The sequence below is a fragment of the Vicia villosa genome, unplaced genomic scaffold (assembly GCF_029867415.1).
Source record: "Vicia villosa cultivar HV-30 ecotype Madison, WI unplaced genomic scaffold, Vvil1.0 ctg.001178F_1_1, whole genome shotgun sequence".
Classification (NCBI taxonomy): Eukaryota; Viridiplantae; Streptophyta; class Magnoliopsida; order Fabales; family Fabaceae; genus Vicia; species Vicia villosa.
The window spans coordinates 1-72,089 of NW_026705519.1; the positions used below are offsets into that span (position 1 = coordinate 1).

Consider the following 72,089-nt stretch of genomic DNA (forward strand, 5'->3'; position numbering starts at 1 on the left):
GATTGTTTCTGATTATGCAGAACTATGAAATTTGTTGTGGTTCAAGACCGTCTCCAACGATTGGCGATTAAAAGGAGAATGAAGCAAAGATCGAAGATGTTGCGGATGAGGTTGAAGATGAAGAAAGAACGCATTACCAAGTTGTGCACTGAGTGGGCTTTGCATGTGATGGATGGTGTTGCATGCGCCTGGCAAAGGGGAAGTAAGATTCAGAACATAGCAGGGGTGTGGCAGGATGAGATGCTTGGAATCAGGTGGTCGGGAAAGCATCAGGAATTGAGGGCTGGTTTGAGGTTCGCTGTACTTGAAGACGTCGAATTTTTAACTGATGTTCTGGGAAGTGTTGGACTGGGAGATAAACCCCAGAATGATAGAAATATCCAATTCAGTGTATATTGGGAAGTTTGTCTTTGAAAATGAAAGGTATAAGAATCTTATTATACGATTTTTCGAAAAGGCATGATATTAGGTTATATTGCTTCAATTAAAATTTAAGCATTAAGTCTGTGTATGTTGTTTGAATGACAGAGAATGGATGATATGGACAGAGTTGGTGGAGAAGCTGAAAAGAATGGTTAGTAATATCTTTTACATGTTAAATTATTTGTTGATGTCATTGTATGTTTCTGGAAGTTAACAGAAAAATTATCATTCTGTTGTATTGCAGGTTTAAAGAAGATGTATTGTTGGGGTATTGATGGCTATGGTGAATGAAGAAGTGCAAAGTTTTGGAAGAACAGTAGATTGTTTTGAATGATGTTGTTGGGGTTTTTTTTTTTTTCTATTTCAGTTGTATGTGGATTAATGTTATGTTTAAGACTTTTTGTGTTTGTTATTCATCAATTCTCTTTGGATTGAAACAGCTAATGTTATCCTGGCTACTTTATAATTGCAATATAATACTTATATGCTCTGCAACAATGTGTGAAAATCAAATGGATGAGCATGGTTTAAAATTATCCTTTATGTACTCCTGTTAGTATAATTTGGTTATGTTTAATATTTTACTTATTTTTCAACATAAACTTCAAGTTAATAGGAGAATGGGGAATATATATATATATTGAAATATGCACATAAGCATATCAATATGTGTAATAAATCTTGAAACATGAATTATAGTTCAGTTAAGTATGTATACAAAAAGATATATAAATTCCCAATGTTTTTGAAACATATTAGTAAGTGTTGAAGAATAATAATAACAATGTTTCGTATAATATTAAAATTAGTGGGATCAATAAGCAAAGTAATATTATAAACTATAAATTTCATATTATATTGTATAATTAATTTTTATTTATTAGGCGAGTGGGAAAAAACAACTTGACAACTTTTGTTAGTAAAAGATATTCTAAAGTGTAATTAATATTTTTAAAAGAATTATATATGGATTATTTATCAACTAATATTTGCATAAATTTTAAATTATGAATAATATATATGTGATAAATACACATAAGGATGTCAATATGTGTAAAAAAATATTGTAACATGAATTATAACTGAGTTAAGTATGTATAAGAAAAGATATATAAATTCCTATTGTTTTTTTAATATATCACAAAGTGTTGAAAAATAATAGTAATAGGTTGTTTAAATTTATTTCCCATAGGATTTTAAAATTAGTGGGATGAATAAGCTAAGTAATATTATAAAATATTATTTTCATGAACTATTGAGTAATTGATTTATAATAGATAGGTGAGTTGAAAAAAACATCTTGACAATAATTATATATGGAGTATTTATCAACAAATATTTACATAAATTTTTAATTATTATAACATTTGTTTGATTTATTAAATGTGATTTAAAAAAATAAATATTTGAAATAAAGAAGGATTGATAGAAACTATTTATTGTTCCTAAAAAGTGGATTTTAATTAAAACTTAGAATATAAATAAAAAATATATAATGTTTGTATTTTAAAACGCGGGAAAAATTAGAAAAGAGTAAGTAATAAAAAAAACAAAGGAAATCAAAATAAAAAAAACGTGTACTACATGGAATAGGTAAAGCTTAAAAAAAGTGTATGCATGTATGTTTGGAGTTAAGAGATAGAGATAACTTAAATGCCTTTTTTTTCGTTAGACTACAAAGTGTTGTTTCCAAATGAATTAGTAAATGCTTTGGTTACACGGTGGATCATAGGTAACAGTCATGATTGATTGAGATAGGGGTCATTTACTGAATAAGTCTAGGGAAAAGGAAAAGGAAGCGTGCAAAGTTGAGTTACAATATATTTTGGACTGTTTACATTACACAACTTCTCTCGTTCTCATTCCGGTCTTTAGGAAAAAACTGACATCACTTCTGGAGATAGCAACAGACGACGACGATGAGGCTTGGAAGAAAGCCAACGTATGGGTGGTTATCAGATGAAGAAGAAGAAGTCATCAGGTTAGATACATGAATTCCTATTTAATTTATTTGTTTTGGCATAAAGTTCATGTGCGATCTAGTTAGGTTTTAGGGTTTTTTGATTTCTGATGCATGCTAAAATAGATTTGTTTAATTAATAGAAAATGATGTGAATGGAGTTTATTGTTTAATATTTCCCAGATCAGGTCTTCGTAACATTGTGGGGGATCAACTTGTATTGAATGTTTATTTGCTTGGTTGTGTTAATCTATAAAGTATAAGTGTTTTATTCTGGGCCAATAGTGTGGTCTTATATATATTTTAAAGTTGTTAATCTTTCAAATATTCGCCGTCTATGGTATACTTGCGTTATTATTCCGTATTTGGCATTCATAATGTCCTCATACAACTATAATTGTTCTTTCAGTGAGGAGGCAGCAATGAGCGAAATTCAAAAACTCGTAGATGAGGTTGAAGATGGTTCAGTAAAACAATCATCTGTCAAGTCGGTTAGAAAGGGTAAAGCAAATTCTAAGAAATCTGTTAGATTTGCAGAAACTTGCAAGAATTACCCTGCAGTTGTTCCAAATGTCAACAATACTGTTGTTCCTATGAGTAGTGTTAAGGTTGAAGAAGATGATGTCCCCCTTGTCTCTGCGAACGATAATGTACAGACTAACAAAAAAACTGAGAAGTCCAAAACTGTTGTTGATAAAACAGTTGGGAAGAAAGCAACTGAAGTTGAGAAGAGGACTAATAGCAAAAATCTGGGAAGGACTGCCAACAAAAGAGCTGTTACAGATGGGAGTGAGAAAAGCACAATGAAACTTGCAAAGAAGGGGAAAAATCTTCAAATGTTAGGATAAGAATGTGGGGAGGAAAGCCAACATACTGCTGGGGATATTGCTATAAAGAATTCAAGAGTAAAAAAGGATAATGTCCAGGTAAGCATACTGAAAATCTACCTCATATTTTAATACTTTGCAGATCTCAAGTGTTTATTCAATGAATATTTGTGTTGTTGCAGCATTTCCCTAAGCAGATAGCAATAGACTGCTTGGCAAGTAATCAGAAGGAGGTAACTATTAGAGATTGTGATTTGATACAACAATTCAAGTGTACTGTGAAGACGGCATACCGCAACGGGGCTCCGAGTCCGTCTGAGAAATACATGACTAAAGGATGGTACGCCTATGTGAAGACCAAGGGGTTCAAGAAAGGCGACACACTGACTTGTCAGTTGGCGAAACATGGCACTTTCATTTATGTTACAATGAAGAAGAAATGATGGGGCTGTTGAAAGGTGGTGGAAGAACTTTGCTTTTTTTTTTCTGTTGTTGAAGTAGTTTCAAAGACCAAAGTCTTTGAATTTTGTGTATCTGGTGGTGACTTTTATAACTTATATGAACAATGTTTTTTGTTTCCCCTATGGGTTGGTACTTTTGCTTTAATGTTGAATGACTTTATCAAGACTACTTTCCTGGCCTGGGAATTTTTGAATGGTTATATATTTTGCAAATCTTAATGTTCTACATACTTCATGGTTGCTCCTTTACATTGGCCATCATGATTGGCTCATGTGTGCTAGAATAGTTTATTTACATGCATTATAAACATTAACTAAATATAATAGTTATAAAGTTAATATGAAATGTTTTTTTAAGAAATTTAGTTTGATAAACAATTTACCATGTTAAAACCAAATTACAGTTTATAAAGAATACATATTATACAATCAGCTTAGATATATAGCAACTTCAATTTATGTAGGCAAGCAGATTTATTAAATGTATGGAAGGAAATATAGTGTCATGTATATTAAAAGGTCTGATTTGTAACATCTAATAACTACTAAAAAAATTGCAATAATTACTTTTTTGTTGTTAAAAACTCGTTTACCAAACATGCTGGATATTTGTACATATAAAAAAATGTAGGCCCATCAGTGTTGTCTGGCCCAAAAAATAAGGGTTATCACTATCTATCTATATATAGAATATTTTGTCATAATGCATCAGAATTGAGGTCCTTATAAAATTTAATTCTGATATGGTGAAGTGGGGAGTTCCATTCGTCCCTTCTCTCCATCAAGCAGGTGAGTATACTTTGCATGCATGTTGTAATAAAATAAATGGATTCCCTTTTTTCTCGTCTCTTTGCTTAATAGCAGTGTTATTCTTTAAAATATATGTTTCAGTGATCCTGAGAGAGACAGTCTTGAATGGGCTCATAACATTAACAAAGAGTTTGAGCAAGAGCAGGAAAAGATGTTTGAAACACTCATAAAAGATGGGTTTCTTACTGAAGCTGAATGCATGGCTGATCACACCGGGGAGGTAAAGTGGAAATCTAATGTCACAGAAGCGAACATGCGAGGCCAAAATGCTCTGGTAAGTTCAAAACCCAGTAAAATCCACTGCCGTATATAGATCTATATATATCGTGGGTTAATAAGTAGAAAGTTATAATGCAGAATATTCCAATGGAAATATCAAGGACATGTTTTCGTAAAGACCAAAATGCAATAAGGATGGTAGATCTTATTGACGGAAAGGGATATCACTGTCGTATTCTTAAGGCTGGCAGGAATGAGTATGAGAAACATATTGGAGTTGGTTGGTACGAATTTGCAAAGTCAAAAACCTTCAAGTTGGAGATTTCATAGAATTCTCCATGATTCCATATTCATATCTGATGTTTGTGTTCTTGGGGAAAAAAGTAGCTGATTAGGATGTAAAGATGTTACTTGTAGCTTTAAATTTGTTGTTGATGGTACTTAGATTGTAATCACAGATGGCTCTGTAATGGATTTAAATAATGGTTATCAACGTGAATATTTTTCTTTGCTAATCTTTTAATTGATGATGATCTATAATGATTGATATTATGGCAGCTATCATTCATCGTAAGTTTTCAATCCAGTTGTACAGATGAAAATAAATTATCAGTATGCAAAGATGATATAAAATCTTCCATTCATGACAGTTAATAAGTTGTTTAAGTTATAAGCTAATTTTAGGCAACTGAGCACAAAACATATACCAATAACAACAGGTCCATAAATATTGCAAAAACTTATAGACTACACATTTTCAAACACTTCTTTGAAGACAACATTTGTTGTGGTGGTCAATGGAAGTTTCTCCTTATCATGGATCAAGATTTTAAGGCCCTTTCTGCTCTTTACTCTTGAAACTGCAACATATAACTGGCCATGGCTGAATACGCTCCTCGGCAAATATATGCTAACATGATCCAAAGACTGACCTTGAGATTTATTAATAGTCATAGCATAACAGACTGTTATAGGAAACTGTCTTCGTGTCATCCTGAATGGCCATGGCGTCTGCGTTGGAGTAATGTCCATTCGGGCAATATAAATGATACCGCCGATGTTCTTGCCTGAAATGATTTTAGCTTCGATAACATGATCAGCCAATCTTGTAACGATTAGACGTGTTCCATTGCATAAGCCTTCTGCTTGATCAATATTCCTGAGCAGCATGATTGAAGTATTTACTTTCAATCTGATCCTATGATTAGGAAGTCCCGACGTTCTCAATCCATTCAGAAACTCAGGAGTTAAAACATCAAAACATTCATTGCCATCACCATCATGCGTGTCGACTAAATCAGAGCTTAGGTATTCTTTTTCATCCCCTGAAAATGCAGTGCCTTTATATTATGATCTGTTAAAGATGGAAGTGAAAAATCGTCGGATAAATTTTCACAAAAAATTAAATATTACCTGGAAGATTGTCTAATACATAGTGATTTATTTCATCTACTGTGTCAATTGTTCCAGCCAATATTGCCCTTGACTGCAGAAAAAGCTACATTATTGAATTTAGCTTCAAAATTTGGATAAGTGTTTTCGAATATGGCTCGAAGGGGATCATCAAAATTAGATATCAAAATATCTGCTGGGATATCAATATCAGCATAGCCATCGTTAGGTTCTGCTAGTTTTCCATCTCCAACTTTTAATATCCAATTTGAAAAACCGTTCTAACTCGGATGCCGATATGGTCGTCCCAGATTGCTGAAGCCTCATGTTTTTTGTAAGTTTCAAAACCTTACAATGATCCCAAATGTATGATGAATTGATAGTTGCATGAATTATATCTGAACGGCTGCCTCTTGGAATAACCGGTAGAATCTGTCTGAAATCCCCACCAAACACAATTACCTTCCCACCAAATATTTTATCAGATGACCTGGTTCCACCCATGATATCTCTGAGTGTTTTATCCAAAGCTTCAAAACAAAATTTGTGACACATGGGAGCTTCATCCCAAATTATCAATTTTGATAGTTTTAGCATGTCACCCCTGTCACTACCCTTGTTAATGTTGCATGTCGAAGATTCAAGTGTGGGGATCGGAATTTTAAATTTAGAATGTGCCGTTCGACCACCGGGGAGCAAAAGGGATGCAATACCTGAAGAGGCAACTGTCAAGCATATTTGTCTTCTTGATCTTATGTAGGAAGCTAATGTTCTCCACATGTATGTTTTCCCTGTACCGCCGTATCCATACAAAAAGAATACCCCTCCGTTCTGGGTATCAACAGCCGTCAAGATTTGTTTGAATACATCTCTTTGTTCATCTGAAATAAAGTCAACACATATTTTAGATGCTTCATATTAGAAATATAAGTTTCTAAGTAATATGAAATTCTTCTGCCTAATTGATGTTAACTATTATTTACACCTGTGAGGTTATTATACAGCGTATTACACTGTTGAAGTTGTCCAGCAGGATCGTAGTTTCTCTCTTCGTAAATTAAATTATTTCCAAGCTCCTCAATTATGTAACCATGTGGTTTTGGCATTCCAGGAAAATCACTTAAACTCTTTCTACTGCGTTGAAGAAGTTTTTCAATTTCAATCAACGTCAGATTGAGAATTTCTTCATTTGTTAGTCGCAGACCTGTTAAATGAAAAAAATAAATAAATAGTTGGTAAATATTGGAATAGCATAGTAATATTATGTGTAATTAATTACTCTGATCATAATTGAAAATATACCTCTGTTGTTTGCAATCCTTTGCTGAGAATACAGAATTCCATCAGATAACAGATGTTGAGTTTTACTCCATACATGCTTAGGCCTATTAATGCTACTTGACAATAACATGTGAACAAAAAGTAATCTCAAATAATGTCCAGAACCCCAATGAAATGCTTCTGTTATTGCAGCTATGAATTCTCGATCATCCCCAATAAATCCCATAGCAAAACATGCATCACGGAAAGTATCGTACCTAACATTGTTTACTATCTTTATTTCATCGTAGCTTTTCGGTCCTTTGACATGTGTTAGCATCATCCTTAGATAGTACAACTCCCCAGTAGTTGGAGGAACCCAAATTAGTCTTCCAATTGTGTATCCCTTTTGTCTGGGTTTCCACTCTCTCTTTTTCTTAACGTATACAAACTTTGAAACAAAATTGCTATACGTTAGTTGGCGCGCTTCGTCGTATTTCTTGTTTGCTTCAAACCAAGAAGTAAACATCGACTCAGTAACGCTCGGTTTATCAAGGACTTTGGTAATGGGACTGACATCAGTATAAAAAACAGAATTTTGTCCCTCCCCATGAAAGTGAAGTCTTTCTACAGCTGGTTTTCTTCCATGAATGGAAAAACCATAAATTCTCCAAGCAGCTTCACTTGGAGAAACGTACCTACAGTCAATATACTGCTTTATTTCATCGACGGCTTCGTGTTGCAAAACAGATCCATCTTCATTCATGACAATTGCAGCAGTTATTCTGTCGTATCCTTTGTTGATGTATTTAAACAAATATTTGACGGATGTGCTTTGATTGCACCATTCCATATTAATATGAGCTCTGTACTTCAACAATAACTTTGAATTGTAAGGAACAACAAATCTGTTATCAATCTCAATTCCATTCTTAGAAACTGTGTGTCCGTTGTCCCTTCGTCTATAAACCGGATATCCATCTTGATCAACGATCGTATCACGTCTGAATTCTTTAGGGAAGTATTTAGAACATTTTCCTTCCTTCATACACGTAGAATTACGAAAAGCATTTCCGCAAGGTCCGTGTATCATGTGAGATTTGACCAAGTTATATAACTCTTCGTCAGTGTCTTTGTTTGGTATTTCTGCTGATATGATACGATCAATGTCAGCGGGTGTTGGATACTTGCTCGACGGATGAAGGAAAATTAATATGTGCGCATGGGGCAACCCTCTTTTTTGGAACTCAATTGTGTACATATCTACAAATATAAAATTAACATATTGGTTTATAACATGACATTAAAAATGAATAAGGAAATTAAATTAATCAAAGTTACAAATTACTTACACGCAAGAACCTTTCCCATGATACTCTTTTTAGTCAAATCGGATAGTAACGAATCAAATTTCAATTTGAAGATTCTTGTTATGAGATCCGGACGATCAGACGCTTTCAGATTTGCAGAACTTAATACGCGCTGTATTTCTGGCCAATTGGGATTACATGTGAATGTAATAAACAAATCAGGAAATCCAACATAACTACAAATTGCCATGCCATCGAAGTATAACTGATCCATAAATCTACGGCTTCCAACATACGACGAAGGTAGGACAACTCTTTTCCCTGTAGCTGCACCACGTGTATGTCCATTTGTCCTAGCATCTGCAAGATGATCATACTTCCCTACTCGTAGTTTTGACTGATTCTTTCTTAACCATCGTAGTCTCTCAGATTCCATCATTGTAAAACCATCTACCAAAAACTGCTGAAATAACCTCCTTGACCTGAGAATTGTCTGTGCCTCGTTTTTTCTTGACTGAATCCTAAAGGTGAACCACTCTCTGATTGTAAGTCTGTTTCTTTTGGTTGCATCCTCCCATGGAACATCGTCAATTTCCGATACCGTGGTCGTTGTTTCTGCATTACGAACCGTTGTAGATCCTTTATTGCGATGCCGTATGTTTGGTCTGTAACCATCTTCGCCGTAAGGGAAAAGTAAAGGATATTGAAAACCCAAATAAGAAGTGTGATATTCATCTATTCTCTGAAGTTGGCCACATTGTTTTTGCATTATAATATCCCTTTTTTCTGCAGTATCAACATCACCAACAATGAGAGCAGCAACTTCTGAAACTGTTGGTTGATTATATATTCTTCCATCATTTTGACGATCAGAAATGAGACGGAGTTTTAGATCTGCAACATTTCCTTCAGAAAGTCTATCCCTTGCCATCTTAAATGACTGAGCATGAACATTATGTTCATATAACATTGAAGACAACTTTTCAACTATATTAATATCAACTCCGTCCCTTTTTCTGCAAATCATCCAACGTATAAAGTTCAGAATGTTGAGAATTGCAACAACAAAATAATATACAGTGTTGAAACAAAGATATATAAAGTAAAAACCTGAAAATATCAAATCTATTCTGAACTTCATGTTCAGTATCGAATATATATAGTTGGGCAAAACGGGCCTTTTCACCTGGCAAAGGTAACATGCTGCCTATACGATGACATGTTTGACCTTGAATACGATAGTTAGGGGGACCTCTACCATTATTAAATCTGTTGTCCATTTTAGCACCCGGAGAAGTAAATGCGAACATCATATTGTAAAGACGAATTTGTTGTTGGAATATTTTTGATTCACTTTCGTTTTGTTCAAACAACAGGCTCTGCAATACGGGTGGAGGTTGTCTCAACAAAGGTATTTGAACCTTTCCTTCTCCACAACACATTGAGAACTTAGGATTAGCAGAATGTCGAGACTTGTTTTTCCTCTCCATATACCACATATTTGCACCACATTGCTGACACTCACATGATGGGTCACCTAAATCGTAGTATTCTCCTAAACAAAAATGTACAGTTGTCAGGTAAAATAACATAATAGATCATGATTTTTTAAAGAAAGAAACATATCAATACAATAAAATACAACCTGATCTTTGAACATCTATTTCTTCAATGTCAGTGTCAAAACCTACGTCATGCTCGTCCATTGAATAGTTAGAAACTGAACTGCAGGCTACAACAACATAGTAAAAATGAGTTCGAAAATATTATGTTATTATATATTGGTGAAATGTAAGAACATTCAATATCGGTTAATAATCCATCACAATAAAGTTACTTACCATCTGAAGAATTACCGGAACCTTCATCCCCTTCACTGTCATCTTGGAAAAGTTCGTTGGTGATGGAATCTGGATTTGGTGTATGGCTTGAAGATGCTGTCGCACCGCTCATAAACTCGTTATCAAATCTCCTTCTGAGGTTAACTCCTAAATTGTTAATGTTCTTTACAGAAACAACTCTTGGGCGTTTTTTTGCTAATGAACTTGCCAATGTATTCAATGTTGATATACTGTGAGTTTTCTGCTGTGTATTTCGATCAGTTATGGTGGAACTTGGAATATTTGGAGAAATAGAAGATAGTGGTAATCTGAAATGCGAAGATATAGTATCAGCAGGGGGTTGAGTTTGACATGCATTTTCTTTGTTCATTGACGCCAATCGCTTGGCTCTCTTAGCTCCAAGAACACGCTTTCTATGATGTCTAGCATCAAATTGCCTTTTTCTTCTGATAACATTCATGAAGTGATCATGCTCATCGCTTTGTTTCTTTTCCATGATTTTTTACTTTGAAGTTACAATCATTCTGCAAAATATGGCTGAATATGCAGGGAAGCAGGAAATATATGGACAAAGACTCCCTCCAAACTATTTGTTTATGGAGGGAAATAGCTGAATATGAAAAGTTTATGATAATTAATATTGTATGCAGTTAAAAATATTGTGACTTAATCATTAAATAAGCAAAAAATGAATGCACCAAGCAACCATAATTGCATGAAGCGTGCACAAATAAGATAAGAATGTAGTGCAAGTTACAGTTTATATGTTAGGTAGGTATGATGGTTGACATAATGCTGGTGCAGTTTTCAAGAGTCACATTAAAAAACTTGTAAAACACATTTCGTTATGTTTTATTTAAATAATGCATGCAGTATTCAAATCAAGTTGATGAATTAAAAAATTTTGCATTAGAGGAATCTGTTGAAAAAGCAATTACTGAAAATATCATTGCCAAAATTATGTTTATTGAGAAGTCAATAATGAACTTATTATGCAAGACATTACTGTAAATATCATTGCCAAAATTATGGTTTATTGAAAAAAAACTGTGCAAATCAAATCGATTCTGATATACAATTTATTATTCAAAAATTAATTTTCACTTGCAGGTAAGAAGAAATATCATGTAGGATGGTTAATTCTAACTTTTTTTCCAATTCATATGGATCGTTTGTATAATCGGACAATATATCACGCAATATTAAACACAAACAACAGTTAATATATTTAGCATTGTATAATCGGGCAATATATCATGCAATATTAAACTCAAACAACAGACAATAAACCATTGCTGCAGAGAAATTATAAGAAAACCAACATGATAATTGATATTTGATATCATATGACAAAATGATAATTGATATTTAATCCATGGATCGTAACTCGTGTATCTTGTACCAAAACATTAAAACAACAGTCAAGAAAAGATCACAAAATAACAATAATGATGGAAATTAAAATGGTTCTGGTGGAGTCTTCATGCATCAGATTCAATCTTAACTTTCTTTGCAGGCTTGGTTCCTGAGAGCTGGGTAGTACCATACGCTTGTAATTCAGAATCTACAGCATCAAGATAAACAGGACTTCCTTTGGATGGAGTATTGGTCACAATTTTATCAGGATCATTTTCTCCATATGCTGACAACGACTCCTGGAAGAAAACAAATTAACAGTAAGTATAAAGAAAATAATGTAATTAACAGGCTAAAGTTTAGTCAACATTAACATACAATGGATTCATCAACACGATCAACAACTGGGTTTTGGTTTAAAGATTTGCTATCTCCCTGCAGATCAGAGATTGAGATGAAGATTAAGATACAAATATTGATAAATAGACATATGTAGATGTTCAAAGTAAAATTTCCATACTTCATCAGTAATATAATCTTTCTCAATTTCCTTTACAAACTCTTCATCATAAGAAAGTTTCCAAACAGATGCTTGGCCAAATGTTGGCTGAACTTTAGCCCTAAACGCCATCTTTTTACCATGTAGCATGTCAAGATCATCTGGATATATCATTGGGTCGTCGTCACCTTCCTACACATTAAATTTAATGTAAGTACTTCATTCCTATACAATTATATATTAAAATAGGTAATGAATTAAAATGAACCTCAAGCATTGCTTTATAAATACTATCAGCAGACTTTCCAATAATGTCGGCACAGTCAGTGTCCCAAAACACAAAGCGAAATTTGGAATCACCATCAACTACATATATGTCAACTCGATACCTTTTTACATAAATGCATAGGAAAATACAATTAGAACACTACAAATATTGAAACATGGCAAATGAATTAATCTGATTAAAAATTGAAAAATACAACCTTGGTATGGCATGTTCTACATTCTGTCCACATGAACATTTGTATGGATTGTTCACATCAGATGCCTTTAAAGAACATTTAGTACACCCATAATAAAACCAACCGTGTTTTGAGACAAAAAATCTTTGAGTTGTTCCAACAGTAACGCATAACATGTCCTAAGATACAATAAGTTGAATATAAAAAAATGCAACACTCTAACAAAAATCATCTGTATAAAATAATATTGATCTTACTATTTGAAATTTGTCATAACCATGTACCTGTTTCACCTTGCAAAGTTCACTAAGAGAAATACACTTGGCCTTATGAACGAAACATTCGACTGGGGTGAATTGAGAGGCACCAGACCAAAGAGACATTCCCTTCGAAGACTGCGAAGGCTTTTCAGTCTGCTCATTTGACGGTAACCTGAAACATTGAACCAAAAATGAATGTAAATGATGATAAATTTTAAGGGAGCTTATTATACTTTAAGAATATAACAACTTGTGTATACTTTGATAAATACTCAGTTATCTCTGGAATGTCTTCGTTAATAAGCAACTTAGATCCACTCCATCCATTTGAGACTGAAATAGACCAAAATTAGAGTATCAAATTTATTACAGAGAGATATCACATTTGAATAATAGGAGATTATTGATACAAACCTTGTGATTCCTTTATCATTGCATGAGTTAGTATTATTACAATAGCACCACTGTTTTTTTCGTCGTGGTAGAAGTCCAAAAATTTTGTTCCGTAACTCTCCCATAATGTGCAGTTAACAATGACTCCTCTGCAGAAATAAACATAAAAATATCAATAAGATAATAATGATGGCACACAGTTGTAATATTTGAATTCAGATAATTTACTTCAAGTCTTTAAGACTCAATGAAACAAATGATTTTTTTCCAGAATTGTTGTATTGAAAATTGTTGATTTCCTGAACCACACCAATGATATCTACAAAACAGAGTGAAAGAGTAAGTTAAAATCAACTTCTGTAATAATAAACAAAATTGTAGTATGAAGAAATCAAATGACCTAATATATTTACCTTCAAGTCGGTTCATCTCACAATTTCCTCCAAGAATATCATTAAAGTCTTTGAAAAAAAATCTTTTGGGAGGAAGGTTCTGAATATCAACTTCCTTCACAGTTGTACCACCAATAAACACAAACTTCTTGTCGTGATCACAAAGCTTCCACTGAAAATCGTTTTCATAAACAGTTCCATTGTTGATTATGCAAGACATGTTTTCGCGTATTCGTGCTTTCCATTTTGGTGTGTGGTCAGAACGAATCAAAACTTGTATCCTATCACCCTGATGATGACAAACAACAACAATATCATAACTGAAAAATATAATAAGCTAATAAACGATTTGAGAGAATACGAAGCATTACCGATACGTCCATTATAACCATCTCCAGATGCTCCTTACCCTTGCTGTTGATAACACTCCAAAAATCAACAACTCGAACGGCCAATCTCCATGTTTCTTTTGAATCGTTGACATCCTTAATCGGGGAAAACTTTCGGCTCATATTCTGTTGAGAAAAGAAGTGGAAGTAACAGAAAAATATCAGTAAGGTTGAATGGAGAAAAAATAATGGAAATGGGGAAGGTGAAGAGAAACCCTACCGCTCCACTGCTGTTTGAAAAAAGGGAATAGGGAGATGGAACAGTTTACACATGCAGTGGTTTGAGTTGATACGAAAATATATAGACATAGGGAGAAATAATGAAAAGGTATGCTTTATTAAATATGTATGTTCCAATGCAATAAAATTATAGAATGCAGTGCACGTTTTTACATATTCCAATAATGAACTTTTGCATTAAATAAACTGTTGGAATGTAATCATGATTAAATGTAAAATTACGCTCAGGGGTATGCAAAACCATGTTTTATTGTTTGTCATTAGGGTAATTAAGGCAATTTGGTAGTAATTCATTTTTATATATTAAAATAGATGGTTGGTGAATCCTTGCTCCACTCCTTTTTGTGTTGACCTTTTATGGTAGAAGTTTGGAAGGAAATGGCGGTTTGGATTGGTATGAATTTGAACATTGTGCTTGATCTTAAAGAAAGTTACTGGGATTGGAGTTTCTTTTGTCACCAAGTCAAAAGAGGCAAGGTGGGAAGTGTGTGGTTGGTAATAATATGGAATATTTGGTTGTGCAGGAATGAGATTGTTTTCAAGAATTCCTCTTGGAACATGAGGGATGTGGTGTGGAGATGTAAAGAGTTCGTTTGGAGGTGGTCGTATATCGGGAAAATTATACAATCCAATTGTAACTTTTATGAGTTTAGCAAAAATCCATTATTTTACTTAAGCTAGGTTCAACATATGACGTTTTAGAAAATATATTCAAGGTGTGGCAGTTTTGAATGCGTATTGGAATAAAAAGTTAATTTTAAACAAATGCAATAAATAAAAAAAATTTAAATATCCATGTTTAAAAAAAAACAAAAAAAACCACTTTTTCAGAAAATTTACCAAAGTGTCTAGATTTGGCAGCACACCCTGGGGTATGCGCCAAACCAAATGGCTAACCTAGTATGAGATATACATTTGCGCCATTTCATATGACGCATACACTCCAGCATAACACTCTTGCGCGATTTGGTTTGGCGCATACCCCAGGGTGTACTTCCAAACCTAGACACTTTGGTAAATTTTTTGAAAAAGTGGTTTTTTTTATTTTATTTTTTTAAACATGGATATTTAAATTTTTTTTCAAGTAAATGAATTAAGGTTTTTTCAAAAATAATAAATAGTTACTTGGACATAAATAGCTGTAATTAAAAACATGATTTTTTTATACAATGTATAAAGAAATTGATATTGTAATAATTAAATAAACTAATGCATGTCCATTTAGAGTATATCACAATTAAATGTCAATATAGTAAAACATTGAGATAAAATGTATATAAATATACTTTTCTACTAATACATTTTAATTAGAATAAATTATAATTAAATACATGTACAATATTACAAAAAAATTATTCGTTGTATTAATGTAAAAGGATGATTATAGAATGCCTCCACTTATAAAGATATAAAGATATGTTTAAACTATTGTCACATCTAATATAGAATTTTTAACATAGATTATAATGGTTTTGAGACACTACAAAAAAAAAGGTCTTCTGCTACGCCCAAGAAACCGAGGCGATATGCAAAATAACCGTGGCGTAACGCTGAGGCCACGGTTTGGTCACGGAAATCCAACTGTGGAGTATACGGCCGTGGCCTAAAGTAAAGTCCACAGTTTTTTGGTATAGACCACGCCTTTTTGACAACCGTGGCTTTTTTAGGCCACGGTTTAGGTAGCTTGATTAAGGCCGCGGTTTGTATTTGCCATGACTTCAAAACTGTGGCTATATGGTAAAGCCACGGTTTCAATTTAACGTTTACGATACAGTTTTTGTTCAAGATATAGCCACGGTTTGGTTATGACCACATATTTAAAACCGTTGTTATATGTTATGCTTTCTAAACCATTTATCTTGCCACGGTTTATTTCTGTATCATTACATAAATATGTCATTATATATATATATATATATATATATATATATATATATATATATATATATATATTATTCATTCCACATAAAACAATATATACTTGGTTTGGTACGCATATCCCTTATACAATAATTGCTAATGAGAAATTTTCAACAAATCTTAAAATATGATATGGTTGGTGTTGGCTAATACTCTAAACATCTAACATTCAACCTCCGCTTCAATAATTTAGTAGGTACGTCCATGTATTTCATTTTCTTAGTCTTATATATAAAAAAACAAGGTTTCAACATTTAGGAGAAAATGTAATTACATTTGTTTAATATATCCAAATGAAACACAAATACATGTGAGCGTTACTTTGTAAATAACAGTCTTACTATCTCCTTCACAACATCCAGACTAGCTCTGATAAACTGCAATCACATGCGTGATATCAACAGCTTTCTGGCAGTACTCATAGGCAGCTGTAGAATTCCCATTTGAATCATGTTCAACTGCACGTTCAAAAGTATCCTTTCTAGCCCTGCACTTATTGCATAAAAAAAACTGGTTTCATAAGCAAAAGCGCAACAACAACCTGGATTATGAGATCATATGGTTTAAAAAACTAGATAATAAAGAACAAATTGGTCTTAATTCACACTGCGACGACCGCGATCAGTATCGTGACACCTGTACCTATAGTGGCAACAAGTACAAGAATGGCTTAACACCATAATGGCGCAACAAACTCACTCTATGCATGCAATACTCAATGTGTCTGTAATAATAACACAATTTCTAGTTAGCCCTATAAATTCAACCCAAACGTATTGAAAATAAGCATGCAACATTGATTGAACACAAAAACTGGAAAACAAATTTTGACTCACTGATTTTGTGCCAAAGATAAAATAAAAGAAAACCTCAACAAAGAACTCACTGTAGCAATTGTTGGTGGCAATTTTCTTTTTTCAATTACTCCATTCAAGTCCAAACATATACCTGCAGAGATAAAATAAAATTAACCGCATCGAAGAACAGGAACTGTTCTGTTTCCATTGCTTTCCCAACAGTCTCAAATGACAAGTTTGCTAACCAAATAAATAACTAAAACTCAAGGGGGCTAACTGAGTGTGTTGTCATGTCCTAATTGATGCAACATGTTAGTTACTTAACTTAACTACCATCATGTTCACAACACCAAGGTGATCACAAATTCTGTTAATAATTAGCACAAATCAAGAGCTAATTAAAACTTAATCAGTTGGTTGGAAAAGCTTGATAAGAGGCCAATCGAACTCAGTACTATAGAATTTATAACACTCATATACCATCCATGTGCACTAGATTCCAATGGTGAAATAAAGTATAGTTCATCAATTGCAATGTATATTTACTTAGGAAATAGAGTTAGTACCTGTGGATTATCGGTAGCCTAGAGTATCAATTTTCCATCATAGTGTCTATACTTGATGACTACCTTTTTCTAAAATTCTATTTACCTCTGCAAGCTCCAATTCATGGTAGCTGCAACAGAGCATGTGCATATAAATTATAGAACAACAAATAACTATTAAAACAATTTAACTGATAACCAAGGATAAAAAAACACGGACACCACCTGAGAGAAGTTTCCATATTCAGTATGCATAAGGGTTGTTGTGGAATAAAAGAATCCATTACTTTGTTTAAGTATTGAGGTCGGATAGAGTAGAAACGGGTGAAGTTGAAAGGTTCTGAAAATTGTGTAAGACATTTCAATGGAAATAAACCCCCACCTTAAAAATCAAAGTTGCAGCAGCCTCCATGTATCGCCTAGAAAACATCTTACTATGTTTTAGTTAGATGACAAGACCAAAATCACTTGTATTCTTTTCTTCTACTTCAACTATACATACAACACACACATAGAAACATGTTTTGAGTATAAAATATAGAAATAGTGAACAAAATTCAAATTATACGGAATTTTACGGCTAACAAATTCTAGTTATAAGATGCTCATTTAGCAATTTGGTGATGTTTACAATGACAGGTTACTTATGAAGAGTGTTTTCAAACACAATAAAAGTGGGAGACATAAAGCCACCTCGCACCAGAACAACGGTGACATAACGATCAAACTTACTACTGCAGCAAGTCTGCATATATTACTTATACAATCCAAACATAACAAAGGCACAGTCATATACATTCATTTGTGGAAAATACATTGCAGCCTCATCAAACCCTATATTCATAACCAAAAGGTAGCACCACAAGTTAAACATCAACACAATTCATAAGTCAGAACAGGATCACACAAGGCAACATTTTCACCATATACACATTAACAATCTTAAACCATACACTAAATCAAACCATACCATTCATTTCCATATGCACATCATAACCCGTTCAATATCATTCAATCCAAAACAGACTTGAATTATGCATTAATGAATTCAGAGTAATAACCTGCCAAATCGAAACGATCCAAGAAATTCAGTCCAAGACACTCAGCACATTCCAACCTCACTATGCTAAACCATGAGCCCTGCACAAATCAGCCTGCCAACAAAACCACAACTCAGCATCACATATTCAGGTACCTGCTGCATCAGTTAACCGAAATACATTCGAACCCTGCACAAGACATATCAAAAATCAGTTCAGTATTCAACATACAAGGGAAAAGAGAAAATACAATCAGAAAACAAAAACAATCTGCAGAACTTTAATATGCATCTCTAACCATCATATGCATCTCTAACCATCTGATAGCTGACAAATCCTGAGAAAAGGGTTAGCTGCAAATCAAAGAAATCATAGAATTAGAATGTCTAAAAAAGGACCATTTAAGAACTTTAATGCTAGAGTATCATTGTTGATGTACTCATCAAAGAAACCTCGGCGATTATCTCGACAGATACTATTCCAGTTTCTTCTCGAAGTTCTCTAATCGCAGCAGACTTCGGTTCTTCACCGTCTTCAATGCCACCCTGAGAAGTCCAAAAGTACAACCAACTTTAGCAAAAAATTTTAACACCATTACTAGAAAAGACTTTACAGTTTAAATAATTTGAATAGAAGTTAAGTTACTATATAGAACATAATGTGAACTCACTTGAGGCATTTGCCATGCTCCTGGAACATTCAATCTAGAAGCCACAAATATCTGGAAAAACAAAATTCAAATCATGATTCCTCTTCCTCATACAAAAATTTACAGAACATATAGAAGCTGAAGAATATGGACGCTTAATATTACCTCATCTCTAGCCTTCTCAATCTGCAATCTCGTGCGTCGCTCCAGGTAAACCCTTGAACTCTTTGACTATTCATCTTCTATGTGTTTGTGTTACCACCGTGAAGATCAAGATCTCCTATTTTCTTCCCCCATGGCCTCGTTCTCTATGTCATCACCATCTGTGTTTAATTGGATTTTTGGTTAGATCTAGGGTTTCCTTGTTGGCCCGATTATAAGAATATGAGAGAGAATCAAAGAAAACTGAGGAGATTTTCGTAGTCAGGGGAACGTAACGATTGGGTAAGAGGTTTCAATCAGAGGTTTTAACCTCCGGCCGTCGCAGTCGCCGCCATAGGGCGATTTCCGGCCACCGTGTGTTGCTGGAAAATCATTTTGAATTTTCTATTGGTCGTGAAAAGAGAGAAAGTCAGAATGAGAGGGGAGAGGAAAAATTAGGTTAAAATGAGAACTTGTATTTATATTTTTAATGTTTTTTAATTAAAAAATATTATAAAATAAATTAATTAAGAAGAGGGAAACGAAATGAAAAGAGGGAAAAATGGGCGGGACTAATTTTTTGGATTTGGATCATAGTTTTTAGTCAAAATTATAAGGCCGCTGTTTTCCTTTGTGGTTTAAAATATCCGCAGTTGTATTACCGTGGCAATTGAAGTAAAGGTCACAGTTTCATATTCCGGATCCAATATTTTATAACATAATTCTACGTTTTTAAAACCATGGCCAAATCATATATGTGGCCACAGTTTCTGAGCTGTGGAAAATTTTAGCGTGGCCGTAAGCCATATTTCTAGTAGTGAGAGTACATGATTATTACTAGGAGTAATTTTTTGCTGATTATGTTGAAGGAGAGCAGCAGATCTTCTTCAGTGATGGTTATCCATATTCTTACTTGCATCTCAGGTCTGGTCAGCTACAATTGAGAAACAAGTTTGAAATTTACTTATTTATTTACTTTTTACTTTATATTTATTGCTTTTAGGAATAGTTAGATGCACTAAACAAGCTTATAGAGGAAGATATACCTATGAAATGTTTGAGACCCAAGCAAGTATTGATTCGATCATGTCTTCTCATAGCCAAGCTTCTAGAAGAAGCGATACCTATGAAATGTTTGAGACCAAAGTATCAATTTGTTCATGTCTTTTGGTCTCATGTTGTAGTATTTATATTGTATTGGTTATTAGTTTATATTATCTAATTGAGACTTGGGTGGCACGTGATGAAGTATCCATATGTTGAAGACTCCTGGAGAGATATCAATATAAGCAGGTTTTCATTTCAGTGTTTCAAGCTGTAAGGTAAAATGTTCTACTCTGTAGTTTCCTTTCATACCTATCATATAGCTAATAAAAAGACTTATGTAATTAATTACTTAATTAATTTAAAAATTAAACATTGGTTTAAATAAGATTTTTTTTAAAACTTTTGGCCTATATATGAATATTGCTTAAATATTATTTTAATATAATATTGTAAAATACTCAACTTATTTAATTTTTTGTTTTTCTATTGGTTTTAATGAAAGAAATGTAATGCAGTTTAACAACAATATGTGAATTTTTTTTTTGGTATTGATATGTTTACACTTTAATGTAATGTAGGCTATTAATCGGTATTGATGGAATTTATTTGAAAGAATTCATAAGTTGTTTTTAATTTATTTTCATTAACTCTTCAAGATAGTTAAACTTATAGGTTAATTTTAGGAAAATGGAGGCAAAACCAGATGGTTGTGTGAGTGAACTGAAGAATAAACTGAATGAAATGCTTAAAGGAGTGGTTGTTCCAGAATTGTCTGGAATCCATGAACAATGCATATACAAAGTACCACCAAGTATTCGCGAAGCTAATCCACAAGCTTATATACCTAAAATTATTTCCATCGGTCCTTTTCACAGTACACATGGTTCAACTAGTGACAACATTTTTCACCAAATGGAACAACTCAAACTCAAATATCTCAAAGGATTTCTAAATAGAACAAATCTTTCTCTGGATGATTTAGTTTTCAAATTTCAAGAATGGGAAAATAGAATCAGAAGCTGTTATGCAGGGCTTTTTAGCTATAACAGCAATGATTTCTTAAAAATCATTATCATTGATGCATGCTTCATAATTGAACTTTTTCTTAGGAATTTTAAATACATAAATTGGAAGGAAAATGACCCTATATTACTAAAACCTTGGTTACTTTATGACATTACACGTGACTTAACACTCCTTGAAAATCAGATACCATTTTTTGTTCTTGAAGATATATACACATTAGTAAGTCTAAACCTTGAATTTCCTTCATTTCTCGCAATTACTATATGTTATTTTTGTCGATACAACCTTCAGAAAATAACTTCAGTGGTGTGTCCAGCTCCAAAACACTTCACAGATCTACTAAGAACATTTTTGCTGCCGCAGTCATCATTTCATTTTGAACCAGCAGAAATTGGAGATGAAATTGATTCTGTATACAGTGTGAGCCAATTATCAGAAGCAGGATTAGTATTTGAAGTAAGTGAAAGTAAATGCTTACTTGAATTGAATTTCGATGATAAGGGAGTGTTCAAAATGCCATGTTTTCATGTCCATGATGGAACATAGTCATACCTGAGGAATATATTAGCATTTGAAGAATGTCACATTATAGATGAGGATTCACGTTACATTTCTCAGTACGTTAGTATCTTAGATTTTCTTATTAATACAGAAAAAGATGTGAACATCTTAGTTGATAAGAAAATTATTGTGAATGGGATGGGTGATGCTAATGAAGTGGCTACAATGGTTAACCAACTTTGCAAAAATATAACAGTAACTGGTCAACCGAATTCAAAATATATGTCTGTATGTAAAAGGTTAAATGGTTTCTATGAAAACCCTCTCAATAAGTATAAAGCTATATTTGTGCATGAGTACTTCAATACACCGTGGAAAATAGCATCTACTGTAACTGCTGTGTTGCTGCTTTTGTTTACTCTTATCCAAACTGTATGTTCAGTCTGCTCCCTCTAATGGTACAGTTAATATTATGTAATATGTTCACCCGACCACTTTATTGATTTTTTTTTATGTAATGTAATGGATAATTCAAAGTTGATAATTTATTTTTGTTGGGTTTAGGTTCTTCGATGTAATATTTTTTAAATAATATTGTTTGTTTGTTTTGAGTAAACATTTTAATCAAATACTCCAATCAAATCTATGACCTTATGTGTCATAGATAGCAGCAGCATGCCACACTGATCTTTGACCTTATATGTTTTAGATAGGAGCCGCATGCATCTATAAATAATACTTCTTACTTTGAAAGACGTTGCGGCTTTTTGTTAAAACACTCTATCTTGAAAGCATCTAAGATAAAGCGAAAGTTTTTTATTTTAAATATAGAATTCAAATTCTCATTTTGTTTTTTAAGTTTTTCACACATGTTATGCAAACAACAAAATTTTATAATCAATTTTGTATTATACACATAGCATAAGGGAGTGCTAATCCAATACAAAGAACAAAGGAGAAACAAAACTCTGAAAATATTTTGTTGCAGAAATAATAAGTGTGGGACATTCTCTATTAGTTCTTCAATTTTTACCAATAATCCCCGAAAGTACCATTTCGGAAAATGGAACCTTCTAACATCTTTAAGAATAATTTCCCTGCCCAAAATCTTTGATATCAACTAGTGGGATACATGTGCATCTATACGGGTATTGGTGTGATACGCACGCTTTTGTTTTTAAAATATAATAAAAATATTAATACGAAAAACAAAATTAATTTACCAAAGTAGTCTATTTTGTATAAAAGAAAAATATATTTTAAAAATAAAAACATAATTGTTTAACAGAAATCATATATATTATAATAGTTTATCAAATATTAGATTAAAAAATATTGTATCTTAAAAATATAGTGTATATTTTAACATTCTATATATTAAACTCGTGAGTTCGCGCGGACTTTAATATAGTTATATGTGTGTTCGTACGGTACTAATGTGTTAGCCGTGCGTTCGCACGGATTTTTCCTGATTACCAATGTGTTCATACGATACTAGTGTGTTACCCGTGCGTTTGCACGTTACTAGTGTGGTATGCATGGTTTTGTTTTCAAAATATAATAAAAAGGTAAATAAGAAAAACAAAATAATTTTATCAAAGTAGTTTATTATTTTTTAAAGAAAGAAATGTTTTTAAAATAAAAACAAAATTGTTTTACCCAAATAGTTTTACATCAATAATATAAATATTTGAAGTTTTCATATATTATCTTATAGAATATTTTATCTTAAATTAAAACAGATTATAAATCAGTTTAAAAGAGATAATAATTGGGTTTTATAAAATTATCTAACCAAAATAATTTATTACTTTTAAAGAGATAATAAAAACTTATAATTATTCATCAAAAATATAATTATATCAACAATATAATTTTTCTATATATATTAATTTATCCATCAATAATATAATTATTCTTATATATTAATTTTTTTAAAATATACAAAAATAAAAGGGTTAATAGTGATTTATCCCTCTGCAATATAGGTGTGTTTGGACTATATTGCAGGGGATCAATGATTATTAACCCAAAATAAAATAACAAGTGGGTTCACACGGATTTTAGTATGATTACCCGTACATTCACATAGTACTGATGTGTTACCCGTACATTTGCATAAGAATATTCATCAACATAAGAATAACCTTATTATCAGGTGAAGAAAATACACGTACAAAAATATGCATAACACCAAACCAAAAACAGTTACAAATATATTAGAATTCTACTGAATTAAAGTATGAAATTAGTGTCTCTCTTTCAATACAAACCACAAAATTTTCAGTGTCATACTCCGGAGATGCACATAAAATTATGAAAAATTTCTTTAGCTTATTAGAATTGTGTCCTTCTCTGAAATCGTATCTGCAGAAAAAGTAAGTGAAATAAATAGGTTCATTTTACTTCAATAGTTTAGGTGAAATAAATTATTTCACTTAGAACAGCGAGTGTATCAAGTAACTTGTTTTTTTAGGAGCTTATATAAATAAGGGATAATAGACATTTACCCTCTGCCATATAGGCGAGATTCGGGTTACCCCCTATTAATTTTTTTTTTTTTGGCTTACCCCCTTGAAATATGAAAAGTTCTATGATTTACTCCCTAGGACCTCCTGTAAACTTGTTTTTTTGATTTACCCCCGGTTTTTCACTGTTTTTTACACGCTTAGAGGGTACCCTAAAAATACAGGGGTAATCCAAAAAAAAAATTAATAGGGGTAATCCGAATCTCGCCTATATGGCAGGGGTAAATGTCTATTATCCCTATAAATAAGCCAGAGCCTGTTCAAGTGCATTTGATAAAAGTTAAATCTGTTTCATTAAGTTCTTCCCTAATGGATCTACTTAAGCTCTACGTGTAAACAGTATTTTTGAGTTATCTATTTGAGGAACTTATATAAAAAAGCCAAAAACTGTTCAAGGGCATTCCTTAACAGCTAAAGCCGTTAAGTGCTTCCAAATGTTGGAGCTGTTAGTATTTTACCATAAACATGGATCTTGCAGGTGTTTGGTTCATGGCGTTGTTTATCTCCTGCATTTTAACGGGAGTACTCGAGCTTCTGAAATCAACTCCATCACAGTTTACAAATATTTCGACTTTGACTCTTCAATTAGAGAAAATACTTTGTTGTCATAACAAGTAAACTTGGCCATAAAATTGAATTGAAAGTTGATAAAATTTGCATAAAAAGTGAATTGGAGCTAACCTTTTGAAAGAAAATTCTCATTACCAATTCTCAATTGCAAAACTACATCCATGTCTAAGCTTGAAATTTTTCATTCACTTAATTTGTGGCATTTTATTAAACATGTGAAGTTCATTGTTCACCATAGCCTCGAGAGATATGTTATTGGCCTCTCTTAAATACACAAAACAAAATAATGTTGTCAAACTTTTTCCAACTTATATAAACCCTAACAAATGTGAGTGGCATGAATATAACAGAGTCATACAACAGAGTCATACCTGAAGAATCTATTAGCATTTGAAGAATGTCACGTTCCAGATCTACATTTACGTTACATTGCTCAGTACATTAGTATGTTAGATTTTCTTATTAAGACAGAAAAAGATGTGAGCATCTTGGTTGATAAGAAAATTATTACCAATTGGATGCGTGATGCTAATGCAGTGACTACAATGGTTAACAATCTTTGCAAAAATGTTTCAATGCCTAAATGCGATGGAAAATATATGTATGTATGTCCTAGGTTAAATAATTTCTATAAAAAGTCTATCAATAAGTATAAAGTTTCATTTTTACAGGAGTACTTCGACACTCCTTGGAAAACAATATCTAGTGTATCTGCTTTATTGCTGCTTTTGTTAATTCTCATCCAAACTGTATGTTCATATGTTCAATTATCTCAGTCTAATGTACTGCTGTAATTTGTTCAGTCCTGTAATTTGTTCAGTCCAAGACTTTGTTTGTTTGTTTTTTTTTTTAGTAAGCAAGAGGAACTTTATTAAGATAAAAGGAGAACAAAGGGTTCTCCAACCCATTACAACCGAACACGGAAAAAACCAACCAAAAGGAAAATTACAAACCAACTACTACTACGAGAGGAATAACAAAGGGTCCATTACAAACTCGTAATATGAGAAATTGGGATGAGTAATTTTGCCGAAAAACATCCACTTCCAAGCCAATAATTTGATATTCCAAACGATATCGTTAACGCTCCATTTGTCCTTCCGGAAACGAACACCGTTCCTTATAATCCAAAGGGGCCAACAACAAGCAAGCCATATCATACCCTCCTTCCCTTTTTTCACTTTCTTTGATCGGAAAAAATTATGCCAATCCAAGAAAACAACTTTACAATCTTCCTCATTCGACTCGCTTTTTCCCACCCAAACGGCTACCTCCGACCACACTTTCTTAACCACCTCGCAAGAAAAGAAGAAGTGCTTCGAATTCTCCTCACTTGTATCACAAAGAATACAATTTAAGCTATTCGCGGGAATGGCCACACCTCTTCTCAATAAGAGATCTAAGGTAGGGAATCTATTACGGAAAATTCTCCAACCAAACGTCTTCACTTTATGAGGAACCTCCGATTTCCAAAGTAAACCAAACGCCCCATGATTTTTTTCAAAAGGTCCGTGAGGTATCCTACCCCTCCTAAAGTAGTCGTAACACGAAGCTACCGAAAAGCTCGAAGCCGTGTCCGCCGTACCTCTCCACACCACAACATCCCTACCTTCCTTCAAACCACCGAACTCCACCAACCGGCCCTTAAGAGTACCATACCTACTATCAACGCCGTCTTCCCCCAACAACCCTTCTATCACTCCTAAATCCCCCCACTTCCAACTACCCTCCTCCCAACCTCCCATTGCCGCTACCAAACCTTTTTCAAGCACGACTTATCAAAGATTTCCGGAAAAACCTTTCTAAGGGGTCTCTCATCCAACCAAGAAGAATCCCAAAACGGAGTGGAGAAACCATTATGAACATTAAATATAATATTATCAACAATGGGATCATTAAAAGAGAAGGATCCCACTTTTAACAAATCCTTCCACCAAAAGGAACAATTAGGAGTAACTTTACTATCTCTAGCATAGCCAAAAATAATAGAGTTTAAAGTCACCGTATCTAGATTTCAAGACATTGTACCATAAAGAATTACTCCCTTCAAGAATTCTCCATCTCCATTTACTAAGGAGAGCTAAATTAAACAATTTGATATTTTTCACGCCTAACCCTCCATCCTCCAAAGGCAAGTTAACATCGCTCCACTTTACCCAATGAATTTTCCTCTTTTCCTCCACTCCCCCCAAAGAAATTTATTTTGGATGCTAGTAAATTTCTTCACCACTTTAGAAGGAACTTTGTAGAAAGACATAGTGAAAATAGCTAAAGAGCTAAGCACGGACTTCAAGAGAGTAATTCTTCCACCTAAGTTAAAGAAACGATTTGTCCAACCTTCCAATCTACTCTTCATTTTAACCACTAGAGGGTTCCAAGAAGATTCCCTCCTCGGATTTCAACCTATCGGAATACCAAGGAAATGAAAGCAAGACTCCTCTCTCTTACAAGAAAGAAAGTGAGACACGGCATCCAAAAAGTGATTGTTAGAATTAATTCCAATCAATTTACTTTTATGGAAATTAATGCCTAACCCCGAAACAATTTCAAAGGCCCTAAGAACCGCTTTCAAAGCACGAACATGTTTCCAATTCCCCTCTCCCACAATCAACGTGTCATCCGCAAATTGAAGGATGTCCACACTACAAGATTCACTTATAGTGAAATTTTGGAATTCTCCAACTTGGATAGATTGCTTCACAAGACCCGTTAAACCTTCCGCCACTAACACAAAAAGGAAAGGAGAAAGAGGATCCCCTTGCCTGAACCCCTTTTGAACCAAGACTTTGTTGTTGTTTTTTCGTAATTTAATGGAGAATTCATATAGTTAGATAATATACTTTTTGTTGGATTTTGGTTCTAGATTTAATAATTTTTAAATATATTGTTTGTTGTTTTTGGTAAACATCTATATACAAACTTAAATCTATGAGTTAAAGTTTCTTTCTTTAAAATGAAATAAAAATATATAATATATTTAAATGAGAGATGGACTAAAGGTGCATGCTTCAATGGATCTTGGACCTTATGTGTTATAGACAGCAGCAGCATGCCACTGATCTATAAATAATATTTCTTTTATTTTAAAAGACGTTGCAGATTTTTGTTAAAACATTCTATCTTGAAAACATCTAAGAAAAACGCAAAATTTTCATTTTAAATACAAAATTCTAATTCTAATTTTTTTACGTTTTTCACTATGTTCACACATGTTATGCAAACAATTTAATTTTAGCAAGTAAAGTATTTTGTAAAAAGAAGAAGAAAAAACTACAACAGTTTCACATGCAATATTAATTTTCAGCTTAATAGAAGTTGTTCTAGACCCCAAAAAAATAAAATAAATTGTTCTGATTGGAGAAGAATTTCAAAATTAGTGATTAAATAGATCAATTTTATATTTAGCCGCAAAATATTTCAATGTGTATGTTCCAGTCACCAAAAAAGTCTACATTAGTTAGGAATTAATGTCAAAAATAGTTTATATATAACACTCACACCCGTTCAAACAAAATATCTTTTCTAGAATAGCCAATACATGGTATATGCAGTGGTTAGCATATCTAGCAATATTATACATCAGATTATAAGTATATATGCATATACCAAGATTATATACAAAAAATATATACACAGAGAGATATTCAATAGATTAATACTACTCGAAAATACTTTCTAGTTCCCACTCATATGAGTTTCACATTACTAGTGTATTGGAAAGAATGACTCTTATTCTCTAAGTTACAAGTTGTTAAAAGATTTGATCATTTTTTCATACGTCTCACTTTTTCAACTCACTTCATATATTGTGTTATGTTTTTCTCTTTTCATCCCACATCCCAATTTTAACAATTTGTTGCAGAAATAATAAGTGTGGGACTTTCAGTTTCTCTATTGATTCTTTATTTTTTACCAATCATTCCCTCAAGAGCAAGTACCATTTCTGAAATGATGGAACCTTCTAACATCTCTAAGAGTGTGTTTGGATGAAGTAATTGGAAATTTTAAAGAAATTTAAAATTCAAAGCAATTCAAATGATTCAATTGAAATCCATTCATTTTTAAATTATTTTGTTTGGATGGAATATTAAGATAATTCATTGTTAGATTTTTAGGGTTATTTTTTATAAAATTTAAATTTTTTGGACCAAATTAAAAAATTGAAAAGTAGGGACTAATTTGCAATTTTTGAAAATTTTAAGGACCAAATTGTAAATTTTTAAAATTATTAAGGACCAATTTGCAATTTTTAGGGTCAATTATGTAATTTTGAAAAATATGAGGACCAATTTGCAAAATTTGAAGAAATAATAATAACATGGAGGATGAGAGGAATTTCAAATTCTTTGGTTTTTGGTGTCATTTCAAAATGATTAAATTTAACTTAAGATTAAATACTCCATAAATTTCCATCATTTTAACAATTCTTCATTTTTGTATCCAAACAATGAATTTTGTGCACATCATTTTAAATTCCCTCAAAACATTACATTACCTCATTAAAATGCTTCATCCAAACACACTCTAAGAGTGATATCTCTGTCCACAATCTTTGATATGAATTTAGTGGCAACATGGCAGTCATTGCATACTTAAGGTTTTTAGCAACTCTAATGGCAGTCATTTTCTTCCTAACATCCATTTCTTGGTCCCAAAGTCCAGCTGAAGAGTAAAAGTTAGACAATACAACATAGTGGCTAGCCACATTTGGCTCCAACACAAATAGTTGCTTTGCTGCAATTTTTGCCAAGAATTGTTTGCTCCGTACACAGGCAAGCAAAACACTCAATAAAGTCATGGAATTCGGACTCAAGCCCAACTCAAAAACCATCTCAACAAAAAGTTCAATAGCCTCATAATCAAACTCATTGCGTACATAACCAGAAATCATGGCATTCCAAACTGCAACCATAAATTTTCACTTTTCCTGTACAATACACCCACATTAAGAAACAGAAAAATTGGTAAGGTAGATGGATCTTATGACATGAACATTTAAGCATATTTCTATAAGCTTATAAGAATAAATTATGAAAAACAATTTATGAGGAAATATTGCTTATTGATGTAAACCTTATGCACAATTGACTTGATAAATTATTTTTAAATAAATATTTAATAATGAAGTTTGCCAAACAAGCTTGACCTCAAAAGTATCCCAACCTGACAGTTATTTGAATTAAGGCTGGAGACTGGAGTATCTCTTGTGTGTTGGACCTCAATGATATATATATGTTGGACTCTAAACACTTGAGAAAACTACTTTTCGAAGGGAAATGAAAGTGTGACAAAGCACGTGCATGAGATCACTGACGTGGAGGATTGATTGGCTGAGATTGGTTATGCCCTAACTGAAAGTTTGTTATGCTTAGTTAGTTAGTTACTCTTGTATATAAACCATGTAACGCCTTTGTAACAAACTAATGAATGCAATATTGATTTTCTCTTCCTTTCTTCTTTGTTTCTTCTCTGCACTCACAGAGCTTTATTCTTCTCCATCAATGGAGTTTCTTGGCATTCATTCATCATTCACATTTACTTAGATGGTATCAGAGCAGGTTCTTCCTGCTCTGCTTTCGTTGCGCATATCTCATTCTTGAGAAGTGTTTTGTTCGTTCGCTGTATTTCCTTCTTCTTGCTATCTTTTCTTCGTTCTTTCGTTGTTGCGTTATCGCAATTGTTCAATGACAAGAAACAATAACAACAACAATCAGGATCAACTTGATCCTTACTATATTCATCCATCGGAGAATCCATCGACGGTATGTGTATCACCGGCGTTGAGTGGTGATAACTACCATGCTTGGTCGATGAAGATGAGGCGTGCACTTGCTATGAAGAACAAGTTCAGATTTGTAGACGGATCTATAGAGATACCAAACGAAGACGATCTGAACTATGTTGCGTGGCAAAGATGCAACAATCTTGTTCATACGTGGATCATCAACTCCATAACACCTTCGATTGCTCAAAGCGTTGTGTTCATCGATAATGTCGTAGATATGTGGAATGATCTTAAGGATCGTTTCATGAGAGGAGATCGCATTCGTGTAGCACAACTTTATCAAGAAATATCAAATCTGAAGCAAGGTACGAAGAAAATTTCTGATTACTTTACTGAATTAAGGAGTCTATGGGAAGAACTTGATCAATATAGACCTATGCCAAATTGTACTTGTCGTATTGCATGTGGTTGTTTAGCTATGAGGAATAGCAGAGGCTTTAGAGCTGAAGATAGAATCATACAGTTCTTGATAGGATTGAATGAAGAGTATCATAGTGTTGTATCACAAGTGTTGTTGATGGATCCCCTACCACAAATCAACAAAGTTTTCTCCATGATCATGCAGCAAGAGAGGAAGATCTGTGGAATAACTTTTTCAACTGGTAATGTAGTGGAAGAGGGATCAGGAATGGTTAATGCTGTTGAGGGAGCAAAACAATTTGGTAGAGGTAGAGGCAGTGGAAGCTTCTCTTCAGGAAGAGGTAGAGGTAATGCAAAGGTGTGTACCTTTTGTGGAAAGACAGGGCATACCATTGACAATTGTTATAGAAAGCATGGTTATCCACCTAGTTTTGGTAGGGGTAACTCATCTACATCTTATGCCAATCAAGTTGAAGTTGAAGATTCAGAGGCAAAAGGAGGAGCTGTCACTTCTTCAGGTGAAAATGGCAACATGACATTGACCAAAGAGCAATATACCAATTTGATGGCACTCTTAGAGAAGAGTACAAGTTCTGTGAATCTTACTAAGGGAGGTAATCTCAATTCTTATGCCTATGTTGCTAGTTTCAATATTCGAAGTAATGTTGACTGGATTTTAGACACAGGGGCAACTCACCATATCAGTCATGATTTACAATGCTTTCTTAAATATGAGAAGATAGATCCTATGGTTGTTAACTTGCCTAATGGAAATTCCATAACATCTTCTATATGTGGTAGTGTGCAGCTGACTAATGAACTGACCATTGATAATGTTCTATACTTGCCTCAATTTGAAGTGAATCTTATATCTATTACAAAGTTATGTAAGGAGCAAGACTGTGTTTTAAGATTTGAAACTGACAAGTGTATTATACAGGCAAGGAAGGATTTGAGGAAGATTGGTTCAGCTAAAGTCATTGATGGACTATATCATTTGGAAGCTGCCACTTGCAAAGTTCATAGAGATAAGGAGGCAGGCTTTGTTTCCAGTATTTTCACATGTAATAATAGAGCTGTAGAGTTAGCTCCTGCCATTTTGTGGCATCTAAGGCTAGGACACTTAGCTTCTGATAGAATGGAAAGTATGAGCAAGATGTATAGCTTTATTCCTAAGAGTGTACATACAGTTTGTGATGTGTGTCAATTGGCAAGACAGAAATGTTTACCATTTTCTATTAGCAATAACAATGCACATGATGTGTTTGATCTTATTCATCTTGATGTATGGGGTCCTTTTAGTACAATTTCTGTTCATGGCTTTAGATATTTCTTGACTATACTTGATGATCATAGTAGACATGTTTGGGTGATTATGTTAAAATCCAAATCTGAAGTATGTCAAAGGGTTCAAGAATTTGTAGCCATGGTAGAAACTCAGTTTGACAAGAAAGTTAAAATGGTGAGGAGTGATAATGGGACTGAATTACATATGCCTGCCTATTATGCTTCTAAGGGAATTCTTCATCAAAGAAGCTGTGTGTATACACCACAGCAAAATGGAAGGGTAGAAAGAAGGCACCAACACATATTGAACATTAGTAGAGCACTCATGTTTCAATCTAAATTACCTAAGAAATATTGGTCTTATGCTGTCCTTCATGCAGTTTTTCTTATGAATCGAATCCCTACTAAGCTCCTGAAGAACAAGTCCTCTTATGAAGTTTTATATGGCACATTACCTGAGTTGAGCTCTCTTAAAGTGTTTGGATGCTTATGCTATGGATCCACACTGCCCACTAACAGACATAAATTTGACCCAAGAGCAAAGAAGTGTGCTTTCTTGGGATTCAAGCAAGGTATGAAGGGTTATGTGCTTCTAGATATCAACACTTTTGAGATTGTTATATCTAGAAATGTTAAATTTTTTGACATGGAGTTTCCTTTCATTGCTAAATCCAGTAGTAATGATTCTACTTGCATCTATTTTGACCAGTATAGAAATCTGTCTGATTTTTCTATGTCTAAAGCTGTATTAGATGTTTCTCCAAGTGGATCAATGCTTTCTCCTCATTTCAATGATCAGAATGTCTCCACTGAACATAATGAGTCTCCCACATTATCTCCTATCATTGAGACAGATTCTCATGATGATCCTAACTCTATCAACAAAGATTCCATTGACACTAGTCTGCCTACCTCTACTGATCAGGAATCATATCATTCCTCATTTCCCTCAAATTCTTCATCTAATGAACATAGGAGGTCTGCTCGTGTCTCTAAACCTCCTTCTCACTTAAAGGATTATGTTTGTAACTCTATTACTTCCTCCACTAGTCAATATCCTATTTCCAAATATCTCTCTTATTCTCAGCTATCTCCTTCTCATCAAGCTTATGTCATGGCTCTATCTTCTGACACTGAACCTTCCAATTACAAAGTTGCTAGCAAGGATCCTCGATGGGTTCAGGCCATGCAACTCGAGTTAGATGCTTTAAAACGAAATCACACATGGGATCTGGTTGATTTACCACCTAATACCTCTCCCATTGGAAGCAAATGGGTATATAAAATCAAACGACATGCTGATGGTTCTGTTGAACGTTTCAAAGCAAGACTTGTGGCTCAAGGTTTCACACAAACAGAGGGGCTCGATTATTTTGAGACGTTTTCACCTGTGGCTAAATTGTCTACTATTCGTGTGCTGTTGGCTCTTGCAGCTATTCATGGCTGGCACCTTCATCAGCTAGACGTGAATAATGCATTTTTGCACGGGGATTTACATGAAGCTGTATACATGAAACTTCCACAGGGTGTACTCTCTTCAAAAGTTGGTCAAGTCTATAAGCTGAACAAATCACTGTATGGTTTAAAGCAAGCAAGTAGGCAATGGTTTGAAAAATTAACCACTTTTCTTCAAACTCAAGGTTTCCTACATGCACACGCTGATCATACCCTCTTTACTAAGACTGATTCTTCTTCATTCACAGCCATCCTTGTGTATGTCGATGATATCATCTTAGCAGGGACATCTATTTCTATGATCAACACCTTGAAGAAATCACTGGATGATACCTTTCACATAAAAGACCTGGGCCAGTTGAAGTTTTTTTTAGGTCTTGAGGTTGCACGATCCCCTAAAGGTATCTTCCTTTGTCAAAGAAAATACTGCCTTGAATTGCTTCATGATGCTGGCTTAGCTGGTTGCAAACCAGGTTCCACTCCCTTGGATGCTTCTTCGCGCCTTCATCAAGATGATGGATCTGCCTTTGCTGATGTCACTGCCTATAGAAGATTAGTGGGAAGACTCCTCTATCTTACTACCACGCGACCAGACATTGCTTTTGCTACTCAACAATTGAGCCAATTCATGAGTGCACCTACCGAGTCTCACTACAAGGCTGCCTTAAGGGTCCTTCGGTATCTTAAGCAATCTCCAGCTCGTGGTATCTTTTTGTCTCAAGCCTCTGATTTGCAGCTATCAGGGTTTAGTGATGCTGACTGGGGCGGTTGTGTTGACACGCGTCGTTCCATCTCTGGATATTGTTTCTTTATTGGGCAATCCCTTGTGTCGTGGAAGGCTAAGAAGCAGCTCACGGTCAGTTGTTCATCTGCTGAGGCAGAATATCATGCCCTCGCATCTGCCACTCGTGAGCTTCAATGGCTATGCTTCTTGTTGCATGATTTGCATCAACATCCCTCTCGATTACCAGTGCTTTATTGCGATAGTCAGAGTGCCCTACACATCTCTGCAAACCCTGTCTTTCATGAGCGTACTAAACATCTGGACATCGACTGCCATTTGGTCCGTGAGAAGTTACAAGCTGGAGTGATGCGCTTGTTGCCGGTTTCCTCTCAAGATCAAGCTGCAGATGTCTTTACTAAGGCCCTTGGACCACGTCCATTCCATTCTTGTCTGTCCAAGCTTGGTTTGATGAACATCTATCAACCTCAAGCTTGTGGGGGGGTGACAAAGCACGTGCATGAGATCACTGACGTGGAGGATTGATTGGCTGAGATTGGTTATGCCCTAACTGAAAGTTTGTTATGCTTAGTTAGTTAGTTACTCTTGTATATAAACCATGTAACGCCTTTGTAACAAACTAATGAATGCAATATTGATTTTCTCTTCCTTTCTTCTTTGTTTCTTCTCTGCACTCACAGAGCTTTATTCTTCTCCATCAATGGAGTTTCTTGGCATTCATTCATCATTCACATTTACTTAGAAAGTGTTGATTACCAGATCCATTTTCTCTCCTTTTGGCTCTCGAAGCTATTTAGAAATGTCTATTATATAGGGGCCATTAGTGTTGTCTTAAGTATTTACTTACTATGCTAGTGTCTCATTCTTCATTTTACAGAGATGAGAGCACTTAGAATGGATCTTCTCAAAGTTTGTTTGAAAAAACAGTATGAACAGTCTGGAAATGGAACGGCCCTGCCTGGGGCTTTGGCTAATATGCATAAGGATTTTATCTATGCACCATGCATAAGCCTACATAAGCCATTGGATCATGTTTTTAATTCAGTATTGAGTATTGAGTATTGGGTATTGAATGGTGAGTATTGAGTATTGAATAATAACAATTGATATTTAGAATTTGATCCAATGATCCAAGGGTCCATAATAATCTATGCATGGTGCATAGATTTTTATCTATGCACGGTAACTGCACCCCCTGCCTGGGATGAGGGAGCTGAAGCATCCCAGTGGTTCTCGGATTATTTAGGAAATCCTAGTAAACTTGTCTGTTCAATACCGGTGACGTTTTTCAAAACTTATAAGAAGAAACGACGATAATAATGTTTAGAAGTATTCGTTCAATTCAAGCCATAGGAGATATCTGTTAGCAAGTAGTCCGAATGATATTGGATATGTTTTGAATCCATATTAGCATTTTGGGTGTCTAACTCAATCTTACAAAACTGATTTGTAAAATTAGAATGTCTCCACTTATAAAGATATATTCAAACCATTATCTCATCTAATATAAATGGTTTTGAGAATACATGATTATTACTGGGATTAATTTTTTGCTTTTATAGTAAATGTTGTTTAGTGTAGTGTGAAGAAAACTCAATTTAACATATGCATTTAATGTACAATGGTGCTATGAACCGCAGTCAGTATGTGTATGACATAAATAACCATGATAACTTTCAAGTAATGTTTCCAAATGATAAATCTCGAGTAACGTTTCTAAATGCAGCTTCAGAAGTTAGAAATGGAGACCCTGATTATGTTGAGGGACAGCAGCAGATCTTCTTCAGTGATGGTTATCCATATTCTTACTTGCATCTCAGGTCAAGCCAGTTGAAGTTGAGAAACAAGTTTGAAGTTTCCTTATCTAAGTCTTTACTTTTTACTTTACATGCATTGCTTTCATGAATAGTTAGATGCACCAAACAAGCTTCTAGAGGAGCCGATACCTATGAAATGTTTGAGACCCAAGCAAGTATTGATTCGATCATGTCTTCTCATAGCCAAGCTTCTAGAAGAAGCGATACCTATGAAATGTTTGAGACCAAAGTATCAATTTGTTCATGTCTTTTGATCTCTTGTTGTAGTATTTATATTGTATCGGTTATTAGTTTATATTATCTACTTGAGATTTTGGTGGCACGTGGTCAAGTATCCATATGTAGAAGACTTGTGAACCAAATACTGAAGACTTGTGGAGAGATATCAAGATAAGCAGGTTTTCGTTTCAGGTTGCAAAGCTGTAAGGTAAAAAGTTTTATTCTATAAATTCCTTTCCGACCTATCATATAGCTAAAACTAAAAGTACTTATTGAATTAACTACTATTTAATTTAAAAATCAAACATTGATTTAAATAAGGTAGAAATATTTCTGATAAATTCATAAGTTTTTTTATTCTTTAAAGAAAGAAATGTCATGCAGTTTAATAACAACGTGTGATTTTTTTTAGGTATTGATATGTTTACACTATAATGTATGATACTAATTGGTATTGATAGAATTTATAAGCTGTTTTTAATTTATTTTCATTAACTCTTCAAAATAGTCGAAAAAAACAACTTATATGTTAATTATAGGAAAATGGAGACAAAACCAGATGGTTGGGTGGGTGAACTGAAGAATGAACTGAATGAAAGGCTTAATGTAGTGGTTGTTCCAGAAATGTCTGGATTCCATGAACATTGCATCTACAAAGTACCACCAAGAATTCGCCAAACTAATCCAACAGCTTATACACCTCAAGTCATTTCCATTGGTCCTTTTCACAGTCCACTTGGTTCAAGTAGTGACAACATTTTGCACCAAATGGAACCACTCAAACTCAACTATTTCAAAGGATTTCTAAAGAGAACAGAGTTATCTGTGGATGATTTAATTTTCAAATTTCAAGAGTTGGAAAGTAGAATCAGAAGTTGTTATGCAGAGGTTTTTAGCTTTAATAGCAAAGATTTCGTAAAAATCATTATCATTGATGCATGCTTCATAATTGAACTTTTTCTTAGGAATAAGCAATTCACAAAATGGGAGGAAAATGACCCTATAATGCTAAATTTTGGGTTACGATATGACATTGTACGTGACTTAACACTCCTTGAAAATCAGATACCTTTTTTTGTTCTTGAAGAAATAATCCAATTAACTAGTTTAGGAAGTGGATTTTCATTTCTTTCAGTTGCTATGGATTATTTCGTACCTTTCAACAGAAACCTGCTATCCATAGAGCCAGAAACAGTACAGTGTCCAAAACACTTCACAGATCTGTTAAGAACAAGTTTGCTGCCGCCAACCTCAAGATTTGATGAAATTGACGACGAACTAATGACAGGTGCAGATGAACATGTATACAGTGTGAGTCAATTATCAGAAGCAGGATTAATATTTGAAGTAAGTGAAAGTAATTACTTACTTGACTTGAATTTTGATGGGAAGAGTGTGTTGAAAATGCCATGTTTACGTGCCCATCATACAACAGAGTCATACCTGAAAAATATATTAGCATTTGAAGAATGTCACATTTCAGATCTAGAAGAACGATACATTTCTCAGTACTTTAGCATGTTAGATTTTCTTATTAAGACAGAAAAAGATGTGAGCATCTTGGTTGATAAAAAAATTATTGTGAATTGGATGCGTGATGCTAATGCAGTGGCTACAATGGTTAACAATCTTTACAAAAATATTTCAATGCCTATGCGCAACACTCCTGCCAATACAAAATATATGTCTGTATGTCCTAGGTTAAATGATTTCTATAAAAAGTCGATCAATAAGTATAAAGTTTCATTTTTAAAGGAGTACTTCGACACTCCTTGGAAAGCAGCATCTAGTGTAGCTGCTTTATTGCTGCTTTTGTTAACTCTCATCCAGACTGTATGTTCAATCCGCTCACTCTAATGTACTGCTGTAATTTCTTCAGTCCAAGACTTGGTTGTTGTTTTTTTTTAATGTAATGGAGAATTCATATAGTTGATACTATATTTTTTGTTGGATTTCGGTTTTAGATTTAATATTTTTTAGATATATTGTTTGTTGTTTTTGGTAAACATCTTACCTAAATATACCAACTCAAATCTATGAGTTAAAGTTTCTTTCTTTAAAATGAAATAAAAATATATAATGAGTTTGAATAGGGATGGACTAAAGGTGCATGCTTCAATGGAACTTGGACCTTATGTACTATAGACAGCAGCAGCATCCCACTGATCTATAAATAATAATTCTTATTTTGAAAGACGTTGCGGATTTTTGTTAAAACATTCTATTTTGAAAACATCTGAGATATAGGAAAAATTTTCATTTTAAATACAAAATTCAAATTCTCATTTTTTACGTTTTTCACTATATATGTTCACACATGTTATGCAAACAATTTAATTTTAGCAACTAAAGTATTTTGTAAAAAGAAGAAGAAAAAACTACAACAATTTCACATGCAATATTGGTTTTCAGCTCAATGGAAATTGTTCTTGAGCCAAAAAACAAAATTAGAAATTGTTCTGATGGAGAAGAATTTAAAAATTTGTGATTAAATAGATTTGATTATATATTTAGCCATAAAATACTTCAGTGTGCATGTTCCAGTCACCAAAAAAAGTCTACATTATTTAGAAATTAAGGTCAAAAATAATTTATATATAACACTCACACTCGTTCAAACAAAATATCTTTTCTAGAATAGCCAATACATGGTATACGCAGTGGTTAGCAGATCTAACAATATTATGGCAACATGGCTGAGATACTAATCTAATGATTTCCCTGCCCACAATCTTTTATATGAATTTAGTGGCAACATGGCAGTCATTGCATAAGGTTTTTAGCAACTCCAATGGCAGTCATTTTCTTCCTAACATCCATTTCTTGGTCCCATAGTCCAGCTGAAGAGTAAATGTTGGACAATACAACATAGTGACTAGCCATATTTGGCTCTAACAAAAATAGTTGCTTTGCTGCAATTTTTGCCAATTTCTAAATTTTGGTGGATTTTGCAACCACCAAGCAAGCTACTCCATGGAACTACTTTGTTCATATTGGATGGCATTACCATGATCAGCTTATATGCCTCTTTGATCTGGCTTGACCAGCCGAACAAGTCTACAAGACAGCCATAATGGTCAGATGTGGGTTGAATCCCATGTTTAGCTTTCATTGTATGTACTAACTTAAGGCCTTCATCCACCATCCCATGTTTAGCTTGAATATGTCCATTAGTGCATTTTTCCGTACTTATCCTTCTCAAAACCCCATTTCACTACACAACCATGGATCCCTTCTTTGTCCAAGAATCCTTTGCTCCGTACACACGCAAGCAAAACCCTCGATTAAGTCATGGAATTCGGACTCAAACCCAACTCAAACACCATCTCAACAAAGAGTTTAATAGCCTCATAAACAAACTCATTGCATGCATAACCAGAAATCATGGCATTCCAAACTGCAACCGCAAGTTTTCACTTTTCATGTACAATACACCCACATTAAGAAACAGAAAAATTGGTAAGGTAGATGGATCTTATGGAATGAACATTTAAACTTATTTGTATAAACTTATAAGATAAAATTATTAAAAACAACTTATGTGTGGACCTCAATGATATATATGTTGGACTCTAAACACTAAAGAAAACTACTTTTGGAAGGCAAATTGGTGAAAGTTTTGATCACCAGATCCAATTTCTCTCCTCTTGACAGTCGAAGCCATTGAGAAATGGCTGTTATACAAGGGCCATTAGTGTTGTCTTAAGTACTTACTTACTATGCTAGTGTCTCATTCTCCATCTTACAGTGTTGACTGTTGAGAGCACCTGGAATGGATCCCCTCAAAGTTTGTTTGAGAAACATTACGAACTATGAAGTAGTAGATGATATTACAGTCTGGGAATGGAACGGCCCTGCCTGGGATGAGGGAGCTGAATCATTCCAGTGGTTCTCGGATTATTTAGGAAAACCTAGTAAACTTGTCCGCTTCAATATTGGTAAATATCCATTCAAGCCATAGCAGAGATCTGGTAGCAAGTAGTCCGACCGATATTGGATATGTTTTGATACCATATTAGAATTTTCAGTTGGGTGTCTCACTCAATCTTACAAAACAGACTTGTAAAGTTAGAATGAATCCACTTATAAAGATATATTCAAACCATTATCTCATCTAATATAGAACTTTTAACATAGACTAAAATGGTTTTGAGAATACATGATTATTACCAGGATTATGTTGAGGGACAGCAGCAAATCTTCTTCAGTGATGGTTATCCATATTCTTACTCGCATCTCAGGTCAGGTCAGCTACAGTTGAGAAACAAATTTGAAGTTTACTTATCTAAGTCTTTACTTTTTACTTTACATGCTTCTAGAGGAACCGATACCTATGAAATGTTTGAGACCCAAGCAAGTATAGATTTGTTCATGTCTTTTCATCTCCAAGCTTCTAGAGGAACAGATACCTATGAAATGTTTCAGACTCAAGTATCGATTCGTTCATGTCTTATCATTTCCAAGCTTCCTATGAAATGTTTGAGACCCAAGTATTGATTCATTCATGTCTTCTCATCTCCTGTTTTAGTATTTATATCATTAAACGTTACTAGTTTATTTAGATTATCTAATTGAGATTTTGGTGGTACATGGTGCAGTTTCCTCGTTGAAGGTTGTGAACCATATTTTGAAGACTTGTGGAGAGATATCAAGATAAGCAGGTTTCCATTTCAGTGTGTCAAAGTTGTAAGGTACAAAGTTCTACTCGTATCATATAGCCTACAGGAGATGATATACTAAAAAATATATATTTTATTGGCTACTAAATTAATTTAAAATTCAAACAGTGATTTAAATAAGGTAGAAATATTTCTGATAAATTCATAAGATTTATTTTTCTTTAAATTTTGGTCTAAATATGGATATTGCTTAAATATTATTTTAATATGATTTTGTAAAATATTCAATTTATTTAACTTACATTTTTGGGGCTAGTTTTAGTGAAAGAAATGTAATACAGTTTAATAACAATATGTGATTTTTTTTAGGTATTGATATGATAGGTTTAAACTATAATGTATGATACTAATTGGTATTGATAGAATTTATTTGAAAGAATTCATAAGTTGTTTTTAATTTATTTTCATTAACTCTTCAAGATAGTTAAACTTATAGGTTAATTTTATGAAAATGGAAGCAAAACCAAATGGTTGTGTGGGTGAACTGAATGAAATGCTTAATGTAGTGGTTGTACCAGAAATGTCTGGAACCCTTGAACAATGCATATACAAAGTACCACCAAGAATTCGCCAAACTAATCCACAAGCTTATACACCTAAAATTATTTCCATTGGTCCTTTTCACAGTCCACATGGTTCAACTAGTGACAACATTTTGCACCAAATGGAACAACTCAAACTCAAATATCTCAAAGGATTTTTAACGAGAACAGAGCTATCTGTGGATGATTTAGTTTTCAAATTTCAAAAGTTGGAAAATAGAATCAGAAGTTGTTATGCTGGGATTTTTAACTTTAACAGCAATGATTTCTTAAAAATCATTATCATTGATGCATGCTTCATAATTGAACATTTTCTAAGGGTTTTTAGACACAAAGATTGGATTGAAAATGACCCTATATTACTAAAACCTTGGTTATGTAATGACATTGCATGTGACTTAATACTCCTTGAAAATCAGATACCATTTTTTGTTCTTGAAAATATATACAAATTAGCCAAAATAAACCTTGAATGCCCTTCATTTCTTCCACTTGCTACTCACTATTTTGTACCACTCAACCGACAAAACATAAATCCAGCAGCGTGTCCAACTCCAAAACACTTCACAGATCTTCTAAGAACATTTTTGCTGCCGACACAGCCGTCATCATTTCATTCCGTAGAAGCAGAAAAGGTAAAAGAAATTGGACATGTATGCAGTGTGAGTCAATTATCAGAAGCAGGATTAGTCTTTGAAGCAAGTGAAAGTAAATGCTTACTTGACTTGAATTTTGATGACAAGGGTGTATTTAAAATGCCATGTTTTCATGTCGATGATGGAACAGAGTCATACCTGAGGAATATATTAGCATTTGAAGAATGTCACATTTCACAGCTAAGGTCATGTTATATTTCTCACTACATGTGTATGTTAGATTTTCTTATTAACTCAGAAAAAGATGTGAGCATCTTGGTTGATAAGAAAATTATTGTGAATCGGATGGGTGATGATAATGAAGTGGCTACAATGGTTAATCATCTTTGCAAAAATATATTACTACCTGAGGATCAACTGAATTCAAAATATAAGTCTGTATGTCATAGGTTAAATGGTTTCTCCGAAAACCCTCTCAATAAGTATAAGGCTATATTTGTGCACGAGTACTTCAACACTCCTTGGAAAATAGCATCTACTCTAACTGCTGTGTTGCTGGTTTTGTTTACTTTTATCCAGACTGTATGTTCAATCTACTCACTTTTTTAATGTATTGTTTTTTTATCAATGACTTTAATAATGTATTGGAAAGAATGACTCTTATTTTCTAACAAGTCACAAGTTGATACAAGATTGATGATTTTTTTTCATACCACTTTGTTTCAATTCACTTCACATTTTTCTATGTGTATCTGTTCTCATCCCACAGTCTAAACTTACTGGACTAAGATGCAATCCAAATTAATCCTAACAACAAGCCAATTCCTTGGTTTCATTCAAACCGTTGGGGTTCTTGCCAGAAACTTCACTATGCAGCAGTTATAAATAGGCATATATCACCTCTTCACTTCCTTATTGAAACAAATTTGAGTATTTCTTGTTGCAATTATAGGTAGAAGTGGGAATACAGGGCCGGTTCCGGCTTTTTTAGAGACCCGGGGCAAATAAAAAAAATGGACCTCTTACAAGAAATTGATTTTTTACTCGCCTTCAAAATGAAAAAGAATCCCGAAGATAAGATCAAAATTTCTAGACAACAAACACTGTCTCAAAGAAATGAAAGTGACGTTTTCTCTTACTTTAGTTGCAGAAAACCAAGTCATATGAGTAAGAAATTTAGGAATAAGCTTAAACAACGTCTTGACCTTAATACGCATGTTTACCATACTGGTAAAAAATTCTGTAAAAAATTTATTTCTATGATAAAAAAATAATAAATCAAAACACAAATGATAATGAATTTGATTTCATCATAAAAGTTTGATAACAAATTAATTAATTGTATCATAAACTTTTAAATCTTTAATATATCATATAATCTCTAAAATTTATACTAAAATATATTAAAATAAAATTATAAGAGTTATAATAAATAACTATTGAAAATAAAATTTGATTAAAAATCTCAATTTAAAATTATAATTAAAAGTTGAGAAATATTAATTGTCACGTATGTAAAAAAAGATAATTAAAAATATGAAAGGGGAGAGTTTCAAACTGATGACACTAAACTTTTAAAGCAAAGTCTTAACCGCTGGGACACAAACAATGAATCATTGATAAACTTCGATCATAAATATATATTTTATTATTGCAGTATTATAATTTTTTAATTATACCTTCTAAATTGAAGTCCATGTGTTTTTTTTGGCCCTGGGCCAAGGCAAACGCCTTGTGGGAACTAGACTAACGGATAGAGTCTATACGTCAACCAAATTTTGTTCATGTTAAATATTAAAATTGAAGCTAATGTCATATATTTATTAGCTCCTTAATCAATTTTAAACATAAGTCAAACGCTCATATGAAATAAATTTTATAAAGAAAAGTTACACTCGCTTCTCCTAAGGGCTAATGAAATGGGATCGACGCCTCCTATAATTTTAAAATGGTTTACTAAAATGACACTAGCATCCATATGTAGTTTTTAATGACAGCCACAAAATAAAGTAGACATGGACAACATTTACCGACGGCTTTTGCCTATTACTAAAAAATTTCGTTGGTACATATACATATAAGGGATGTTAGTGCATATTTTAAAACTAAAGAGTGTGTTAGTGTCATTTTAACATCTCAGGGGTGGTGATATCTTAGAAGAGGTGAATATAAATTTCCCAATAAAACATGTGATCGACCACATGTTCTTATACATATCCAAATTTTGCGACAATAAAATTGCAATGACACACTCCTCATCCATGAATGAGAAAAGGATAGGGATAGAGAAATAGAGCAACAGGGGGACGAGAAGGGATGTACTTGCTAAAAGTACAATACGTGACACCATTAGTGATTAAGGATTGAGAATAAAATTAAAAATCCCACAAATATTTATTATTTAATCATCTTTAATTAAATCAAAAACAAGTGTTTTATTTCTTTTTAAAATGATTTTAAATCAATTTCTTTTAAATACTTTCACCAAATATCTTGTACATATTTTTATGTGATTCATTTAGGGCTAGGTTAAACTCAACTTTGATGATACCATGTTTCCTTAGACCTACCCTCCTTTAGGGTTAGGCTTTTAATCAACTTTGAAAAACAATTAGACTTAGGTGTAAAATAAAACCCTAAAACCCTAATTTTAATGATCCCTTAGGGCTTTTGATCTTTAGCACTACCATGTTGATATAACTTGTTGCTTTGATCCTTCCTTGATTATATACTTGTACATATACTTGTTAATCATGCTCTTGTATATTTATGCTTTGTTTATGGTTTTATCCTTGTATATATAATCATTGTTTACTAACCATGCATTGAGACATTCATCCATCATCACATCATATTCATTCATACATGAAATTATCATGAGGTATGACATCCTTTTATCCATTCAACTTTTATCTTTGAGTTTATACCTTGTTGTATTATTGAAACTCACTCTTGCTTGTATCCATGATGCACACACACACACACACACTTGAGGTATTCACCACGATTGATTGCTTAAGTTGTTGACTAAATATCCAAAGGAATGAGAATGGTAATGACTAAAATTGTCAAGGTACTCAATCTCTTTTCCAAACTCTTTTAATTTATGCTTAGTATTGTTAAAGCTCTGCACCCACTTATTTTAAAAATGGTTTTGTATTGTGAAAAGCTCAACCTTTTTAAATCAACCCTTGGTTTTGTATTGTTAAAGCTCAACCAATCTCTTTTAAACCCTAGCCTTGTATTGTTAAAGCTTGACTCCTTTTATTAAAACTTGTTAAGTATGGTTAAAGCTTAACATTTTAAAAACCCATTGAGTATTGTTAATACACCCAAAAAAAATTTGGCCACTTGGCTCTTTATTTTCCTTTTAAGAGGAACTACAAAAGCTCTGACTTTCCTACTGCACTTAAGGGGTATGTAGGCCTAGGACGCGATGTCTTATCGAGCTCACTTTTAAAACCTTCTTTTCTCATCCTCCCATTCTATTTAAACAAAACACAACTGCATTTTCATAATAACAATAACAACAATGATATATTTTCAAAGAGGTTCCTATGGAGTACCATAGATGTAAGGGGTGCTAATAGCTTCCCCTTGCATAACCAACCATCGTACCTTAGATCTCTGATAAGTTTATTAATTTTGATTTTAAAAACTTATGTGGGTTTTATACGCTCTTCACTACAACGAGGAAGGGCTTTTAAAGCGCTTTTTTTGGCCTTTAACAGCGCTTTAAAGCGCTGCCAAAGCCAGCGCTGGCATAGGCTACGAAAGCGCTTTTAAAAGCGCTCTGGTAGGCCCCCCTATAAGAGCGCTTTTCTGGAAAAAGCGCTCTTGTAGGCCCCCCTTTAAGAGCGCTTTTCAGGAAAAAGCGCTCTGGTAGGCCCCCCTTTAAGTGCGCTTTTTCCAGAAAAGCGCTGTGATAGGCCCCCCTGTGAGAGTAAAAAATAAAAAAAAAAACGCAACATACTAAAGCGCTTTTGTAAAAGCGCTCTTATAGGGTGGGCTTTAAGAGCGCTTTTTCCAGAAAAAGCGCTCTGATAGCCCCCCCTATAAGAGCGCTTTTACAAAAGCGCTTTAGTATGTCGCTTTTTTTTTTTTTTTTTGCTTTTTTATTAATCTTTGGCAGCGCTTTTAAAAATAAGCGCTTTAGTATGTGGGCCTTTAAGAGCGCTTTTTAGAAAGCGCTTTAGTAGCTAAATGAGGTATTTTAATGTGCAGCCTGTAATTTAATCCTCCCAGTCGACCTGTAATATTTTCGACATGTAATATGTTTTCAGCCTGTAATATTTTCGACCTGTAATTTATTTTCGACGATATTATTTCAGCCATCAGTAAGACAATATATATATATATATATATATATACTAATATAATACCATTATAATATCCAAAATTATATATATACATCATTACAACATCAATAATATTATAGTACTTCAATTCGACACAAATCCTACATGAAAAAGCGCTTAATATAAAAATGACACAAATCCTCTTTTATTTCTTCCAACTTAAGTTTCGGGTATCCAGCGGCACAGAATTCGTCAAGGTACTACAAAACAAAAACAAAATATGAATGATACATTTAGTTAGATGTAATAAATTATATGAAATTATCTTAAGTTATAAATTCATACCGTGAGCGGAATCTCTAATTGATTTGCCTGAAGGATTTCTTTCATAAACCTCAATACAAAGTATCCGCAATCGTAACTGTTTTTCTGTTGCGGACACTACATAGAAAAACAAATAAGATTCTATAGTTGTGCATTGTTTTATCAAGTAGCATAAATATATTATAAGCAACATTGTGAAAAATAATGTACCTGCACTTGGATCCAAGTAATGTTGCTAGATTTAGTTCGGGATACCTGTGCGTCCCGTTGACTTCGGAACACTTGTATTGATCTAATTAACAAATATATAAAAGCATATGTTTAGATCAATCCCACAAATAAGTAAATATATATATAAATATACACGAATATATATTTAGAACGATCCCACTTACAAATCAACGATGTCCTTCATGGCCGGATAATTGGTCCATTCACCATTTACCGAATTCAGATAATACACGACTTCCCTTATAGGGTTGATAGCAAGCAGCAACCAGTGTGCTCTATAAATAAAAACAATAGGTTATATGAAAATTTTGCTATACACAAAAGAAACAGAGATTAGATGAACAAAGAATGAGAAACTAACCCTACTGGTCGGGTATTATACGCCCAAAGATGCAGACATTCTGTATTGCCGGTGGACATGAATCTATCGACTAATCACTGTCTAACTGATTCCCGTTCCGAAGCAATTGCCATTCCGCTGCAGTGGGCGGAAGACACGAAACGGAATCTGTTAGACAACGGAGTCCCGCGCAACACTCTGTCATACAACAACCTTAAATAAGAACATAATAAACATTAGATTATTTTCATTGAAATGTGTAAATAAATTATATTGTGGGACTAATTAAATAATATATCGGATGAGGGAATATTACCGGATGTATGAGTGCATGTTATTGACGCCTAGTTGATCATGCTTAAAAATCTCCTCCAAGTCATCAAGTGTAATAAGTGACTTGAATTCAATACCGAAGACACTCTCATCCATAACGATTTCACGTAAAGCACCATCCTTCAAATCGGACATATCAACCATTGTTGCGAGCGTCGACCGGTACCGAGGCACAAAAGCACCGCCTTTTTTTCCCGCTGGCTTCGGAGGACCAGTGGGTGGTACGGTACGAACTTGCTGCGTCACTTGTTGTGACTCTCGAGCGGATGCCTAAAAATCATATAAGTTAGGTAAAATATAAAATCATGCAGATTTAGATTCAGATTAATTATTAACACTTTAAATGTACCTCTTTTAGTGATGCAACGGACTCCTCCTCCTGTAAAATCCCTTTACCCTTAACTGTGGGTTTTATAGGAGCAGTCTAAAATTAAAATGTAAAAAATAATTAATAAACGGTTTAGAATTGACATTCGAAAACTAAATGATTCATAATCGTTTTCAATATACCTCATCACTAATGGTAATGAGCTCCGAGGGCCATGCAACAAATGATCCTATTGCATCTCGCAGCAATGTCGTCTCTGAGACCATGTCAGGTACCGGTAGCATCGCATCATGATCTACTACAACATCCACCGATACTTTCAGGTGTCCATCCGGGAGCGGTCTATGGTGAAGTAAATCTCCCAAAGTGTTGTGCACTTTTCCCTTGCCAACTAGTCGATAACTCGGTTCCGATAAGTATAGTTGGCAAGATGAAATGCCCTAAACCAATAGTAAATATAAAGTCATTATCATTAATATAATAGAACAATTTAAAAGGAAAAAAATTATAATTACCTCGGGAAATTTCCTTTGATAGTTGATACTAGCCTTATCACTAGTTTCTTTCACCAATGAAGTGTTGCACTTTTCTCTCATATACGCCTCTTTATCTCTTTGCAATTCAGAGACTTGTGCTTGAAATTCCGCCAACTTTTGCAACACTTCTTCATTTGAAGGATTTCTTCTCCTAGGACTCTTGTAAAAAGAGGTTGGAGTCACACCATGACCCTTACCCCTCACCCGACCGGGATACTCAGGAGCATCTAGTGCTCTACTAAGTACGCTCCCCTCACCGGTGGATGCCGATTGCGACAAGGTCTCCTGTAATTCATTTACATTAAAAAATCATTTATATATTAAAAAACATTTGATTTAATTAAAGACACAGTATTATACTTACACATTCAGTAAAAACTCTCTGAACTTCGGGATCGACAGCATGATCCTTGCCCACACGAGCTTCCCTCCACAACACATGTTCAGGAAGTGAGGTTTCCTCACTTTTAGTCTCCTCTAACTATGCATTGACACAAATGATAAAATCGTCAAATAAAACACATTTAGACAATTAATTAAAACGCATTTCTATTTACTTACAATTTTATCCTCCAAGCGTGCATATCCCAAACGCCCTTTTTTGTATGGATATGCGGGTTTGGATGCTCTCGCACTATTCTTGGCACTCCTTTTCCGAAAATCTTCATCTCTTTGCTCTACAAACTTAGCCCAATCTTCTTCACCAATGAAGATCTCATACTTTTTTGGCCGTCCCGGTGCCTCTTCAAGAAAGTTTCCATCTTTATCCTTAAGATAAGTGTTTGTCAAAAAAGCTTTCCACCCTCTATATCTTTTGCCGGCCAAACCAAGTATGTAGCGTCTACGATCATCTGGTATCTCAAAAGTCCTCTGCAAAAAAACATACTCATAGTGTGTTAGTATAAGTAATTTAAACAATTTATCGTCAAGATAATAACAACAATTAACCATATATGATATATACCTGAAGCTCGTCCCAAATCGCTTTTTTTTTCGCATCCAAGTCTTCGCTTTTCAGATTCCATTTAGCTACAGAGACCGGAATATGCATACGAACAAGTGTACCAATATAACTTGTCAACTTTGCAGAATTAGGACCAATTGCTTGTTTATCAGAATTCCATTCCAATCGGTATACTAATCCTTGGTCTCTATGTCGAACGATTCCTTTCATGATAGTGATGCCTCGTGCAACTTCTTTTGCTTCAGTATCAGGTGGAGCATTTGTATCCGTGGCATCTCTTTCTTGAGCATCTCTTTCTTGTGAGTTTTCAGGTGGAGCATCTCTATCCGGAGCCATTTAACCTGTATCAAACAAACTAAAGCACATTAGTACACTATTAATAAGCTAACAATCTATACAAGTAAAATGGAAGTCAAACCATGCATGTACAAGTAAATCGGAAACGAAATCGGTACAAATCAAAATAAGCGTCAAAAAATAAAGTTGTCGGAATTGAACGAAATTTACATGGCTATGGTAAAACGTCCCCACGGACTCAAAAATAAAGTCGGTTTTCCGAAATTCAGACCCTAAGCCCGACTTTTGATTACGGGCAGAAGCAAAACCGATAAAAAACAGTCCCGAAATGAACATATAAGTGCATGAGCAGCTCCGGAATCGTCAAAATAGTATAGTTACATGTAAAGAAGTCGACAAACGGATACATGGTTCAAAAGTTATGTACAAAACGAGAATATGCACCAAAATTGAATAAGTACTATACTATTGATTAAAACAATCGGTACAAATTGAATAAAACAAATTAGTCGGAATATGTATACTATTACCTTTATCACTAACGTCTCTTTCTTTTCTTGGTAGGATTGTGTTCTACGCGTCTCTTAACAACGCGGACGGTTGGATTGATCCAAATACCCTCATTATGATCATTTCTAGTACAAGATTCATTCTCATTTTGATCGTTTCTTGTACAAGATTCAATGCCAACACCAATATCACCTTGATCTTCAATGTTTTCATCTACTATTTTGTTAGATAAAAGCACTATAGACCATTTCGTACTTGTCGGATCATTGACATAGAACACTTGTTTAGCTTGAGAGGCTAAAATGAAAGGCTCATCTTTGTACCCTACCCTATTGAGATCCACTTGCAAAAATCCTGACTTATCCATTCGTATGCCACTATTATTTTCAACCCACTTGCAACCAAATACAGGAATCTGAAACTTCACGTAATCAAACACCAAAATGCGCTCGATAACCCCAAAATATGACAAATTTGCAAATTTCGGATTTAAGTCATTCGCACTTGATATGTGCATTGCTTCAGCTACCAAGGTAACACCACTATTTTGCATAGTACTTTTATCATCCTGTTCTTTGGTATAAAATGTGTATCCATTAATAGCGTATGCGCTATAAGAAAGCACAATTACAGTTGGACCATAGGCTAAATATCTCAACCTTTCTATTACTGAAGCAGGATCTGAACGATACTTTGAATAAATATGATCCCTAAACCACGGTATGAAACTTTGATTGTGCTCTCGTACTATCCAGTTCTCATTTCTATTTGGATTTAAATCTCGGAGAACAACCTTGTGCATTTCAACATACGGCTCAACCTCAATCTTATTGTGCAGAACATACAAGTGCGCTTGATCCCGTTCGACCATTGATACTGTCACAAATTTATTTCCAATTAGCCTTTTTCCTTCTTTTTTTTCGACAATATGAGATTTGGGGAGTCCAATTGATTGAACATTTGACAGATATTCAGTACAAAACTCAACCGCTTCTTCAACAACGTATCGTTCGGCAATACAACCCTCCGGTCGACTTCTGTTTTTCACGTACCCTTTTAATATTTTCATATAACGTTCAGCAGGGTACATCCATCTCATATAAGCTGGTCCGCACAATTGTGTCTCTTTCACAAGATGAACGACTAGATGAACCATTATGTCAAAAAACGAGGGAGGAAAATACATTTCAAGATCACATAAAGTAACAACTATCTCTTTTTGCAATGTTGGTAAGATCGCGGGATCGACCACCTTACTGCAAATTGACCTGAAGAAGAAACACAGCTTAGTTATTGCGCTTCTTACTTTTTCTGGCAGAATAGAACGTATACCTATTGGTAAAAAATGTTCCATTATAACATGACAATCGTGCGTCTTCAAACTCTTTAACTTGAGGTCTTTCATGGACACAAGTCTTCTAATATCTGAAGAGTAGCCTTCTGGAACTTTAACTTCACTGAGGAACTTACACAATGTTTTCTTCTCCTTTCTAGATAGAGTGTAAACAGCAGGTGGCAGATATGTTCGTCTTCCTTTCGTCACGGGTCTCAATTCAGTTCTCATCCCCATGTTTACCATGTCATTCCTTATGTTAACGCCATCCTTAGACTTTCCTGGTATATTGAGTAACGTACCTATAACGCTGTCAAATACATTTTTTTCAATATGCATAACATCCAGGAAATGTCTTACGTACAACGACTTCCAATATGGAAGTTCAAAAAAATGGACTTCTTCTTCCACCCACCCTTGACAAGTGAATGTGCAAAAGGCTTGCCAAACTGAGTGCTCACATCTTTCACCTTTTCAAAAATTTGATCACCTGACAAAAAAGGCGGGGCTGTACCATGTTCGGCCTTTCCGTTGAATGCTTTTCTCCACCCACGGTAGTGATGATTAGAATTTAAGAATCTACGATGACCGAGAAAGACATTCTTCTGACAAAGATCCAATCGTGTCGTATCGGTTTCATCTTCACAAACGGGACACGCCTTTTGACCTTTATTGCTGTACCCGGATAGATTTCCGTATGCTGGAAAATCATTAATTGTTCCAAACAACATCGCCCTCAAGTTGAAACTTTCCTTCCTATACCCATCGTAAACCTCCACACCGTTGTCCCACAAAAACTTTAAATCTTCGATTAACGGTGCCAAGTATACGTCTATGTCATTCCCTGGTTGTTTAGGCCCAGAAATTAGCATTGATAACATCATGTACTTACGCTTCATACATAGCCACGGAGGTAGGTTATAGATCATAAGAATCACAGGCCATGTGCTATGCGAGATACTTTGAATACCATGCGGGTTCATTCCATCAGTAGACAATGACAACCGAAGGTTTCTTGCTTCTTTTCCAAATTCAGGATAATCAATATCAACTTTCATCCATCGTGGTGAGTCTGCCGGATGTCGCAACTTTCCATCAATAATTCTTTCATCTGCATGCCAAGTCAAGTGTCTTGAATCGGTCTCACTACGATACATGCGTCTAAATCTCGGAATTATAGGAAAATACCATAAGACTTTAGCAGGAGACAACTTTTTCTTATATCGAGGGGCACCACATTTAGGACACTCATTCAACGCTGCATACTCGTTTCGAAACAAAACGCAATCGTTTGGACATGCATGTATCTTATCATAGCTCATGCCAATAGAGGACAACATCTTTTTGGCTTCATACGTTCGATTGGGAAGAACATTATCCTCTGGTAGCATATCTTTCATAAGGGCTAATAACTCTGTGAAACTTTTATCCGACCATCCATTGTCCGCCTTTAAGTTGTACAACTTTAACACCGCAGACAATCTTGTGAATTTTGAACAACCATCATACAACGGTTTCTCTGCATCGCTTACCAACCTCTCAAACATTTTGGGACAATCCGCAAGATCTTCTTCAAGCGCTTCTGCAATCTCCTCGACTCGATCGCAATCGTATGTGTCTGTGCAATCGTCGTTTGAAGCATACTTCCTATTACAACTCGACCCAGCATTCCCGTTACTTTTCTCACCATGCATTGTCCAACATGTATAACTTCTATCAATTCCAAACCGTAGTAAATGGGATCCCAACTGTTTCCCGTCAACCTTATCCCCATAACAGCAACCCAAGCAAGGACACGGCATTCGAAGCGGGTCTTCGGAGTGCTTAACCGCAAACTCAACGAATTCCCATACCCCTTTCTCGTACTCTTTCGACAATCGGTTTGATCTCATCCATGTCTTATCCATGACTTAATTAAGCTAAACAAATGCTTCTTGGTTTCTCTATCAGGTACTAAGGAATTCTGTCAAGATAATAAATAGCTATCATCATAATAGAATACCTAATCAGAATACCCGATTTCTTAAAGAAGACATTACCTTATTTCAAGGTAATATAAGTCCACAAACCAAAAAATTGGTTGAGAGACACTAAATTGATATTAAATAGAACCATAAACAATAAACTATAAGCAGAAAATAACAAACTATAAGCAAGAAGAAAGGGATAGTAACCTGAAATAGACTTGATGTGGGAGATGGTAGGTTTGAATCGGCGTTGTACAAGTAGAAACCAGAGACTTCAAAGTAACTGTAAAATTAAACACACACACACACAAGATGCAGTTAAATACAAATATTATAAAAGTGAAGGAAGTATATGCAAACTGTAGCATATTCAACTATTTGTTCAATAAACTTGATTCCTGTACAATTATTTTAAAATGGTAAATAAAATGAAAACAAAGGTTTATTTAGTTAGGAAAAGGCTTATTTTCTCTCTGTTATTTTGGGAAGAGAAAGGCCGGTTTTCTTTTGTCATTACAAAAAGACCACCAAAATCAATGAAGTTCTTTTTTCACTCTAATATGAATTCACTTGTATATATTTAATGAAAAAACATCAATTATATGACATCTCTAAATATATATTGAACAACTTATGCCACCAAAAGGCATGCTTTTAAAAACATGCGACTTTTGGCAGAGAAGTGAGAAATATAAACCATAATCTACAAACCGACAGCAAGTTGTTCATTAAAACTCAATCCAATTGTCAAATCAAGTTGTTGATTTAATCTCAATCCAGATGCATCTACTAATGTCTGACTCACATTAAATGAGACAATTATTCAAGCTTGAAAAAAATGCAAATGATACAACTATTGTCTTGTCTTCAACAAAGATATGCTGCATTATTGGTTAAGTTAGTTTCTTTGGTACAACCACCAAAATGAAACATACCAGAACTACCACATTCTTGATCATTAAGGTTTACCAACAGCATTTAAAAGGTTATACAACAATAACAGTCCCTTTGAACACTCAAAACTTATCATATATCATAATAATAGAAAAAGTTATAACTTCAAGAATTGATACATCTACTACTGGTTTATCAGTTAGGTAGTGAGTGATTAAGTATATCACTTCAATAAGCAACAGTTCATGTCAACATACAAGATAATATTTTTAAAGCTTACTTGCATTTTTCTAAACTCAAATTGTTGATAAAAAGTAAAACATCTATTTGTTAATATATTTTCAAGAAAATAACCATAAATAATTTAATGAAACACACTTAAAAACATAAACAATTAAACAAAAAAATGTAATTAAACCAAGTAATTTTGCTCAAAACTACCCAAACATTATCATGTTACGCTTCAACTCACTTCTACAAAATAAATTCAAAGTCAAGCAGAACTAAAGAAACAGACAACCAGTTTATCAAATATTTGGTTCACTAATCGGTGCAATTTTTCAAACAAACAAATAAAAATTACGTATTAAAAATCTCAACATTCACAAACGTCTAACTGCCAAGTACAAAATTATTTTGTCTCACAAGTGTAATCATGTGATCAATTCCAACCTCAAACAGAGAACAGAAACTAGCACAATTTTCAGTTAATGAAATGGCACAAATTTGCTGTTAACATAATTGCCTGTAGAAGAAATAACATGGCAGGAGCTACAGCAGCAAATCAAACCAAGCCAAAACAAGGAGAAGATTCGAAGCCCCAATGAAAGTAAGAAACCCTAACAACTCTCAAATTAAATGTTTTGAATAGAAGACTCAACACTGATAACTTGAACCAAACACTTATATTGCAGCGAGTTCTAATACGGATAATCCGAGAAGCGATGATTGTGAAGAACACAAACACTTATATTTATGAATAAGAAGAAGAACACAAACATGACATAAAAATTACCTAAAGAAGCAAACCAGCGGCGGAGGGAGAACGGAGAACGGAAAACGAGAGCAGAGACGACAACTGAATCGGCTGAGACGGCAACTGAAGGTCGTGGCGGAGGTCGTGGCGGAGGTCGCGGCTGAAGGTCGTGGCTGAAGGTCGTGGCTGAAGGTCGTGGTTGAAGAGAGACTGAGAAATTGATTTAGGGATTCAATTCTGTCGCGAGGAGAAGAAGAGAGACTGAGAAATTAATTGGGGCAAGTTTTATTAATTTAATTTTAAAACACCTACGAGGGCGCTTTTGAAAAGCGCTTTAGAAGAACCCCCTATACCAGCGCTTTTTAGGAGAAAAGCGCTTTCGTAGCCTACCCCTATAGCAGCACTTTAGAAAGCGCTTTCGTAGCTCATTCTATACCAGCGCTTCTAAAAAGCGCTGTCATACCCCCCCCCCCCCCTTTAAGAGCGCTTTTAGAAAGCGCTTTCATACCCCCCCCCTTTAAGAGCGCTTTTGAAAAGCGCTTTCATTACCCCCCCTTTATGAGCGCTTTTTAGCGTGTTTTTTTATTTTGTTTTTAAGTGCAACCTATAGCAGCGCTTTTGTCTAAAAGCGCTTTAGTAGCTGCGCTGGCAAAACTTAATTTTGGCGTAGTGCTTTCTCCCATTTTCTTTGGAAACAATAAAGCGCGGTGGCGACTCTGTTAAAACATATGAGCTAAGTCAATCAATGGATCTAGTCTCACAAATTTCACCGCTACAGTCTCCCTATCAGTTGGTTTATGGTAAAGCATGTCATTTTTCGCTAGAGCTATAGCATAAAGCATTTTGGGCGTCCAAATTCCTAAACTGTGATTTTTTGAAAGCCGGCGAATCCCTAATTCTTCAACTCCACGATTTAGAAGAATTTAGGAATCGAGCTTATGATAATGCAACAATCTATAAGGAACAAACAAAATAAATGACATGATCAAAAGATCCAGAAGAATGAACTTTGGGAAGGACAAATGGTTTTCTTGTTTAATTCCAGATTGAAGTTGTTTCCTGGAAAACCGCGGTCTAGATGTGCCGCTACCGCGAAAAATAACCAGATTCGCCACTAATATATTTATTCCATTGAGGGAAAGGAATATCAGAACACCTATCAAAGAATAAGAACAGGGTCTTGCGACCAGAAAATAGGGTACGGGAGTCAGTTACGCAAGGGGAAGGTACTAGCACCCCTCACGTCCGTCGTACTCGACGGGATGCTTATTTGTTTGTTTCTATCTAAAGGATGTATCTATCACTACTTACTTGCTACTAAAAGGGGAGAGTGCAATGCATGATTAACTTAAAGTTTTTTAATAATTCTTGTGCTCGCTAGAGTTGCCTCTATGCTTACGTGTCTCCTTATAAAGAATCAGAGCGCCATAGTTCTGCTTAATTTTTTCTATAACTTTTATTGTTGGTTGTGTGTTTTTTTAGTTGATCAGTCACAACACATCCTATAAGCAGCTCAACCTTTGGAGACTTATGCAAGGGAGATAGGAAGGAAGTAATCTACTCTTAAGAGCCACAAGGCAAAAGAAAAGAAAGCTTGGTTTGTGTTTTGGTTGGGAAACTCCACCTAAGTGATTCCCTTAAACAAGGGAGACCTGAGTGATAAGTGCCAAATTGTAGTTATTTTGTGTATGTAAATAGTGGCACTTATCGATGCTTTTTGTAATACTGTTTGAATAATTCCCCGTTTTTGTGTATATTTGTATCGTTTGTGTTTTGTTACATTTTCGTGTAAATATATACCGTTTGATAGTTTTTTTGTCTTTTGTAGGTATTTATGCGTGTTCGAAGCTTTGAGGAATAAAGTGTCAAAGACACGGCGGCGAACGCGTTTTTGAAGAAATAAAAGTTGCTGTTCTGTTGAGCCCGCTTAGCGCGCTCTTTTGGCGCTAAGCGCGGTATGGAAATTTTGAAGACCAAGTCTGGAAGAAAGTAGGGCGCTTAGCTCGGGTATGTGGCGCTAAGCGCGCTCTGGTGGTTTAGGAAAAAATAAAGAACTGCGCGCTTAGCGCGTTAGGCGTGCTTAGCGCGGTCTCGATTTCAGATTTTGTATATATGTTGTAAAATCAGATTTTTTTAGGTTTTTATCACCTCTTTCCCCTATGGATTGGCTATGGATTTGTTTCGATTGCCTTGACACGGTGAGAGTTTCCGATTCATCTTTTTTCTTCCCTATGTTTCATTCCAATGGTGGGTTTTGTATGTATATTTCTACTCTTATTGTATGTACATTTGTTGATCTTGGGATCATTTATATATTCACTTTACAAATCATCATTGTTGTTCTTGATCTTTTTGCTTAAATGCTCTGGATTTGTGTTGTTGTAGAAATATACATCATAGATCTTGATTAGGAATGATAACTGTTAGTTCCTAGATTTTAGACATGGATTTAGGGCTAACAATCGTAATGGGTATCGAGTTTAATGCCTCTGTGTTGTTTGTGTCAGTTGAGACATCGCTGATGTGAATAGTGCGGTTGAGCTTTTGTCGGTGTTTCAGACATGGATATTGATGTGGCATCTCGAATGATGCCCGGTGATTTTGATGCATTTGTGAGTGTTGAGCGATAGAACTTCAGATTTAAGTATTCAACGGGTAGAACGAAATGCAATTCCATAAATATTTCTCTTAGACTATTAAGATTGTTTATTTGCTTTTATTTACTTTTCCCGCATTTACTTTCTGCACTCAATCATGAAACTTAGAACGCGAGATAGTCGAACGACAGTTTTTCTCTACCAATCTCTGTGGACTACGATACGATATAACCTATATCACCCGGTAATAAATAATACCTATTACTTTTTGCTTGCCGCTTTACCGCTCCAACACTGAGCTTCCATTCCCTTTTTATTAGTTTCAACCATTATTAAGTGTTTTTATTAAGAATTAGAGATTTTGTGTTTATTATCCACAAGGGGAACATACATCTCTAAAGGGAAATCTCTATCCAAATGTTAACATACAATGGTGGCCCTAAGATCAAGGATAAGAGAAAATGTAACTCTAACTAGAGTTAGCATGCATGGATAACGATCCTAAAGTCTATCTCAATTCCTCTTAACAAAGCAGGAAGAGGTCCTAAGGGAACATGGAATGAAAATACAACTTCACAAGATGAGATAGTAAATAACAACATAAGCATTTAGAAAACACTTATTAATAAGCACAAGCAAAAAGGATTACTATCCTACTTTGAATACTTACAAGTATCAAAGAAAAGATCTCTACCTAACAAGGCAAGATACAAGCTAAAGGTTACTACCCTAACTTAAGGATTATTATCCCACTTTAAATACTTACAAGTACCAAAGAAAAGATATCTACCTAACAAGGAAAGATACAAGCTAAATGTTACTACCTTAGCTAAATAATTACTATCCTACTTTGAATACTTACAACTATAAAAAATATATATCTCTACCTAACAAGGCAAGATACAAGCTAAAGGTTGCTACTTTATCCAAAGGTTACTACCCACTTGGAATACTTCACAAGTTCCCAAGAAATCTCATCTAACAAGGCAAGACAACAAAACTAAAGGTTACTACCTTAGCTTAAGGATTACTATCCTACTTTGAACACTTCACAAGTGTCAAAGAAAATCCCTACCTAACAAGGCAAGATACTTGCTAAAGGTTACTACCCTAGCTAAAGGATTACTATCCTACTTTGAGAACTTTACAAGTCTCAAAGAACACATATACCTAACAAGGCTAGGAAACAAGGTTACAACCAAGTAACACATATCTTAAGAACTAATAAAAACTTAAGACAAACCATATGTTTCACAAGCAAAACAATTACAATTGTTCATTTAAGTTTAACAAAACTCAAAACGAAATGCACTTAACAAAGTAGCATCACAACCTTTAGGTAACAACCAATCATGTATCAAACATTAACAAATTTTTGAAACAAGACACCTAACAAGTATTAAACATAGCAATCTCTTTTTAGTTTAACAAAACTTGCAAATAATACACTTAACAAAGTAATCAACACATTTTTACATTTAGATTTCAACCAATCAAGCTTACAAGCAAAAGATGACTCAAATGAACTCAAACATGTATGACTATACAAGTAAATAAGTGAAAAGTGAGTTGGGGCATAAGCATATCAAATATTTAAGTTCCTTAAAACAAGTATCAAAGCCTCATGGTATTACACAAAAAGGTTCACAAGTTTTAGGTCAAAGTAGAACAATAATCAACAATTGTTTGATTAGTGACCATACAACAATTAGGTAACAACCAAAGCATACCAATGCATAACCATACATCACAATTCAGTAGCATAACCTCTTTTTACTCTTTTGTGTCACACAAAGAAAACTCAAACAATTAGAAGAAGTGGACACTAGTTCTATATACAAGTCATGTAGAAAGAAAACTCTCGATTAAAGCATAAGAGAAAGATTTTTAAAAATACAAAGCTACAGGTCCTAGGACCTCTAATCAACCGTTAAAATGTCCTAAAAAATACATATAATCATTGCACAAGCGCATCATTATTTACAAGCAAAAGCGATCACGTTACCATTTACAAGTTTACACAAATCGCGTGCCAAAGGGATGACTTAAAAGCCTACCAAAAGTTTAGATTAAAAGCTGGTATTTTACACATTATATCACATATATGTCCTCTGATTATGCACAAAAAATGGCAACAAAACTCAATCTTTTAGTCACTCAAACAGGGCAAAACACACAAGGTATCAAAACCTAAGCTATCATGAGTATGTTGAAGAAAATGGCTTATTAAAAATACCAAAAAAATTTCTAAGAAAATTGCTTATTAATAATGACAAACCTCCTAACATGTTATATGGCTCTAAACATATTTTTGCACATTTTTTCTTCAATAGGAAAATGTTTTACCAAACAAAAATTAAAGAAGAAACAATTTTGAAGTGTAAGAAAACCTGTCTGGCTGGGGGGTGAATTAGCAAAAGTAAAATGAACTACAATTATCCACAAATTGCGTGTGGGCCTGATAGCGTCGGGTGTGAATATAAGAATTATTAAGTCCAACTTCCCCAGTACATGCTAGCATTAGTGAAAAGGATGTGTGATCAGAAAAAGAAGACTAAGCCCAAGCCATTATCATATTTTCACGGCCCATTTTATTGTTTCAGTATGCAATCCATTTAGAGAATTTCTTTAAAGACCCCCATATGGGGAGAACCTCCGCTGAAAACCCCAAAATACCCCTATATTTAGAAAGTGCATCTCCGAAATTACTTTTTTTCTGAAAAAAAGTTGATTTCGGAAGTGCACTTCCGAAAACACTTTATTTTTAGAAAAAAAAGGTGTTTTCGGAGATGCATTTCCGAACACTCTTTTTTCCAAAAAAAAAAAAAGGTGACTTCAGAGATGCACTTCCGAATTCACCCCTTAGAATATTTCGGAAGTACACTTCCGAAATATTGCCTGATACAGAAAACAAAACTCAAGGTGAATCAATTGTATTAACAATATAATTAATTGTATTTATTAAAATTATATAATTTAAATATATATTATTTTAATAAAAATATCTATTTAATATAATAAAGTAAAAGGAATATTAATTATTTTATAATATAATATATATAGTAACATTTAATTGATCGATTAATTTACCAATGACATATTTGAAATATTAATATTCTTTTATTTTACGAGATGTATTTTTGATTTTTGGTTGAATGTACGATTTATCACCTTTATTTTATTTAATTTGTGTTTTAATTTGTGTGTTAATATATATAGTAGCATTATTTAATTGATCCAAATATGTCATTGGTAAATTAATCGATCAATTAAATACTACTATATATATTAACACACAAATTAAAACACAAACTAAATAAAACAAAGGTGATAAGTCGTACATTCAACCAAAAACCAAAAATATATCTCGTAAAATAAAAGAATATTAATATTTCAAATATGTTATTGGTAAATTAATCAATCAATTAAATATTACTATATATATTCTATTATAAAATAATTAATATTCCTTTTACTTTATTATATTAAATAGATATTTTGATTAAAATAATATATATTTAAATTATATAATTTTAATTAATACAATTAATTATACTATTAATACATTTGATTCACCTTGATTTTTGTTTTTGTATGAGGCAATATTTCAGAAGTGTACTTCCGAAATATTTCAAGGGGATGAATTCGGAAGTGCGTCTCCGAAGTCACTTTTTTTTTTTGGAAAAATAGGTGTTTTCGGAAATGCATCTCCGAAAACACCTTTTTTTCTTAAAAATAAAGTGTTTTCGGAAGTGCACTTCCGAAATCAATATTTTTTTCAGAAAAAAAGTGATTTCGAAGATGCATTTCCGAAATATATGAGCATTTTAGAATTTTCGCCGCGGGTGACCAAAAATGTTGGGGTCTACAAAGAAATTTCCTCCATTTATTACTCAATATTTACCAACGTGACACACAAAAACTCATGTGACGTTTATCAATGGGGCAAACCAAATTTAAAACGCTACAAGACAAAATACAATCACAGCCAACCATTAACTGAAACGTAATACACGTTATCCACACTTGAAACAAAAGGAAAAGAAAATAATGGAACCACTGAACCAATAGGAGTTTGCCACACGCGCAGTCAACGTTTCAACGCAGAATTCAGACGCCGGAGTCCTAGCTCTGGTCACCTCTTCGGATAGCCACTCGCCGGAGAGCTACGTGAACAGTCCATAAAAACTAAATGTACCACCTCTCTCACTCAAAAATTCATGGGGAGTCCGAATGAACCCGACGCTCATTTTCACAAAATCTAACGCTATCATCACGAAATCATGGCAACAAGACAATCTGAAAAACGAGAATCAAAAAATGCAACACATGACCACCGAAAACATAAGAGTCTAACTCTAGCCTTCCGGTGGTGAGTAGCTCACATATGCAATCTATCTATATGCTCCTGTGAAGCACGGGTACTCCGTTTTAGGTAAAGTACCAGTATCAGGTAGCTCACATATGCAATCCATCTAAGCTAAGTGTCATTTATTTAAGCAAACTATTTTTAATTTTATTATTTTATTGTTATTTAAATAATATAATTGTTTAGTTATTTTTATAATTATATTTTTAAAGCATTATACTAACGTACCCGTACCTTAGTTTTTCTAAAAATGCCGTACTCTGTACCAGTACCCGTACCGGGTACTGGGTACGTACCGGTACCTATGCAACGCATGCTCCTAACATGGAAGTTCTAGCATGCTGAGTAAGGTTTCAAGGTGACTTACCGGTTTGAAGATCGAGCAAGAAGAAAATCGCCAGAAAACTCTACGAAATGTGCCTCCGCTCTTGATGATGAAAATGATGCGCAAAGACCTTCAATCTTCTGAGAAATAAACTCAGTATCTCTTAGAATCTTGGAGAGGAACGAAACATGGAGGTATAACCGGTTAGTATTCGCTTCAGTTACAAAAAAGGATGGAGTGGCTGAGTTTTTCTTCTGGTGCAAGAGTGAAAGTATCAAGATGATGGTTATGGTTGTTGAAAGTTTGTTAGAGATGAGAAGAAGGTGGTTATGGTGGTTGGCGAGGTTCGTTGGAGTTTGTTATGCTTTTCTTTTAGATGAAGATGGGAGAGGGTGAGAAAAGGAGGGAGCAAGGAGAAGGTTTTCGTATGGATACTGAAAAAGAGAAAAGAATCTGAAAAAAACCTCATGTTGCAAAAGAGGGTTTGGTTTATATGCGAGGGCACATGGGATGTATCGTGGTGATTATCTCATCTTATTTTTTCTTTTTTACTACTTAGTAAGCAAGTTTGTTTACTTATGGTGTGTTCCTCATGAACTTTTACATGTGCAACTTTTTTTTTAGAGAGCCAAGGTGTGTTGTTGTTGTTTCCTTCATGGAGAGAGAGAAAGGTGACATTGGAAAGAAAAAGGTCATCCTGAGTTCTCCTTCTCCTTTTATTACCATGGGACCCGCGGAGAGAGAGTATTATATGGGGGCATTGTTCTCCTAGCCTTTTTTCATGAAAAGAACTAAAGAGAGGTTCCTACTTCATGCCTTTGGTAGTAAAGCACTTTTGAATTGTGCATGGTAGCAAGGGTGGAAATAGGCTAGGCCAAGCTAGGCTTTGCCAAGCCTAAGTATGACCTGTCAAAAAAACGGAAGTTTAAGTCTGGCCTGTTGCCTGTCGTAGGCTTTTTTTTAGGCCTGAGTCTGGCCTTTTCGAAGGCCTGGTTAGCCTACATAAAAGCTTATTCGTTTTATATATATGTTAATAAGCAATTAAAATAATGTTTAAATAGACTAACTTATTTTAACTCACCTATTAGCATAAGTTCTAGGAGACTATTTGTTTAAGAAAACTTATGAAAACAACGTTCATCTGGTATTTTCATCTTATTTTCACAAGTTATTCAAGATAATCAAGCTTTATTCATGTATTTTAATTCAAAGTACAAACCATAACATAATGATCATAAAAAAAGTATTCATATTTATTTAAATAGGTCGGCCTGATAGGCTTAAAAGGCTTTTTTTTAGGGCCTGAGGCCTAGCCTTTTTAACTAAATAGGCTTATAAAGAAGCCTAAGCCTTTTCTATTTAAAAATAATGTGTGGCCTGGCCTGAGCCTATATAGGCTAGCCTGTAGGTCCCTATTATCGGCCTGACCTATTTCCACCTCTATATAGTAGTAAGGACTTGTGTGGCTATATAGAGAAATGTATGTGGGTCATGCGCATAGGCCTCTTCAAAAAGAACCATCTCTACAATATACTCTCTTTCATCTTTCATGCTATTTATAGTAAGCCTCTTTTGTTTGAATTCTTTATTGTTGTGGGCTTTTGTAGTAATTGTGGGGCAATATTATGGTGACACCTCCTTATTCTCTTGTTGCAAAATATCTCAACATCCCTTATAAAACAAATATTCATATAGCATTATTCAACATAAAATCCCCCCATGATGCATTATTTGATTCAATTCTAGTACCAATGCCAAGAGAACAAGGAATTTTGGTACTAAACTTATATTAGAATAAAGCTTGAATATTATGAAAATCATCTTTGAACACACACCTTCACCTTTGACCTTTTTATTTAATATAGTGAAACTCAACCAATTCTCTTCAAATATTGAACTTGTATATGACAACCCCATTTTGTCCCAATTCTTGAAAAATCAACTGTTGACTTGGTGTACCAGATGAAATATTTGACAAATAATTTTCCAATTCAACTTCCATCAGTAATCAACCAATGAAATTAATTGAACATCTCAACATGTACCTCATGCCACCTCATACCATATAATCAGCTTCTAATTAAAAGGTTGACCAAAAAGTCAACTACGTTGACTTTGGTCAAGAACCCTAATTTGGGAAAGACCGAATGAACCTCAAGCTTGTGTCTTCCAATCAAAGACTTGAATTGAAGATTAGGAAACCCTAATTTCAAAGGAACCTAGTGAAGGCATCATAATTCAATGAAACCCCAGCTCTCATTCTTTTAATCAGAAATCCTTTCAAGAACAGCTCTTTCTCTTGTCACCTTTCTTGGAGAAGTAACAATGATATGAATGCATGTATTGAGTTTTGACCTAAATGGTATATGTAGATGAATGTGATGTGAAACCTCTTTCAGATTAAAAATAGGTGGGAAAATTTTGTGGTGCAACAAGATGGTCCAGACCATTTGTGGTTCACAAAGTGTTCGCGCATGGAGTAATTGAACTAAAAAAATCAGGAAAACAAGGACACCTTTAAGATGAATTGACAAAGGCTAAAACCATACTACCAACGACAACAGAGTTGTCTGGTAGATGATGTTCATCTTGCGTGATAAGATGGATGACCGTCTAGCCATGCGATGTTAAACGAAGTGCTTCTTAGGAGGCAGTCCACGTGTTTTATTTCTAATTGTTTTCTATATTTTTATCGTGTGTTTTATGTTGTAGGTATGCACAGTGACTTGCAAAAGAAAAAAGGAGGAACTCAAGGGGATGAAAAATTCGCACTAGCATCAGTGAAAGAAGTCGTACCTGTTATAAACAGAGAAATGAGAAGAAAACTAGAATTTTGAAGGATTTCTAGAAGACTACCACGGCTGGCCATACCTGACACGGGATGTGGCAGAGTCCCTGCAGCTTGCCCATAAAAACAAAACAAAAATGAAAAACCAGAAGGCTGCCACGGCTGGCCTTGGTACTTGACACGGGTCGTGGCAGAGCTATTGGAACATGCCATCAGAAAAAGGAAAAAGTGAGAAAACCAGAAGACGGCCACGGCCGGCCGTGGCGTACACCATGAATAGAATAATAAAACAAAGTGCATATCAACAGCAGGCCACGGTCGGGCGTGGTCCTTGACCTAGGTTGTGGCAGCCTCGCGGAATTGGGAAAATTTTTGTTATGATTTTTGATTCTGGTGGACTCCACACCCCTTAATACCAAATCCCAATCCATCAAAACACATAAAGCATTCGATTTTTCTCTTTCCACTTCCAAACCCTTATCTTCTTCATCTCTCTCTCTCTCACACACAAAACCTAACCTCCATTACCAACCTTCACAAAGTTATTACCCTCCTTTTCAACCCAAACCAAAAACTTCTTTCACAAAACCTTCCCTAATTTCCACCCTCATCATCTTTCTGGGGTCCATTTTTACAAATTCATTGTTCAAAAAATCATCAATTTTTTTGCAGGTACGAAAATGCCTCCGAGAAGGGCTGCCAAAGGTAAACAACCAATAGTCGAAACTTCAAGGACATGGAAAAGGAGCATTTGTACGCCAAATCCTCATGGCATTATCTTTGATAAACTGAAGCAAGAACGAAGGTACTCCGCTCACATAAAGTGGAAGCTGACTCCCGTCAAGTACATGTGTGAGCGAACCCTCATGAACTTAGGCTTAAAATTTAAAATAGACTACATGTTTCATGTATTGGGAATATTGGAATTTATGCATTTAGAAGCCCCGACATATGAGTGCATCAAGCTTGAGTTTCTAAGTACCATTGAATTCTAATTAGAGAAACAGTGGATGGATTCCTTGAGGTACTTCTATGGTACTCTATGATTCCGCCTCTTAGATCAGGACCACGAATTATCTGTTGAGGAGCTATGAGGCATTCTTTTACTCCCACTCTATGGACCAAGAGCTTTCTTGAAGGAGTTTCTCTGACATGATTTTTGGACAACAATGATAGGGAGAACTGTTTACACTTCTAAGGGTGCAAAAGCCACAACATTCAGAACCCGTGTTTCCATTACGCCCAAAAAGGGCTTGCATTCACTTTGTTTGGATGAGGTTATAGTACGGTCGTGGCCATGCAAAGGGAGTTATTTTTCTTATATTTTATGGCCAACAATATGCTTGTGAATGTCATTGCCTTTGCGGCTGATTACTTGGGGAGAGTTACCAGGATGACTCCGGTGGTATATTTGTTGGGGGTATGATTACCCAAATCGCGGATCGTTTTGGTTACGGTGTGATTCTGCGTGATGAGACACCGGTAGCAGGTAAAAATAAAATTGATTTGGCCGGTCTCATCCAATAGGGCATGATCGCCATCTCTCATAATTATTACTCTCTAATGATTCATGGCAGGTTCATCATGGCATTACCCGATCCTAAGAGAGTAAGTATTGTTGATCATGCTAACTGGTTATATGTGAGTTTCGTCCCGGAAGAAGAGGACGGAAACCTTGCTAACACAGTAGGTATCGGTGAAATTGAGAATGCATATGCTTAACCACAGGAGCAGTTTGTACCCACTCCCCAGGATCAAACCCCGCAAGGTGTCGGGACATCTGATATGAATCAAGACCATTGGGCGTGGGTCCAAACTGAGCATGGAGAAATAAGAACTGAGAAATCGAGGATAAGGATAGAAAAGACCCGACAATGGGTATATCAGACCCGGCAAGGGGAAATGATTAATGAAATGTGTACCAAGATGCAACAGTTAATGTTGCACTTCCTTCCTCCTTCTCCTCAGTAGGGCACTGTGAGTTGCCCCTCTCTATCTTGTTCTAAAACATTGGGACCAATGTTTGGTTCAAGTGTGTGTGGGGATTTATTGCTTTTAGTAGTTTTGTTAATATTTATTCTTGCTTTATTTTTGTTATTTTTTATTTTAGCGTGTGTCATTTGCTTCGTGTATTGCAGGTTCTTGGATTTGTTGACTAAATAAGTGATGAGAATTGGTGATATTGGATGACCATGTCACTCTACTTACTGTTGCTTGTTGTGGAACAACCCCCAAAAGTTAATATTGCTGAATGATTGATCGGACGTAAGTCTCAAGAGCCAACTGACTAAGGAATCCGTCACATCCCGAGCTGAGTGGAAAGCTATGTCACACTAGAGGAATTATGGAAGCTGTCAACTTTACTCGACAAAGTGAGAGCATAAAAAGCCAAACACATATTTGTCATCATGAGAGCTTAGTCAGGTATGTCTCTATCACTCTGAGTTTGTGTACGTTCTATTTGAATAACACTATAATGACACACACTGAGGCACATTGTTTCTTTTTATCCCTGAGCCTTTCTAGCCATCTTTTTGGTTTGTCCATCCCTCGTTTACCCCATTGAGCCTACATCTCCATTGAATTTTTTATCATCACATCTGTGTAACCCATAGCCAAAGTATCTCCACTACCCTTCTTAGTTAAGTGCTGTTTGTCTTGAAGCTATAAAAATTCTAAGTTTGGGGTTGGGACACCGGTAATAAACTAGGTCAATGCACCAAAAAGAAAAAAAAAAGAAGAGAATTGAAAAATAGCAAAATGAAAGATGGATAAAAAATATATATAAAATTCACTTACCTAAGATGAGACTCGGTTAGAAAACAAAGATCCATACTCAAATAAAATATTTGAGGCAAAACTGAGAAGTCAAATTGAAAAGGTGTCTGAGATTCCCATGCGATTAATAACCTAAAAAGGAATATAGTGAAAAAGATGACAACACTGATTTGAATCTAAAAACCTTTTGTTTTTCCCATATTTTTTGTTTATCCAACCATACCCTAAGCCCCGTTACAGCCCAGAGACCTCAAAAGTGTGTGGATTGTGTATGTGAAATGAATTTAGAATTTTATGAGTTGATATTGCATGTTTTGAATTGTGAGTGAAAGCGCTTTAACCCTGAGAGTCTTGGTAAGAGTGTGATATAAGATGACAGGTGAAGTAGTGTCTTGATATGGAAGTGTGATAGAACACTCAATTCAGGGAAGCAGGGGACTTTGGAAGGAAAGCGAAAGCAAGTTGTGCAATATTTCGGCGGTGTTGTGGTAAGTTAATAATTTGTGGGTGGCCGGATTCTTTTTTCCATGAACATTGCTTGAGGACAAGAAACGAGTTAAGTTTGGGGTTGTGATCGTTCACCTTCATGTCAAATTTCCTAGGTAGAGACCTAAGAATTTTTATTACGTTTTTCTTCTGACATCGTTTCTCCCAAGGCACTAAATGCATTTTCTATTTAAAGAATCTTCATATGATATTACTGGATAGTCTCATCATCATTGATCTTCAGATTTTCTAATTTGCAAGTGGAAAGCTGAAGTCTAGACATTTTCACTTTATACGTGCCTTCATGAGTAGTTCTAAGGATTTCCCAAGAATCCTGGGCTATAGTACAAGTGTTGATCAACTTGAAAACATTATTGTCTATTCCATTGAATAAAGCATTCAAAGCCTTGGAGTTTCTAAGAGATAATTTATCATCTTCATCAGACCAATCTTATTCAGGTTCTAAGGACACGCTCCCTTGTTTGTCATTCTCAACAGGATGCTCCCATCCTTTCAAAGCAGCCTTCGAATCTTTGTTGTCCATGGATTTTAGAAAAGCCACCATTCTGACTTTCCATCAGTCAAAATTTAAATCATCTTAGAGAGGTGGTTTGTTGTTGTATCCTCCTTCTTTATCCACAGTACCAGAAAATATTCTCCCTTGAGCTCACCCAATAAACATAACAGGGTGCCTGCTCTAATACTAATTGAAATTCTGGCACTCGCAATACATATGTGTTGGGGCGGAATAGCGATAAGAAACAAAAGTTTTGGAAGTATTTATCCGGGAATTTATCGTGTCCACAAAGATTAGTGCTACCAAACTACCATTCAACAGATTTCGCAGTTACAAGTTTGGATTAAATTTGTTAAAGATAAAAACGGAAAAGTAAATATTAACACAAAAAGAATTCATTCTTTAGAGAGAATAAATTTATCAAGCATGCATATAATCTACTTATCACAAATTTAAACCTATCGACCAGTTGCACTCAACCTACAATACTCGTCAAAATCATCAAGCATCGCTCACACCCTAAGTCATTTCTAACCCAAAGTAGAGAGAGCTATTATATCATCTCGGCGATGATCTCTCGGCCAACCTAAATAACACAGCAGACATCCATATCATTTGTACCGACGATTTGTCAACCGACACAACTAACACGGAAGCATTAAGCTTCGGCACCCATAAAGATTATTAGCTCTAAATATATCTTTAAAATCTAAAAACTAATAGGTGTCCATCCCTAATTAAAATTTTGACTTTTCTAATCGATTAGAACAAATAGATAATCGATTAAAAATGCACAAACTTGAGGCCCAAGCTAGTTTGAACACACCTTGGTTCTATACAACGGCTATATACCTTAAACTTCCATTTTGATAACTTATAATTGATTGTTTTTTAATAAGTAAATCGATTAGCTAACGACAAAATGCATTGATCGCAAATTCCTTTTTTTGGCAAACCTCAAGCCTATAAATAGAGGTTCCTTTTCTCATTTCAAACCATCCATAATTGTGTTTTCCTACTTCCCTCTCTCTCTCGCTCTCTCTAAAGTTTTATTTAAATTTCTCTTACTAGATGTTATAGCCTAATACTTTTTGTGAGAAAAGTTCCTTTGTGAGTGAGGATAATTTTGTAATTCTAGAAAGGGTAGAATTGTAAAACTCACCAAGGGAATATTTTGTATAAACCTTGGTTCAATATTATCTAATTAGGAATTAATTGTGGTTCGAAGCTAAACTTGATAAAAACTTAGATTTGGGGATTGCGTGATTAGTCCTAGGTTTTGGTTGAAGATTAGCCAATGTTAAAATCTTCATTGGTTCTTGGTTAGCTTGGTCAAAACCAAGATAGTTTGAAGATTAATTTGGTATTAAAATATTCATAGGTTAGAGATCATCCCAGTCAAAATCTCTTAGGTTGTTTGGTTTGATTTATTATCGGTTTATTTTGGCCAATTCTCACTTTGTCTATAATCTTTGATAGATTCTCATTCATGATCTCTTCATTTTGGCCAATTTTCACTTTGTCTACAATCTTTGATAGACTTGGATTCATGATCTATTCCTATGTCAAAGTACTCTTAGAATTTGCATATCATCACTTGGGTCATCTTTAACTTTAGTTTCTTTTCTTGGTAGAGGACTTTTAACATTGAAACTGACTTTATAAATGATATAAATTTATAAATGAATTGTGTTTTGAACTTTGAGGATCAAAATGATATAATAATATTTTATCTCAAATTGTTCATTTGAACCTCTAGGTTCATACTCTGAGCTGCTTATTCTCTCTCCCTAATATTGAGAAAAATTAATTTATCAATTGATAATCAACCTACTGGGCTTCAAACAAGTATTCATTTATTGGATCAAGTTAAATACCTCAAATACGAGATTCATATAAAATGCATTTTCTCAACATTCTTTCAAAAATTCATCTTAATGTACTATGGTGGAGCAATTGAATTATACGCAACACATCCAAAAGTTTACTTAGATCAGAAGTAATAGATTATTAACCTAAAAAATTTGTAAGTTAAGGGGAAAATTATCATATACTAACTTGTTGGCTTAATGCGAATAAATATCTTAATATCATACTTTGTGTGTTTCAAATATCTAATTTAGAATTATGATCTCATAAGTCTCAACCATATAATT

At 34.4% G+C, this 72,089-nt stretch overlaps 5 protein-coding genes, 2 long non-coding RNA genes and 1 pseudogene across 14 annotated transcripts; 3 read left to right on the plus strand and 5 right to left on the minus strand.

Annotated features, from left to right (window-relative positions):
- Positions 1-5,447: 5,447 nt before the first annotated feature.
- On the minus strand, positions 5,448-10,999 carry LOC131633818 (uncharacterized; annotated as a pseudogene).
- A 985-nt stretch (positions 11,000-11,984) lies between these two features.
- LOC131633819 (uncharacterized) lies at positions 11,985-12,998 on the minus strand. The gene is made up of 5 exons (XM_058904499.1): positions 12,844-12,998; positions 12,627-12,747; positions 12,380-12,550; positions 12,238-12,294; positions 11,985-12,158 (listed from the first exon to the last, which is right to left on the minus strand). Exons 1-5 carry the CDS (start codon positions 12,996-12,998, stop codon positions 11,985-11,987), a joined length of 678 nt encoding a protein of 225 aa, XP_058760482.1.
- A 175-nt stretch (positions 12,999-13,173) lies between these two features.
- LOC131633807 (uncharacterized) lies at positions 13,174-13,624 on the minus strand. The gene is made up of 3 exons (XR_009293410.1): positions 13,497-13,624; positions 13,343-13,415; positions 13,174-13,254 (listed from the first exon to the last, which is right to left on the minus strand). It is a non-coding gene; the product is annotated as an uncharacterized LOC131633807 (long non-coding RNA).
- A 2,977-nt stretch (positions 13,625-16,601) lies between these two features.
- LOC131633802 (uncharacterized) lies at positions 16,602-20,024 on the minus strand. Of its 8 annotated transcripts, none has more exons than XR_009293407.1 (7): positions 19,613-20,024; positions 19,469-19,519; positions 19,251-19,343; positions 19,097-19,151; positions 17,984-18,987; positions 17,780-17,889; positions 16,602-17,364 (listed from the first exon to the last, which is right to left on the minus strand). It is a non-coding gene; the product is annotated as an uncharacterized LOC131633802 (long non-coding RNA). The 8 variants fall into 8 exon arrangements; XR_009293408.1 differs by having other exon boundaries at positions 16,602-16,903; positions 17,303-17,364; positions 17,780-18,987; XR_009293409.1 differs by having other exon boundaries at positions 16,602-18,098; positions 18,820-18,987.
- A 1,178-nt stretch (positions 20,025-21,202) lies between these two features.
- LOC131633804 (UPF0481 protein At3g47200-like) lies at positions 21,203-22,646 on the plus strand. Its single transcript, XM_058904489.1, has one exon. It carries the CDS (start codon positions 21,323-21,325, stop codon positions 22,205-22,207), a length of 885 nt encoding a protein of 294 aa, XP_058760472.1. The 5' UTR covers positions 21,203-21,322; the 3' UTR covers positions 22,208-22,646.
- On the plus strand, positions 22,361-26,054 carry LOC131633820 (uncharacterized). Its single transcript, XM_058904500.1, has 2 exons — positions 22,361-22,594; positions 25,611-26,054. Exons 1-2 carry the CDS (start codon positions 22,361-22,363, stop codon positions 26,052-26,054), a joined length of 678 nt encoding a protein of 225 aa, XP_058760483.1.
- Positions 26,055-26,222: 168 nt separating this feature from the next.
- On the minus strand, positions 26,223-27,005 carry LOC131633821 (uncharacterized). Its single transcript, XM_058904502.1, has one exon. The coding sequence runs from the start codon at positions 27,003-27,005 to the stop codon at positions 26,223-26,225; it is 783 nt and encodes a 260-aa protein (XP_058760485.1).
- Positions 27,006-37,015: 10,010 nt separating this feature from the next.
- LOC131633822 (uncharacterized) lies at positions 37,016-43,351 on the plus strand. The gene is made up of 4 exons (XM_058904503.1): positions 37,016-37,133; positions 37,465-38,771; positions 41,914-41,942; positions 42,041-43,351. The coding sequence occupies exons 2-4, from the start codon at positions 37,469-37,471 to the stop codon at positions 43,349-43,351; spliced, it is 2,643 nt and encodes an 880-aa protein (XP_058760486.1). The 5' UTR covers positions 37,016-37,133; positions 37,465-37,468.
- The last annotated feature ends 28,738 nt before the right edge of the window (positions 43,352-72,089 follow it).

Bases quoted from the DNA above. Each gene is read 5' to 3' on its own strand.
- LOC131633820 (XM_058904500.1), top strand. From the start codon at position 22,361: ATGGGTGATGCTAATGAAGTGGCTACAATGGTTAACCAACTTTGCAAA. The intron at 22,595-25,610 runs GTATGTTCAGTC...TGAATATAACAG, and splicing joins TGTTTACTCTTATCCAAACT to AGTCATACAACAGAGTCATA.
- LOC131633819 (XM_058904499.1), bottom strand. From the start codon at position 12,998: ATGTTATGCGTTACTGTTGGAACAACTCAAAGATTTTTTGTCTCAAAA. The intron at 12,748-12,843 runs GTTGTATTTTTC...TTATGTAAAAAG, and splicing joins GTAGAACATGCCATACCAAG to GTATCGAGTTGACATATATG. The intron at 12,551-12,626 runs GTTCATTTTAAT...TTTAATGTGTAG, and splicing joins TTTATAAAGCAATGCTTGAG to GAAGGTGACGACGACCCAAT.
- LOC131633821 (XM_058904502.1), bottom strand. From the start codon at position 27,005: ATGGGAGGTTGGGAGGAGGGTAGTTGGAAGTGGGGGGATTTAGGAGTG.
- LOC131633822 (XM_058904503.1), top strand. From the start codon at position 37,469: ATGGAGACAAAACCAGATGGTTGGGTGGGTGAACTGAAGAATGAACTG. The intron at 38,772-41,913 runs GCTCACTCTAAT...GATTTTTTTTAG, and splicing joins CCAGACTGTATGTTCAATCC to GTATTGATATGATAGGTTTA. The intron at 41,943-42,040 runs GTATGATACTAA...TTAAACTTATAG, and splicing joins TGATAGGTTTAAACTATAAT to GTTAATTTTATGAAAATGGA.
- LOC131633804 (XM_058904489.1), top strand. From the start codon at position 21,323: ATGGAGGCAAAACCAGATGGTTGTGTGAGTGAACTGAAGAATAAACTG.